The 72,089-nt window shown below is 42.0% G+C and overlaps 1 protein-coding gene and 1 long non-coding RNA gene across 4 annotated transcripts; both read left to right on the top strand.

Moving 5' to 3' along the window:
* The first annotated feature begins 15,516 nt into the window (after positions 1 to 15,516).
* FGFR1OP (FGFR1 oncogene partner) lies at positions 15,517 to 59,918 on the top strand. 3 transcript variants are annotated; one of them, XM_021937514.2, is made up of 13 exons: positions 15,517 to 15,708; positions 16,258 to 16,311; positions 20,730 to 20,784; positions 21,257 to 21,345; positions 21,789 to 21,926; positions 28,147 to 28,227; positions 30,854 to 30,913; positions 40,284 to 40,510; positions 42,723 to 42,835; positions 44,478 to 44,546; positions 50,030 to 50,069; positions 51,589 to 51,685; positions 57,399 to 59,918. In XM_021937514.2, exons 1-13 carry the CDS (start codon positions 15,607 to 15,609, stop codon positions 57,471 to 57,473), a joined length of 1,200 nt encoding a protein of 399 aa, XP_021793206.2. In that variant the 5' UTR covers positions 15,517 to 15,606; the 3' UTR covers positions 57,474 to 59,918. The 3 variants fall into 3 exon arrangements, with proteins under 3 accessions (XP_021793206.2, XP_031523423.1, XP_031523424.1); XM_031667563.1 differs by having other exon boundaries at positions 42,726 to 42,835; XM_031667564.1 differs by lacking the exon at positions 30,854 to 30,913.
* An 8,305-nt stretch (positions 59,919 to 68,223) lies between these two features.
* Positions 68,224 to 70,659, top strand: LOC110743197. The gene is made up of 2 exons (XR_002521847.2): positions 68,224 to 68,273; positions 70,266 to 70,659. It is a non-coding gene; the product is annotated as an uncharacterized LOC110743197 (long non-coding RNA).
* Positions 70,660 to 72,089: the final 1,430 nt, after the last annotated feature.

Here is a 72,089-nt window from a genome sequence, read left to right on the forward strand (position 1 = left end):
GGGTGTTTAGCAGTATCTCCGGGCTCTGCCCACTAATGCCAGTAGCAGAGTGTCCCTCCCCCTACCCACAACCAAAATGTCTCCAGACCTTGTCAGATGTCCCAGGGGGAGGGCAAAATCGCCCCAAAAAAGAAGCACAGTTCTAGAGTCAGTGTGATATAACAAAGTTAAAAGGGAAAAGAAGGCTGGGAACAGTGGCTTAGGTGGGAAGGTTGCTTGAGCCCAGGAGTTCAAGGCTGCAGTGAGCCATGTTTGCACTACTGTGTTCCAGCCTGGGTGACAGAGCAAGACTCCTTCTCAAGGAAAAAAAAAAAAAAAGCAAAAACAAAAACAGAAAAAGAGGTAAAGAGGTTGGCAATATGTGCAACGTACATACATATGAAAAAAAATTTAAAGAGACCAAGGGTTTTTCCAATGGCTATATCCCAAACTTTGTGTTGTGTTTGTTTAATCTTTTTGTGCTCTTAGAGTCATCAATTAAATCAGTCCAATATTCTGTTTCACACACATTTTAGAGAATGAATTTATAACCATTTTTGGAATTAAAATAATACTGCCATCTAATGGCGTTAATCAATTAATTCTAGTCCTGATATACTGGCCAGATTCTGAGCCTGAATGTCAGATATTGAAGTAATGGGAGTTAAAATAGTGAGTCAAAACAGTGAGTTAACTTCAAATCAAAATTGTTCTTCAAAAAGGAGCAGTACAGAGCTTCCGACACACTGAGAATGTGCATTTCCAAGGTTTGAATGTACTATATATGGCTATGGTACTAGGCCCATGGCTTTTGAACCAATGAATTTTTTGTATACATGCACTTAGCAACACAATAATTACATTCATAAAGAGGGCTAGGCATTGTAAAGCTAAATAAATAACAAAATCCTCAGAGAAACTAGTAGAAGAAAAACACTTTCATATTGTTCTCAGCATTTATTTTAAAACATCGAATTTGAAGGTATCAATTAACACAGCCAATTAACTGATAATATTAGCTATCCATTTTCCCTCTAAAGCAGCCTCGTTGTCTGGGATATCAGCTGAGGTTCTTTATCTCATGGCCACAGAAATCAAGAATGCAGATACACAAAGGGTGAAGTTAGAGAAGTTTAATAGGCAAAAGGAAAAGGACAGCTCTCTCTCACAGAGAGGGGTCCCAAACAGGTTGCTGTACTGCAGTAAAATGTAAGGGTTTTTATAAATGAGCTACTAGGGAGTGGGTATCTTATCTACATAGGGCATGAAAACCTGGTTAGGACCAGGTGTGTCATCTGTATAGAGTGGAATCTCTGGCAGCCCCCACCCCATTCTTTTACCATGCAGGCAGGCTCTTAGCTTGGGCTACTCCACACTGCCTATCTCCTTCCACCTTGTATGTGCTAACAAGAGGGGGAGTTTCCATGCCTGGTCCCAGGTACCTCCCTGCAGCTGCAGGCATTCCCCGTATCCCACCATGCAAGCTTCTAGCTAACCTTAGTGTGTCCCTGTCCAAAAAAGGGGAAAGGAATGTGCTCATTAAAGCCTACTGTTTTTACTGGGACCCATTTATGTAAGTCTGATGATTACCCAGGAAACTCTCCCTCTGTGTCGGAGATGCTTATCTACGTTATACAGTCCAATGTTCCAGGCTGCTCTTTGTTAGAAGTGATTTATGTGAACTGCCTGTGGTTAGAAAGGAAGTAATTTCTGACCTTCTGTTTTTTGTCAGAAGGAAAGCTTTTGCCAGGGACTCTTTCACCCTATCTACCTACCTAAATTATTTCTATCTCCTGTATCGCCTCTACCCATCTTAGTTCTCTGGCTGAGCTCCTGTAAATTAGACTGGCCAAAGACAGGTTTGTAGCAGGACGAGCCACAGACAAAACCCCTCAGACACCGAGTTGTAGAAGGAAGGGCTTTATTCAGCTGGAAGCATCGGCAGACTCATGTCTCCAAAAACTGAGCTCCCCAAGTGAGCAATTCCTGTCCCTCTTAAGGGCTTACAACTCTAAGGGGGTCCGCGTGAGAGGGTCGTAATTGATTGAGCAAGCAGGGGGTATGTGACCGGGGGCTGCATGTGCTGGTAATTAGAATGGAACAGAACAGGACAGGGATTTTTTTCTATACAATATCTGTAATCTATAGCTAACATAACCAATTAGGTCAGGGGCTGATCTTTAACTACCAGGCCCAGAGTGTGGTGCTGGGTTGTCTGCCTGTGGATTTCATTTTTGCCTTTCAGTTTTTACTTCTTCTTTCTTTGGAGGCAGAAATTGGGAATAAGATAATATGAGAGGTGGTATCCTCCCTTAGGTTAACAAGAGAAAAACAAACAGAAGTTATTCACACATGCATCCCATATACACATATGAGGACTCAGCCATGAGTAACTCCAAGGGGTTGTTAGAAGCTGGGCTTATACAGCATTTTAACAAAAGACCAATACATTTTAGAGAAGAAGAAAAAAGAAAAGGACTGAGTTTCTGGAGCAGCAAACTGTGGGAAAGTAAGTATATGGGTGATATGGTTTGGCTGTGTCACCACCCAAATCTCATCTTGAATTGTAACCCCCATTTTGAACCTCCATAATCCCCATTTATCATGGGAGAGACCCGGTGGGAGGTGACTGAATCATGGGGCAGTTTCCTCCACGCTGTTCTCCTGATTGATAGTGAGTCCTCATGAGATCCGATGGTTTTATAAGCATCTGGCATTTACCCTGTTGGAACTTTCTCTCTCCTGCGTTCCTGTGATACCTTCCGCCATGATTGTAAGTTTCCTGAGGCTTCCCCAGCCACGTGGAACTGTGAGTCAGTTAAACCTCTTTTCTTTATAAAATACCTAGTCTTGGGTACTTCACAGCAGTCTGAGAACAGACTAATACAATGGGAGACTAATGGAAGATGAAGGCTAGTTAGTAACGTTTGTTGTGTGGGTGTTCTGGTGCCTTTCCCAGGTTGATATGGGGTCTAGAGTTGTCTCTGGTAATTTACTTCTGTCCTTTCTGGTGGGGGCAGGTGGTGAACTTTTATCAATTTATGTCCTGCCTTTAGGCAAAGAAGGGGAAGGCAGAGTTTTTCTTGTATTTGTTTCTTCTCAATTGCCTTCAGCTCAAAATAATCCTTATACCAAAGAAGTATATGTTAGGGTGGCATATTCTGGTGTACCATCTTTGTCTCAGCAGACAGTGAAAAATAATTTAAAAAGCCAACTTCTCTGCCCATTGACCTGCTGCACACTGCCCCCTGGTGGCCTTCACTTTGACCGTCTTTGGTAAGGTAGCTTTTCTTTTTTTTGCTTTGAGACGGAGTTTCACTCTTAGGGCCCAGGCTGGAGTGCAGTGGCGCATCTTGGCTCACTGCAACCTCCACCTCCCCAGTTCAAGCGATTCTCCTGCCTCAGCCTCCCGAGTAGTTGGGATTACAGGCGCCTGCCACCACACCCAGCTATTTTTTGTATTTTTAGTAGAGATGGGGTTTCACCATGCTGGCCAGGGTGGTCTCGAACCCCCGACCTCAGGTGATCCACCCGCCTAGGCCTCCCAAAATGCTGGGATTACAGGTGTGAGCCACCATGCCTGGCCCAGAATGACCTTTTCTATCTGTTGACTTCTGTATCTCTTCATTCAATCATTTCCTCTAAAATAAAATAAAACTAAAATAAATTAGTTTATTTAATTCTAGTCAATTAAATTAAATTCTATAAATATTAAGAGAAAGCAAAATATCATGGAAGGAGCATGAGTTGAAAACCAAATAGACTTGGGTGGTTCATCTCAGCTGCTAGCTGTGTGTCTGTGGGCATACTACCTAGCTTATCGGAACACTGTCTCATCTGTTAAATGGAGTTGTTTAAAAATAACTCAACAAGCTCAGATCATGGAGAAAATGAAATTAGGTTGTATATTCAAAACAACTAATAAGAGTTAATATTTTTATTGTGTTACGATTGAGATTTTGAATACAATCTACTATCTAGCTACACATATTCACATCTACAGAGATTTTTATCCTAATTTACAAACAGAAAACTGAGGCAGAGAGACATTAGCTAACTTGCTGTGGTTAACATAACTAGTAAGTGGATTTGAAACCAGGTAATGTGGGTCTAAAGTCTATGCTTTTAACCACTACACACAACCTGGTAAATCCTTGTCGAAATAAGAAAGCAATTTCAGTAAGGTGGACTGTACCAGAAAAATGTGGAATTCATCTCTTTTTCCCAACATGCTACTGTCTTTTCAACAATCTATAAAACATTAAAAAAAACTAATAGGCCATTGAGAACCTTATTTATTCTCCACTACCTAAACTATCCTGATCTTTATGGGAACAGGATAGATGACTTTCAATATTAATGAAAGCATTAATATTACTGAGTGCAGACTGAAAGACTATCTCGATGATTAAAGACACATTTTCAATTTTTTTTTTTTGAGATGGAGTCTCATTCTTGTTGCCCAGGCTGCAGTGCGGTGGCATGATCTTGGCTCACAGGAACCTCCATCTCCCAGGTTTCAAGTGATTCTCCTGCCTCAGCCTCCCGATTAGTTGGGATTACAGGCACGTGCCACCACATCCAGCTGTTTGTATTTTTAGTAGAGACAGGGTTTCACCATGATGGTCAGGCTGGTCTCGAACTCCTGACCTCGTGAACCACCCGCCTCAGCCTCCCAAAGTGCTGGGATTACAGGCATGAGCCACCATGCCCGGCCTTCAATTTTTAAATTTAAGAAAAAGTGACATTCCAAGAATAAGCAAGTGGAAAGCCAGAAAGCATTTCCCCTATCCTATCCTGAGTTTATTCTCATAAGAATCTAGTTATGTAAAAACTAAGTTACTGGAACATATTTGTGATTAATTTTATGTGTCAACTTGACTGGGCCATAGAGTGCCCAGATACTTGCTGAAACATTATCATGGGTGTGTGTGTGAGGGTGTTTGGGGATGAGATTAACATTTAAATGGATAGCCTGAGTAAAGCAAATTGACCTCCCTAACATTTGAGTGAGTCTCATCCAATCAGTTGGAGGCCTGAATAAAACAAAAAGACTGATGATCTTCCCTGAGTAAGACAGACTCTCTCCTGCCTTCTGGTCTTTCGACTGGGTCATCAGCTTGTTTCTTGTCTTCAGACTCAGATTGAAACATTGACTCTTCCTGGATTTCAAGCCTGCTATCCTTTGGACAGGAACCAAGCCATCAGTTCTCCTGGGTCTTCAGCTTGCTGGCTCATCCTGTAGACTTGCCAGCCTCAATGATCTTGTGAGTCAATTTCTTTTATGAATCTCCTTATATATATACACCCATACACATACATATATCGTATTGGTTCTGTTTCTTTAGTAAACCCTAATACAATATTTATATTTCTTTTTGTTTTTAGACATGGCCTCACTCTGTCTCCCAGGTGGGAGTGCAATGGCAAGATCATGGCTCACTGTAGCCTCAACCTCCCAGGCTCAAGTGATCCTTCTACCTCAGCCTCCTGAGTAGCTGGGACTATAGGCCACGCAATCATGCTTGGCTAATTTTTGTATTTTTTGTAGAGCGGGGTTTTGCCATGTTACCCAGGCTGGTTTCGAACTCCTGAGCTCAAGCAATCTGCCCCCTCAGCCTCTCAAAGTGTTGGGATTACAGGTGTAAGCCACCGCACCTGGCCAATATTTATATTTCTCAAATGCATCCTCTCTTTTTCCATGCTCACTTGTGCAGTCTTAGTTGATGTCCTTAATTCTTCCCTGGACTTTTGGAATAATTTCCTTGTTCCAGTGTCAGTACCTCCAATTCATTCGTCCCCTCCTTGCTTCAGGAGTGCTCTTTCTAAATACAAATAGGCTAATGACAAACTGCTTTTAAACTTGTTTAGCACACTATTTCACATCTTCAGGATGACAGTCAGATTCATTAGATTGGTGGATAAAGTCCTTCCCAATCCAGTCATTTCTTCATCTCCAGCCACATCACACTACCTGCCACTTCTTGCCAGAGAAATCTGCCTTATCCTCTTGGTCTTGCACTTTTGTATGTTCGGTTACTTCTGCCTGGAATGCCTCTTTCTTCTTCAATCAGGAAACTCTCATAACAGGTGTGTGTGTCTGACATTGTCACCTCCTTAGCATACACCTTGGATTTACCTCCCTGAACTCCAGGGGTGAAGCAGTTGGAGGTCTTTTTCTATTCATTGCCTTCAATTGAGCATACTCTCAGGGTGTGTTAATTCCTTGGCACTTTAGGTCTTCCCAAAATGCAGACAAAGCAGGCTCTGGTGGACAAAGAAAGTTGATATGCAAATAACTTCAGGTGCTGGCAGTTAGAAGTTGGCCCAGTGTGCAGAACGTTCTGTTCAGGGGCATATGGGCTTGGCCTGACAGATCTGTTATAGCCCTAATATCATGCTGTTGTTGGCTTTTCAATCAATGCACAAAGCTGGAAAGATATAGAGCTGACCCTGAACAACAGGGGTCTGAACCAGTGCAGGTCCACTTATATGCACATTTTTTTCAATATATACAGTTGGCCCTCCATATCAGTGGGTTCCACAACTGAAACCAAGAGTAGGTGGAAAATACAGTATTCTTGGGATGCCAATGGTCATATCCACAGGTTCCACAGGGCCAACTGTGGGACTTGAGTATATGTGGATTTTGGTGTACATGAGAGGTCCTGGAACCAATCCCCCATGGATATCAAGGGATGTCTGTAATTTTACTTACAAAAAGAATGCAAATTCTTGACAGACTAAAAATAAGAATGAAACTAACAAAATTAGGAGGGGAAGAAGAAAAGACAAGAGAAAGTACGAATGCACCAATTCCTCACCTCTCCTAGTAGGGAGCCAATACACAGTGTGTAAAATTTATAAATAATGATTTAGGTAAACAACCTAAAGTCATGAAAGCTTCTAGCAAAACTAAAATACAGTTTTTTTTTTTTTTTTTTTTGAGACGGAGTCTGGCTCTGTCACCCGGGCTGGAGTGCAGTGGCCAGATCTCAGCTCACTGCAAGCTCCGCCTCCCAGGTTTACGCCATTCTCCTGCCTCAGCCTCCCGAGTAGCTGGGACTACAGGCGCCCGCCGCCTCGCCCGGCTAGTTTTTTGTATTTTTTTAGTAGAGACGGGGTTTCACCGTGTTCGCCAGGATGGTCTCGATCTCCTGACCTCGTGATCCGCCCGTCTCGGCCTCCCAAAGTGCTGGGATTACAGGCTTGAGCCACCGCGCCCGGCCTTAAAATACAGTTTTTTAAATTAGGAACTAAGAATAAGTTTTTGTCCCTTTGAAGGATTTTCAGCTGGTGCATCAAGATGTATATGTACAGTATTTGAGGTTATAATGAAAAGAACCAGAAGAATTAAAAACAGAAATTGTTAATTGCAGTTGGGTCTAGGATATGGTAACACATAAGGTAGGTGGGTAGGTAGGAAGGGTAGGCGGGAGACTCTTACTTTTAATATGTTCCCCCCTTTTGTTTGGATTTTTAACCTTTATTATGCATTATTTCCATAACAAACAAATGGAAATAAAGTATAGCTTAACTGCAAAAAGTAACTTTTAGAACACCCTTAACAAATATTTTGCAGGAGTCAAATCAAATGAGGTAGGATCTATACAGTATGTATGAACATCAAAAAATGATCAGGACTTCTTTAGTAAACTAAAAGACAATAGGCATAGGATCCAAATTACGGAGTGGCAGGAAGTATGTGTGTGTATGTAACATTACCTATGTACAGCTGACCCTTAAGCAACATGAGGTTAGGGGCACAGACCCTCACAGTCGAAATTCCACTCCCCAAAACTGTATTAACAGCCTACTGTTGATCGGAAGTCTTACCAACAACATAAACAACTAACATTTTTTTTTTTTGAGATGGAGTCTTGCCTGTAGCGAAGTGCAGTGGGCGCCAATCTCGGCTTACTGCAGCCTCACCCTCCCCTGGGTTCAAAGTTCTCCTGAGTCAGCCTCCCGAGTAGCTGGGTGCAGGCACACCATTACATCTGGCTAATTTATATATATATATATATATATATATTTTTTTTTTGGTGATCTGGCTCTCTTGCACTTTAGGCTGGAGTTCAGTGGCGGATCTCAGCCACTGCAAGCTCTGCCTCCTGGGTTCATCATTCTCCTGCCTGGTACTCACATTTTAGGACTGCAGGGCCGCCACCCTCGCCCAGCTAGTTTTGTATTTTTAGAGCGGGGTTTTTTTTTTTTTTTTTTTTTTTTCACTGTGTTAGCCAGGATGGTCTCGATCTCCTGACCTTGTGATCCGCCCGTCTCGGCCTCCCAAAGTGCTGGGATTACAGGCTTGAGCCACCGCGCCCGGCCTTAATTTTTATATTTTTAATAGAGACAGGGTTTCGCCATGTTAGCCAGGCTGGTCTCAAACCCCTGGTCTCAAGTGATCTGCCTGCCTCAGCCTCCCAAAGTGCTGGCATTACAGATGTGAGCCACCGTACCTGGCAATTTTGTATGTTACATGTATTATATACTGTATTCTTATAATAAAGCTAAAGAAAACGTTTTAAGGAAATCATGAGGAGAAAATATATTTACTATTCATTAAGTGTAAGTGAATCATCATAAATATCTCCATCCTCATAATTTTCACCTTGAATAGGCTGAGAAGGAGCAGGGGTTGGCCTTGCTGTCTCAGGGGTGGCAGAAGTAGAAGAGGTGGAAGAGGAGGCAGGAGAGGCAGGCACAGTAAGTGTAACCTGATGGAGATAACATCATAATTTGTCTGACTTTTTTGCTTTTCCATTTCTCTAAACATGTTTCCATTTAGCAACAATCTTTCTTCCACCATTTGCTTTAGATTCAGTGCCTGTTTTCATAGAAAAGTCCGTGTTATAAGAGAAGTCAAAAGCCATGTTGAATAAGAGGAACCCTTCTTCCAGATTGTCTGGCACTGCATCTTCTTCCTCATCATCTGGCACTGGGTTCAGAAGGAGTAATCTCCATCAAGTGGTCTTCTGTTAATTCCTCTGGTATGGTGTCTCTTAGCTCTTGAATTTCTCCAAGTATCTTGAAATCTTTTTTGCCATATCCACATGATTTCCTTGATTGGCTCTGTCATAAATCCTGTGAAGTGATGCACAACATCTGTAGTTTCCTCCAGCAGGAATTTGTTTGGGCTTGATGGCTTTTCATGGCTTTTTTCTGAAACAACGATGGCATCTTCAATGGTGCGATCCTTCCATATGTTCATGATATTCTCTCAATTGGGGTTCTCTTCCACAGAGTGCTGTGTGTAATGATCCTTAAAGTCCTTATGACTCCCTTATCTAGAGGTTGAATTAGAGATGTTGTATTTAGGGGCAAGTAGACCATTTCAACATGTTTGTATTGAACTCATGGGGTTCTGGATAGCCAGGGGCATTGTCCAATATCAAAAGAACATTAAAGGCAATCCCTTACTGGCAAGGTAGTTCCTGACATTAGAAACAAAGCATTTATATAACTGATCCAGAAAAAGAGTTGCTGCTCAGCTATCTTGCTGTAAAACCAAGAGTGGTAGGCAGTGTTTCTTTTCCCTTCAAGGCTCAATTTTATAGATAAGGGCAGTCCTGATCATAAATCTGGCTGCATTTGCACAAAACAGTACAGCTAGCTCATTCCTTCCTGCCTTGGATACTGATGTTCGCTTCTCTTCCTAATAAATGTCCTCTGTGGCACTATTTTCCCCCAGAATAGGTCACTTTTGTTTGCCTTAAAAACCTGTTCAGGCAGATATCTTTTCTCTTCAGTGATTTTCTCTATTTTTAAAATTTTCATTTATTTATTTATTTATTTATTTATTTATTTATTTATTTATTTAGAGAGAGTCTCATTCTGTCTCCCAGGCTGGAATGCAGTGGTGCAATCTCACTGTAACCTCTGCCTCCCGGGTTCAAGCAATTCTCATGCTTTAGCCTCCTCAGTAGCTGGGATTACAGATGTGCATCAGCACACCCGGCTAAATTTTGTAGTTTTAGAAGAGATAGGGTTTTGTCATGTTGGCCAGGCTGGTCTTGAACTCCTGGCTTCAAGCAATCCACCCTCCTCAGCCTTCCAAAGTGCTGGGATTACAGGCGTGAGCCACCAAGTTTGGCCTTTTGTCCTCAATGATTTCCTTAATGGTGTCTGGGAACTCGTCGGCTGCATCTGGGTCAGCAGAAGCTGCTTCTCCTGTTATCTTGACATTTTTTGAAAGCCAAACCTCTTTTTAAAGTTATCATACCATCCTTCATCTTCCTTTTGCTTTGTCAGATAACGACTTCACTTCTTCTTGAATATTAGATTATATAGGTATGCCTTTCTCATAGCAATCCTGCACCCACAAAAAGCTACATTTGCAATAGGAAATAAAAAAGTATTTCCCAAAAAGTGCAAGGTTTTCATGCCTGTTGGTGTAGCTGCAATGATGGCTTCATAAACTTCCTTTTGTTTTTATACAACAGTCCTTATACTGAGTATGTGTGGATTTTGGTGTACACGAGAGGTCCTAGAACCAATCCCCCATGGATATCAAGGGATGTCTGTAATTTTACTTATAAAAAGAATGCATTTATCTTAAACGGCAGGCGACCTTAGCTGCAGACCTCAATCTACAATACATAGCAAGCAGTTCAACTTTTTCTGTAATGTCATTAACTTTTCTCTGATTCTTGGGAGCATTTCCAGCATCACTAATGGCACTTCATAAGGGTCCCATGGTGTTACTCAAGGTTTACAGTACTGCACTAACCACAATGAGAAATATGTGAGAACCTCAAGAGCTTACCTTTTACTGTGATATGCAATGTACTGGAGAGATCAACTGCTCACTCAGAGATGATTATGTTACTTGGAATTTTTACCCAATACCAGCAACACTGATGCTCACTGCAATAGCAACAGGAAGTGGCTACAAAATCATTACAGTAGTACACTATGTACTACAGTGAATTTGATGCAGTTATGATTTAATATTGCATCTTTACAACTGTTTACACTTCTCTTGAACCTAATGGGTACCATGTAACTGTCTGTTTGTATGTGCAAGTTTTGATAAATTTTAACTTTTTATAACAGGCTTGTATATATTTTATGGTAGTAAATAATAAAATAGCCTTGTATCTACACATATTTTATGCATTCATGACATATCTAGCTTTTTCTTTTCTTTTTTTCCCACATTTCTTGGCTAAGAGATTCATCTGTGAGGTTTTTCACAAAATTGTTGCCTTTGCCAAAAATTTTCCATTTACTGAAAAAAATCCACATATAAGCGTACCCAAGCAGTTCAAACTAATGTTGTTCAAGTCAACTGTATAAAAGGTATTAATATGTCTGGAAAGAGATATCTTTCCAATTTAACAGACACTACCAGTGAGAAGAGTTGGGCTAGGCAGGAAACTTCAAATTTTTTCTGTATATATTCTATTTGTATCTCAAATTATAACCTGTAGATCACGTTTATTAGAAGAAAATGCGGATTCCTGAAACTTCCTGCAGACCCCATAAGTGACAATCTCAGGGGGTTGGAGTTCCAGAATCTGCTTTTTTTTTTCATAGATATTTCCTTGTCATTCTATTTGAGTTTCAGTAGCACTGCTCATCAGTTGTTTGGGGTTCTCTCTCCTTTACCAACATATTCTTGCAAAACTAACCAAACACACACAAAGCGCAAACAGTACAACAGTGCACTGTACCTTCACGACCCTTACCTCTTCTAGCCTCTTCCTACCTCTTCCACATGCGATACATGTGTACATACCCACAGACGGAAACACAGAGACGTGTTTGGAAGCCAGTGTGGATGCCCTGTGATCTGTGTGTACATGTGACACGTGCATACACATGCACATACAGGAACACAGAGAAGTGTTTGGAAGCCAGTGTGGACGCCCTGTGATCTGCGCGTACACATTTGATACCTGCATACACACCCACAGACAGAAACACAGAGATGTGTTTGGAAGCCAGTGTGGAATCCCTGTGATCTGTGCATACACATGTGACACATGCACACACACCCACATACAGGAACACAGAGACACATTTGGAAGCCAATGTGGATGCCCTGTGATCTGTGCATATACATGACACAGGCATACACACCCACTGACAAGAACACAGAGATGTGTTTGGAAGCCAGTGTGGATGCCCTGTAATCTGTGTGTATGCACGTGACACGTGCATGCACACCCACTGACAAGAACAGAGAGACACATTTGAAAGCCAGTGTGGATGCCCTGTGATCTGTGTGTACACATGTGACATGGCATACACACCTACAGACAGAAACACAGAGATGCATTTGGCAGTCACTGTGGATGACCTGTCATCTGTGTGTACACATAAGACATGTGCATACACACCCACATACAGGAACACAGAGACACATTTGGAAGCCAATGTGGACACCCTGTGATCTGTGCATACACGTGACACATGTGTGCACACCCACAGACAGGAACACAGAAACACATTTGGAAGCCAGTGTGGACACCCCATGATCGGTGCATACACATGTGACAGATGCATACACACCCACCGACAAGAACACAGAGGTGTTTGGAAGCCAGTGTGGACGCCCTGTAATCTGTGTGCACACACGTGACACATGCATGCACACCCACTGACAAGAACACAGAGACCCATTTGGAAGACAGTGTGTGTACCCTGTGAGCTGTGTGTACACATGTGACACGGGCGTGCACACCTACAGACAGAAACGCAGAGATGCATTTGGAAGTCATTGTGGATGCCTTGTCATCTGTGTGTACACACGAGACACGTGCATACACACCCACATACAGGAACCTGTGTTTGGAAGCCAGTGAGGATGCCCCGTGATCTGTGCATATACATGACACGTGCATGCATGCCCACAGACAGGCACACAGACACATTTGGAAGCCAGTGTGGATGTCCCGTGATCTGTGTGTACCTATGTGACATGTGTACACATTCACTAACAAGAACATGGAGACGCATTTGGAAGCCAGTGTGGACGCCCTGTAATCTGTGCATACACACGTGACACGTGCGTGCACACCCACTGACAAGAACATGGAGACCCATTTGGAAGGCAGTGTGGGTGCCCTGTGATCTGTGTGCACACGTGACACGTGAATGCACATCCACACACAGGAACACAGAGACACATTTGGAAGGCAGTGTGGATGCCCTGTGATCTGTGTGTACACATGACACATGCATGCAAAACCACTGATAAGAACACATAGATGCATTTGGAAGCCAGTGTGGACGCCATGTAATCTGTGTGTACATGTGACACGGGCATACACACCTAAGACAGGAACACAGAGACATGTTTGGAAGCCAGTGTGGACACCCCATGATCTGTGTGCACACGTGACATGCGTGCACACCTACAGACAGGAATATGGAAACACATTTGGAAGCCAGCGTGGACACCCTGTGATCTGTGCGTACACATATGACACATATATGCACACCCATGGACAGGGGGACACATTTGGAAGCCACTCTGAATGCCCGTACGTGTGACACATGCATGCACACCCACAGACAGGAACACAGAGACACTTTTGGAAGGCAGTGCGGACGCCCTGTGATCTGCGCCCACACACGTGAGACATGCATACACACCCACTGACAAGAACACGGAGATACGTTTGGAAGCCAGTGTGGATGCCCTGTAATCTGTGTGTACACACGTGACACGTGCATGCACACCCACAGACAGGAACGCAGAGACACATTTGGAGGCCAGTGTGGATGCCCTGTGATCTGTGCGTACACATGTGACACGTGCGTGCACACCCACACACAGGAACACAGGCACATTTGGAAGCCAGTGTGGACGCCTGTGATCTATGCATACACGTGACACATGTGTACACACCCACAGACAGGAACACAGAGACACATTTGGAAGCCAGTGTGGACACCCTGTGATCTGTGCGTACACATGTGACACGTGCGTGCACACCCACAGACAGGCACACGGAGACACTTTTGGAAGCCAGTGTGGACGCCCTGTGATCTGTGTGTACACGTGACACGTGCATACACACCCACACACAGGAACACAGAGACGCATTTGGAAGCCAGTGTGGACATCCTGTGGTCTGTGCACACCCACATACAGGAACACACAGAGGCGTTTGGAAGCCAGTATGGGCAGACAGGCCCTATCCCAAAGCGGCCAGCAGGCGTCTCCCAAGAATGGTTCTTGGACACACCTCTGTGAAAGGAAAATACAACTCGGCACCGCAATTGACTCAGCCAAAGGAAAAAAACCTGAACTGAAAGCTGAGTCCTGCCTGAAGGAGCCTTTCCTTTGGCGCCTGAGCCGAGGGCTTCAGGGTGAGGGTTGCGCATCGCAGCGAGGCCGGCTGTCTTCCCGTAGCTTCCCTAAGGCGACGGCTCCCGCTGCTCCTTTCCGTCGGCCACGCGGGTCACACCGCCTTCCCCTCCCGCCCACCCTGAGGCGCTGAAGCCCTCGACGCCATCCTCGGGAGAGGCGCGGCCCGTTTCTGATTCTCGTTTCCTTCCTCCAGGAGCGTCCTTCACCGTAGCCAAATCAGCCTCTCAATTGCTGGAGTCTGGCCTCGGGCACTTCTCGGCTTACGCCGCCATACAGTGGCGCACCCCGAAACCGACAGCTCGGCTGACCTTGCGCACCCGCACTCTCCAAGGCAGGACTCGGTCCGGGGAGCTCGTTTTGCCAAGGCGAGGGGCGCGGGGCAGCCCAGGCGGCGGGATGGACACCCGGAGAGCGCGTAGTCTCCGGCGGGACGGGGCTTCCAGGACCCGGAAGAGGTCCAGGACTCTCCGCCGGCGCCCGGCGGTCGGCGGAGGGCCGCGAGGCAGGAGGGAGTGGAGATTGCTGTCCCAGCTCGGGCAGCGCGGAGCCCACCCAACGCCCTCCTCGGCCCTCGGCTCTTCTGGGGCCGTCCCGCCCCTGCACCAGGGTCTAGTGCCTTTCCGGTTAGCCTCGGAGACCCTGGCCGAGCAGTGTCCGTTCGCCTGGCTGGGGGGCCTCAGGACATTATTTCTGGGTGACAGCCCGCAGGGCCTTCCGCCCCTCGCGACCTCTCGGGAGTCCCTTCCCCGACGCCCGCGGGGCTGCAGGGGCCGCAGGTTCGGTCTCGGGGCCTCCTTTCCGCAGTCCGCCCAGCTCTAGGCTAGTGTGCTTTAATTACGTCAATAACATGACTCCGGCGATCCCGTGCGGCCTGGGAATGCGGCCGTGGGCGGCGGAGTCCAGGCGGAGTCGGCTCTCCTCCTCCTCACCTCTCGCCGGGTTCAAAGCTCGCGCCTCAGGCGACGGCGGCCAACGGGTTCGCAGCTGAAGGCCCCGCCGACGCCCCGCCCCCCACGCCTCGACGCCCCGCCCCTGGCGTGCCCACCCGCGCCCCGCAGCCCCGCCCCCAGCGCCCACCCTACGTTTCGCGGTTCAGTGGTCGGGCGCTCACCAAGGCCGGGTGCCCAGCGTCAACCCCGAGGTCTCCATGCCTCGTCTCCCGTCGCCAGGGGGCGGGGATAGCGCGCTAGGCGTCTGGGCGGGGCCTTGGCTGCGTCGGCTGCGTAGCGAGCCCGCCGAGCGGAGCGTGCTGCAGCCGTTGGCCGTTAGCGTGGCTTGGGCGGTTGTCTTGGAGAAGCAAGATGGCGGCGACGGCGGCCGCAGTGGTGGCCGAGGAGGACACGGAGCTGCGGGACCTGCTGGTGCAGACGCTGGAGAACAGCGGGGTCCTGAACCGCATCAAGGTGAGGCCGGAGGCTGGGGCCGGGTCTGGCGGATCTGCAGGGCCTGTGTGGACAGCGGTCGTCACAACGGTCGCGGCAAGGAGGCCGCCTCCCTGGCGAGGGACCGGGGACGGGGGGCATTGGGGGATCGCCCCGGCAGGGCCTCCGTCCTGCCAGCCCCACAGAGGAGTTCGGCTCGTTCGTTCGTTCGTGTGGTCCCGGAGGGCACCGCGGACTGGGGGCGCCTGGTCCGTCCCCTGCTGCGTTCCGTGGGGGCGGGACCTGGGGCCTGGGGGCCACACGGGCGGCCCGCAACTCGGCCCTGGAGCGCGGCCCCAGCGTCTCTTCCTCAGACTCGGGCATGATCCGCGGCGGGAAAGCAGCGCGTCCAGCCGAAGCCTGGGGGTCACGGAGCTTGTGTGACTGAGAACGTTTCGGAAGGCGTTTCTGGCCTTTGCACCTGCCCGCCCGGCTCGTTGGCTTGCTTGTGTTTGTTGCTGGCTAAATGTGAGCTTGTTGCGAAAATTGTCTTGAAATGGTAATTTCTTGTTTCTTAACTTTTTTTTAAAGGCTGAACTCCGAGCAGCTGTGTTTTTAGCCCTAGAGGAGCAAGAAAAAGTAGAGGTATGAAGTTTCCAGATTTTAACATGGCTGTGTTCGTTAATACTTAATTTCTTGTTCATTAAAAACCGTCTTAAAAATAGTTTATAGTAATGTATAGCTAGGGATAATTTTGAACTGTTAAGGATTATATTACTATTGAGAGAGAGCCAAAATTATTCTTTTTTCGTATAGTTTTTGAATTTGGGGGTAATCTTAAAGTTAAAGTACCGCAGTAACTCTGATACCAATGCTAAATCTGAAACAAAAGTTCATAGGAGTTTCTTGAAGAAATGGTTCCATTGTCAATGTGTTAAGTGCAGGTTCACTCAGATCTTTTAATAAGCTGATATGTTATTAATTCCTATGAAAACAGGGTATGTAGTATGCAACTTTTCCCAAAATTATCTGACCACTCAATTATTTTGACAATGAAAAAGACAGTGATTATCTTAAAAGTGCAACCACTTCTCTATGTTTACGTGGGTAATTTAACTTTTTCTGAGTCCCACCAACCATCCTGAGTAAATATTCTGGAATTTGTCAACAAGAATAGAACCATCATCAAAGTCTTAAACTCTTGCTTTATGACATATCAGTCTCCTGCCCTCTCACTTCGTTAGACCTGTATACCTAATCTCCAATTTCATCAAAATCTTCAGTTATTTGCCCTTTCCATGTCTGTGCAGGCGTCAGTCTTCTCTTGGTGGCGTTTTGTTCTGGACCCTATGGGTCTGGACCCCTAATTACCTTGCCTTACAGTCATACGGGGTCTGGAAGACATCTCAATGATCATTTAACCCAGCAAACTAACTCTCTTCCCATTTTACACATATGTGCTCCTGGAGAAGAGTCAGTCAACCATGTGGATTGCTGATGTTGCAAATTGGCAGGTACCAACCTGGTTAGGTCCTGAGCAGGCCCAGCAGCTCTCTTCTTCACCCTACCTGTGCAGTAGCCTTCTGTGTCACCCCTGCTTCCTTCTCTCTGAACACTTGGTCTTGTCGCTTCCTCCACAGGGAAGGTAGAAGCCATTAGATCCTAACTTTATGCCCTCCTCTCCTATCCCTCAATCTATTGCTCACCTGTGAAAATGTTTACCCGTGTCTATATTTATCTGTACCTCTTTCCTTACTGCTTTAGAAGAGGCTCTGTCCTGTCTAAGAATAATCATTCTGTCTTCTGTATACTTTCAAGTCTTTAATTATTTACTGTGTCTTTGACCCCATCCTTTTCTGGTGGCTTTTCTTTTGAGCATGAAAACATGTTTAAATAACTATTAGGAGTAAACTGTTTTCCTTTACTTACATTCTGCTTTTAATACCACTGTGGTTTTTTTCCTTCACAACCTGGTTTGGTTTGCTTTGCTTTGGTTTTTTTGAGACAAGGTCTTACTCCTTTGCCTAGGCGGGAGTGCAGTGGTGCAGTCATAGCTCACTGCAGCCTCAGCTCCCTGGGCTTGATTTTTCCACCTCAGCCTCTGGAGTAGCTGGGACTACCGGCGTGCACAACCGCATTTTAAAAGAATGTTCATGCTTATTCCATTTATTATATCCTGGGCTGCCCTTAGTCCCTTAAAATCTTTTTTTTTTTTTTTGAAACAGAGTCTCACTCAGTCTCCCAGGCTGGAGTGCAGTGGCGCAATCTTGGCTCACTGGAACTTCTGCCCCCTGGGTGGGGTTCAAGCGATTCTCCTGCCTCAGCCTCCCGAGTAGCTGGGATTACAGGCACTTGCTATCGTGTCTGGCTAATTTTTTTGGTATTTTTAGTAGAGATGGGGTTTCACCATCTTGGCCAGGCTGGTCTTGAACTCCTGACCTCGTGATCCACCCACCTCAGCCTCCCAAAGTGCTGGGATTACAGGCGTGAGCCACCGCGCCTGGCCAATCCCTTAAAATCTTAAATCTACCACTACCACCCTAAGTAATTTCTTTTGTTGCAGTCAAGAGGAGTCTCCTAATTGTGAGCATATTGTAGTTCCTACCTATCCTAGTTGATGATTGTGGCATTTGACATTCTTTTTTTTTTTTTTCTTTTTTTGAGACAAAGTCTCACCCTGTCACCCAGACTGGAGTGCAGTGGCACGATCATGGCTCACTGAAACCTCAGCCTCCTGCCTCAGCTTTCCAAGTCACTGGAACTACAAGCATGCACCATCACTCCCAGCTAGTTTTTTTTTTTTTTTTTTTTTTTTTTTTAAGATGGAGTCTGGCTCTGTGGCCCAGGCTGGAGTGCAGTGGCCGGACCTCAGCTCACTGCAAGCTCCGCCTCCCGGGTTTACGCCATTCTCCGGCCTCAGCCTCCCGAGTAGCTGGGACTACAGGCACTCGCCACCTCGCCCGGCTAGTTTTTTTGTATTTTTTAGTAGAGACGGGGTTTCACCGTGTTAGCTAGGATAGTCTCAATCTCCTGACCTCATGATCCGCCCGTCTCGGCCTCCCAAAGTGCTGGGATTACAGGCTTGAGCCACCATGCCCGGCCCCAGCTAGTTTTTTTAAAAAATTTTTTTCGTATAGATGGGGTCTCTCCTTTTACCCAGGCTGGTCTCGAACTCCTGGTTCAAGCATTCCTCCCACCTCAAACTCCGAAAGTGCTGGGATTATAGGTGTAAGCCACCACGCTAGGCCTGTAATTGACATTCTTGATTCCTCCTTCTTGAAAACGTCCTTGACCTTTGAGACCTTTTTCTGTTCTGTTTTTCTTTTTTTGACCACTCCTTGGTTTGTTTAGCATGATCTTTTTCCTGTACACCTGACTGAGACTTATCCACAGTTGTCATTCTGTACTCTCTCACAGACTGACCTTATTCATCCAGTAACTCCAGCCATGTAACTTTCATGCATATTTCTCTCCTGAGCTTCAGACCTGTATGTTAAACTGCCCACTATATTATGCCCTTAATGGGACCATCATTTATCTGGCAAGAAATCTAAGCGTTTCTTAAGCCTTGCTCTTCTTACTTCCTGCTCAGTCATCACCTGGCTCTGTGTCTGTCAGGTGTGTATCTGAAGTGTCCCCAAGGGAGTGCTCTGCTGCCTCCTTTGTGCTTGTTTTTTCTTTTCCAGATTGCTTTATCCCCTTCCTACGTGCCAGCCTCCCTTTCTGTGGTGTCCCTCACCATCTCCTTGAAGTCATTTTTCCACATTGCTCCTAGACTGGCTGTTTATAGTACACATCTGATCTTGTCCCTCCATTCTCTTTAAATATTTCAGTTGACTTAATATCTTAGAATTCCCTAAACCAGCCTACCAACTACCTTTATGATCTCTCCTCTCCTTGTCTTTTATTTTAACAACTTTATTGAGGTATAATTGACCTACAATAAAGTTAAAGTATTTAATATGTACAGTTTGATTTTTTTAATAGTTAATTTATGCAGCTGTGAAATGATCACCACAATCAAGGTACTGCACATATCCATGACCTTCAAAAGTTTTCCTTGTGCCCCTTTTGTAACCCTCTCCTCCACCTCAAACCTTTTTAAGAATTATATAAATGGAATCATGTAGTATGTGCTCTTTGTTTTGGTCTGGTTTCTTCAACATAATGCATTTGAAATTCATTCATATTGTAGTATGTATTAATAAATCATTTCATTAATACATTGTATAGATACGACAGTTTAGCGATTACCTGTTGACAGACATTTAGGCTGTTTCCAGTTTTTGAGTATTACAAGTAAGGCTTCTGTGAACAGTCATGTACAAGTCTTTGCTTGGATCTGTGATTTCTCTTGAGAAAATAAGTAGGGGTGAAGTGACTAGGTCACATGCTAGGAATATTTGTGACTTTTAAGAAACACAACCAAATTGCTGTCCAAACTCATTATGCCATTTTGTATTCCCATCAGCAGTGTATGAGGCTGCCGCTGTAGCAGCAATTAATGTGGTCTTAAGGAAGCTTACCATGTGCCACCTATTGTAGCCTGTTCTCAGAACACTCAGAGGCTTGATGGTCTAGAAGTATTTTTTCCATACTTATTCAAATGTATAATTACAAAAATACGTTGGCCTATGGGCCACATAAGATCATCTCACATTTCATGGATAAACTGGGAATTACAAGTTATAATTAAATTCCTGTTCATAATAAGTATGCTATAAATGGTAGATACCTGAGATGACAAAATATCAAACTTCATATATTTGAAATAATAAACAGTTGTTGACATTTAATTTTATTTCACACAGGTATTTGAAAATATTTTCAAAAGTTTATAAAATATTTAAAATTAAAAATAAATACAAATCATATATGGTTTTGTTATATTAACTTTGAGAAATTACTAAATAGCACAAAGTAAGTCCTGTAGTAATTAACAGTTATAGAATGGATTTTGTAATACCATAATTTTATCGATGAAAACGTTAAACTTTATATTTTGTAGTTGATTTTAGGGTAAACACAGGACACTTAACCTTTTTTTTTTTTTTTTTTACCAGAACAAAACTCCTTTAGTCAATGAGAGCCTGAAAAAGTTTTTAAATACCAAAGACGGTAAGATGTTCAGCTTCTTCTTGTTTATCTATCTCTGAATTTTTGAATCTTGATACCATTTGGGAGAAATCAGGAATTTCAGGGAGTTTTTTTACGTCTGCAATTCTTATAGGTCTTCATTTTAAAATAATATTTCATTGTACAACAATTGTGTTGCTATTACATATTTTCATACTTGGGATGTTGCTTAAAGCCAGTTTTACTACAAAAAGCCAATATTAACTATTAAAAAGCGAAACACTGAAATCTATGAGATGACTATCTTACAGTTAGTTACAGACTGATGATCCCAGTCAAAAAATTAGGAGATTGAGATTTTCATTACTTAATCGTGTTATTCAAAGAAGAAATTTGTAACTTAAAAAATTTAGAAACCTTTCTTCCTTAATTTAGTGTATCTATTTCATAATGTTAATTTAAAAAATTCGGTTTTTAAAGGTTTGCTTACTTACCTTTTTCTTGATCTTTATAGGTCGTTTAGTGGCTAGTCTTGTTGCAGAATTTCTTCAGTTTTTTAACCTTGACTTTACTTTGGCTGTTTTTCAACCTGAAACTAGCACAGTAAGAATAATGATTTTTACATCTATCCTTTGAAACCTTCTTTGATACAAATGAGTTAATATTAAGCTGAAAGTTAATAGAATTTGACAACTGATAGTTTTTTACATTTAGATTATTTTTGGTAGTTGATCATCTGTTTTTCTTAAAAGCCATATGAGCTTTCAGATAGCTGGCACAAGTGTTGCTGCTTTGTGTTACTTGAAAGCTTGCTAATAAAAGTGTTACTGTAGGGTTAATTTTGATACGATGTTAGATTGCACCTGTTAATGAAAACTTTGAAAGTAGAGGCTCTGTAAAAGAAATAGGCATAATTTTTAAAAATAGACATTTCATTCATTAGTAAGACGGTCTCTGAGTTTAAAGATGTTTTTAAACTCTGAAAATATTTTCTTTACTCTTATAATAACTTATGCTATTTTTTTGTGCACTTGCATCTTTTCTAGCTGCAAGGTCTCGAAGGTCGAGAGAATTTAGCTCGAGATTTAGGTATAATTGAAGCAGAAGGTACTGTGGGTGGACCCTTATTATTAGAAGTGATCAGGCGCTGTCAACAGAAAGAAAAAGGGCCAACCACTGGGGAAGTAAGTAGAATTCTCTGTTATCTTTTTCTATTTTAATTATTGGCTCCTTAGTTTAGCGATGCAGATTAGTGCATATATAGTAAATTAAGGTTTTCATACTGGAAGATATTCCTTAAAAACGAAATGAAATGCATTCAGATTGTATCAATGCAAATTTTAATGAAAATTAGGAATGTGCTGACTCTTGATTCTGTGGCACATCTGTTCTGGTTTTTGATCCTCAGGAGTGTTGGGTCATGAGCTAAACTGTCCGGAACAAATCCCAACTGCTCGTTGCCTCGCTTGATCCTCCATTCATTTCATACTGTGTATGAAGTGGGCTCTACCAGGCCCTACCTCAGTGTTCTGAGACTTCTCTGCATAAGCCAACAGAAGCACTCAACTTGGTGTTATTTTTATTAAAACATCTTAGTTAAATATAAAAAGGCTGATTTATAGGATAGTTAATTTTTGGACTTAAAGGCCTCTTTAAGCTTAAAACTAAGCTGTTGATTTTGCTTTAAACTGTTTGGAAACAGTTCAAACTTATACTTTTTTGATTAGTAGTACTTTTCATACTCAACCTTTTTTTTAGAAATTGTGCTAATGAGATTAATGATCTAATTTTTATTTTCATGCATTAATTTTACATAAAGATACTCTGTTTTATAGATATAGGTAACATCTGTAACTGTTACAGATATTTGATTAAATGTGATCTTTTAGTCCAATTTATAGGTAAGAATGTGGAGGGCTATATAGGTTTCCTACTTATTTTCTTTGGTGAATCTCAGAGGATACTTTCGATTAGAATTTTTGAAAATTGATAAAGCTTGCCTGAGTACTAATATATATAAGGCATGGTAAATAGACTTCGTGGGTACCATAAGATAAAATATAAGAAACTTCTATGTCTCTGAAGAGCACAAAGCTATTTAACATAAAATGTGCTCAAATAAGGAAGTTAACATTTAAATAACAGTTTAAGATTATGGAGGAATTGTCATTTAACACATTATTTGCAAACATATTATGAATAGTTTAGAGGAGGAAGCAATTGTCACATGCCAAAATTTTATTGAAGTCAATTTTAAAGTGAGAGTAGGATGTCAGTTGTGGGGCGAGGATTGGGAAGGGTGTTCCGAGAAGTTGAAACAGTGCCAGCCAAGTGTGGGAGCAGGAGAGCATAGCCAGATCCCGGGCTGGCTGGGAGTGAGGCGGCTCGCCCAGAGCACAAGTTGTCACTTCAGCTTGTGCATATAATTTCATTCCTTCATTTATCAATATTCAGCAAGCTTTTATTGTGTGCTTATTTGATAGATACTGTGCTGGGACTAGGCAATCAAAAACAAACTAAAGAACCCAGTCTCCTGGGGCCAGCAATCTGTAGGTCTTGATGACCTCTGTTGGTTCTCCCCACTTGGCTTCTGTGCCCCTGAAGAACTCTCTTGTCTTTCTAACTGGCCTTTCATTTTCTTTTCTGTTTAGTAGTTGTGCTTTGGCTCACCTCATTGCAGTGGTGTTTATGCACATTTTTGTGTCTAGATTGATCTTTCTTCCTTAACATACCACTAGCATGGACTCTGGAACCAGGTTACTTGGGTGAAACCCCAGCTCTGCTACATTCTAGCTGTGTGAGCCTGCAGTCACTCAGCCTCCGTGTGCCCAGGTTCCTTATCTGCAACACGGAGATCACAGAAGTATCGTGCCTACAGGTCTGGAGGGGGTCTGAGGAAGCAAGATGTGTGAAGCTTTGAGCACAGTGCTTGGCACGGAGGACTCTGTGTGTCATTATAGTAGGCATCAGTGGATTCAATTAACTGCGAATTGAAAATATTCGGATTGGCTGAGCGTGGTGGCTCATGCCTGTAATCCCAGCACTTTGGGAGGCCAAGGCGGGCGAATTATGACGTCAAGAGATGGAGACCATCCTGGCCAACATGGTGAGACCCCGTCTCTACTAAAAATAGAAAAATTAGCTGGGCACGATGTTGTGCGCCTGTAGTCCCAGCTGCTTGGGAGGCTGAGGCAGAATTGCTTGAACCCAGGAGGTGGAGGTTGCAGTGAGCCGAGGTCGTGCCACTGCACTCCAGCCTGGCGACAGAGCGAGACTCCATCTCAAAGAAAAATGTTTGGATACAATACAACAAAAGAATGCAAATCTAGTATAAAACTATTTTTATAGCATTTACATTGTATTAGATATAAGTTATTTAGACATGATTTGAAGTACATAAGTTATATGCAAATATGTCATTTCACATAAGGGACTTGAGCATCCTTGGATTTTGGTGTCCCCAGTGGAGTCCTACAACCAATCCCCTGTGGATACTGAGGGATGACTGTATTAGTATTACTGTTTCTTGTTATTGTATGGATGACTGTTTTTTTTTTTTTTTTTTTTTGAGACGGAGTCTCGCTCTGTAGCCCAGGCTGGAGTGCAGTGGCCGGATCTCAGCTCACTGCAAGCTCCGCCTCCCGGGTTCACGCCATTCTCCGGCCTCAGCCTCCCGAGTAGCTGGGACTACAGGCGCCTGCCACCTCGCCCGGCTAGTTTTTTGTATTTCTTAGTAGAGACGGGGTTTCACCGTGTTAGCCAGAATGGTCTCGATCTCCTGACCTCGTGATCCGCCCATCTCGGCCTCCCAAAGTGCTGGGATTACAGGCTTGAGCCACCGCGCCCGGCCTATGGATGACTGTTTAAGTTCAGTGTAGTCTGCCTAAGTCCAGCTCAGTCCTTTATCCTAGCTCCAAACTAGAATTTCCAGCTCTTCACAAAACATACCTCCCTGGATAACCCAATAGTACATTCGAATCCTGTGTGGAAAAACTGACTTTCTTCTCTTTACCTCTAAAAAAGTAAAAACATAAAGACAAAAGCAAATCCCACCTTACTCCCTGCAAATAACCCTCTTCCAGTTCTTCCTGCTCACTTCTTTGTTTTCATTGATTCTATTCCTGTGACTCCTTGGTTTCATCCCAAGGAGCCGACTTTCACATGTGCTCTAGATTCAGTTATTCTGTCAGGAAGGATTCACTCTCCACCTTGCACCCAGTAGCTTTGGTAACAGGCTGTGGAAGAAAGAGTAATTGCTGGAGGGCTTTCTCTTCTCTGCTGGATAAGATGTGTACCTGAAAATGACACCCAGTAGCATTCCTGTGTAGTGGGTGTGATGTGAAAATGGACACAGAATCTCTGGTCTTCAGTACTCCATTCTGACTCGTGGATTTGAGGCCTCCCCTGAAGTTTGCCTTGACTTTTTTGTAGCTGTGATTCTGTCAAATAGACCCAGGATAGGAATTCTGTATCCTCAAAAGGTAGTTGTTTTACTCCCCCAAGTTGCTGAACCACTAAGTTGGGCATCTCATCTCCATTTTTTGCTAGTTTTCCCTTCCTAATATCTGGGTATTTAATTTTAATAGTTTGTGTGTATGTATATAAACAAATAGATAAAATATTTAAAATAGAGACCTCAAAGATGTATGTTTTGGCTCTTCATTATTTATTAGTGTTTTCTATTACTTTGGAAGAAAATCTGTCATTTATAATGAAATAAAAAATTAGAGCTTTTATTAGCTTTTGAGTTTGGCTATAGAAAACTAGCTATAGGTTAAGTTCACTGAACTAAATTACTGATTTTTTACCACAGCTGCATTTTAACCACCTCAAGAATTAGGTTGCTGTGCCCCACCCGCTTTAACGTGACTTTGGTTTGATTTTATTGGATGCTCCCCAGCTGTAGGTAATTAAAGCCCTTTCTTGTTTTCTGAGCCCCTCGGATCATTTTCATCTCTTTCAGCACCTCTACCATGTAGGTCCTTATGTCTGTCCAGGATCATTTCTTCCTAAAGGTTCTCATGCTTTCAGTCTGTCATTCACTGTTGCAGAATTATTTTTAAACTTCAGCCCTTCCTCTGTTCCTTTCTTCTGTACGATTGTAGTGGCTGTGCGCTGCCGACTCAGGAGTCCCAGATTCTTCAGCCCTTATGAAATGTTCTGTGTGATGTGGCCTTAACCTTTCTTTCTAGCCTTATGCCTTTTTTTTTCTCTCTTTTGAGACGGAGTCTCGCTCTGTTGCCCAGGCTGGAGTGCAGCGGCGCGATCTCGGCTCACTGCCAGCTCCACCTCCCAGGTTCATGACATTCTCCTGCCTCAGCCTCCTGAGTAGCTGGAACTATAGGCGGCCACCATCAAACCTGGCTAATTTTTTTTTTATGTATTTTTAGTAGAGACGGGGTTTCACTGTGTTAGCCAGGATGGTCTCAATCTCCTGACCATGTGATCTGCCCAGCTCGGCTTCCCAAAGTGCTGGGATTACAGGCGTGAGCCACCACGCCCAGCCGGCATAGTGATTTTTAACATACTGTTCACAGTCAGTGGAAGCCTTTGAAAATTCGAACAGGAATACCCATTTGGAAGATTTGTAGAGGTTGGATTGGTAAAATATGGAGAAGTTAGCAGACTAGGAGGTGGTGAAACACGTAAGAAGGCAAATCTAGACAAGAATGGTAGCGGTAAGAATAGAAATAAGTGGACATATAGGCTGGGCATGGTGGCTCACACCTGTAATTCCAGTACTTTGGGAGGCTGACGCAGGCGAATCACTTGAGGCCGGGAGTTTGAGACCAGCCTGGCCAACATGGTGAAACCCTGTCTCTATTAAAAATATAAAAATTAATGTCAGGCACGGTGGCTCATGCCTGTAATCCCAGCGCTTTGGGAGGACAAGACGGGTGGATCACCTGAGGTCAGGGGTTCGAGACCAGCCTGGCCAACGTGGTGGAACTCCATCTCTACTAATATCCAAAAAAAATTGGCCAGGTGTGATGGCTCACACCTATAATCCCACTTTGGGAGGCTGAGGCGGGCAGATCATTTGAGATCAGCCTGGCCAACATAGTGAAACCCTGTCTCTACTAAAAATACAGAAATTAGCTGGGCACGGTGGCATGCACCTGTAGTCCCAGCTCCTCGGGAGGGCGAGGCAGGAGAATTGTGTGAACCTGGGAGGTAGAGGTTGTGGTGAGCCGAGATCACGCCCCTGCACTCCACAGAGCAAGACTGTCTCAAAATCTCGCCATTGCACTCTAACCTGGGCAACAAGAATGAAACTCCGTCTCAAAAAAAAAAAAAAAAAAAGTCGGATGTGGTGGTGCATTCCTGTAATCCCAGCTACTTGAGAGGCTGAGGTGGGAGGACCACTTGAATCTGGGAGGCGGAGATTGCAGTGAGCCGAGATCCACCACTGCATTCCAGCCTGGGTGACTGAGACCCTGTTTCAAAAAAAAAAGATTAAGAAAGAAAGAAAAAGAAATGAATAGATTAAGATGACCTTTTAAGAATCAACAAGACTTGGTAAACTAATATTTTGGCATGGGGCAGGGTCATAGAAGGCAATATGAGAAAAGAAAAGCTCTCAAAGGCCATTTTAAGGATTTTAGCCTAGAAGAAGATAGTATCACCACCAGAAATAGTGGGACTGAAGAGGGAGAACTGAAGTTATGAAGAGCAGCACATTTTCCTATTTAAAAAGTTACTGTCAGTCATAAAAGGATTTTTGTAACAAACAGCCAATAGTTAATATGTACACAGTGTCATAGAGCTTGTGCTGGTAGTGGATGAATTGTAGGAAGTGATTTTCATTTAAGAAACATTTTAAAAACCTCCTCCTTTGCGTTAACCACAGTGCTCAGAACCCTGTGGTGACAGGGCACTGGGCAGCAGACACAGATGACTCCTGTGGAAGATGGGCTAGAACAGGTGTGGAAGTAGAAAAGTGGAAGAGTGTACTACTATTTGGAGGGGTAAAGTATTTTTAATGAAAATTGTTATTTAGTATTTTTTTTTGAGATAAAATGAAGTAGGGAAACAAATTCAAGGAGGGCAAAAAGTAGATCTTGGAGAATTACAGGATATTATTTGTCTGGAGAATAGGGAGAAGGGAAGTGAGGAAGTAAATGCTGGAATGGTAGACCTGGGACAGATTTCAGTGGAGACAGTATCCTGTTCAAAGTGAATGAATGAAATATTTTGCAGGTAATTAGAATCTAGGGATGTGTAGAAGGTTTTTGAGGGGGTAAAATTAGAGGAAAATCTAAAAAGAATGGTTACTTTAATAAAGAAGAAATAAAATACCAACATTGTATAGTATTTCTAAATGCTAAAATTCTATTGGAGTATAGTTGGTATATTCGTGTTTTATTTTTAAATGTATTCTAATTTTAAACTAAAATATTTTAGGGTGCACTAGATCTATCTGATGTACATCCTCCACCAAAGTCACCAGAGGGAAAAACAAGTGCACAGACAACACCAAGTAAGGTGAGTGAGCTGCAGAAGCCAGAAGTCATGTCTGGACTCAACTCCAGAGGGCTCTGCCCTTCTCTCTCTAGTCTTTCTTGTTACAAGTTGTATTGTTTTATAACACATGAGCTCTTTAGTTTCTTGAAGATGCTTTCTTCCCATTAAGTATACATTAAAAAAAATTTTTTTTGGCTTTGTTGTTGGTGGTTTGACATTTGTATCATAGAAAGGAATGTGCTGGTAAGTAACAGAATCAGAATATTTGGATTTATTTGGTACTTTGGACATTTTTCTCCTATTAACAAGGGGATTTACTTACTTTTCATTTATAAATTCCTAGCTTGAGAATATTAAGCTAGGAATATGTATTACAGGATATAATATTGAATGAATATTTTAGACTTCTAGATGGGTGATGAGATTCAGAATTGTAAATCATGATGGTTTTTAATATACATGGGCTGTTTTGATAGAATTTCTAAGAAAATGTATGTACTTTGGTTACATTTATGTGTGTATGCATGTGTGCATCTGTTTGTGTGTTTATGAGTTGTTAAAAGTAAGACTTGATTTCAGAGGTTAAGCATAAAGAAAAAAAATGAGCTGTACACTTTGAATTTAAGATCCAGGATATGTAGGAATGGATAGAAAGATGATTGTCAGGAAATTTGTTTTCTCAAGAGTATAGCTTGAATTGGTAGTCCCAGGCGGTCTTATCAAAGGATAGGTTTGGGTCTGTCTTAGTCTGTTCAGGCTGCCAAGTACCATAGATTGGGCAGCTTACAAACAACACATTTTTTCTCACAGTTCTGGAGGCTGGAAGTCCAAGATCACGGCATCACTGTGGTTAGGTCTGGTGAGGTCCCTCTTCTAGGTTGCAGAGAGCTGCCTTCTCGTTGTGTCCTCATGTGGTGGAAAGAGGGTGAGAGAGCTCTCTGGGGTCAAGGCCCTAATCCCATTCACAAAGGCTTCACCCTCATGATCTGCTCACCCCTCAAAGGCTCCACCTTCTGATACCATCACATCGAGGGTTAGGATTTCAACATAGGAGCTAGCAGTTTGTGGACTACACAAACCTGCAGTCCATGACAGGTCAGGTTTGTATTCTTTGACTTTCCCTTTGATTTTCATCCCATAAGAACAGAGTGATGCTGTGGAATCCATTCCAAAAGATGAGGCCCCCATGTGGGTTTATGGTGGTGGATCAACTTTCAGATATAGTTGCATCTTTTTAAATAGATGAAATTCCAGAACGTAGTGATTATACTACAAGATTCCTTTCTTTTTTAAATGTCTAGGCACAGAACATTGCTGAACGATTGCTGTTATTTTTTGCTTGTTCTTTGATGTTGTTGCTCCTTTTATTTAAGTTTGGAAAACTAAAGGAATTTTATACTTTATTTCTAACCAAGGGAACAACTATTGTATTGTTTATAGTTGCTCCTTCTGAGATTTCTAGTTTGTGTAGGGAAGGCATTTTAAAATTTTTTTTTTTTCCTAAATGCTCATAGGAAGCTATAACCCCAAAGACAGAATAAGGTCATGAGTAAGTTTTTAAAATTTCTTTAAATTAATTGCAAATAAAACAGCCTATGTAAGTAAGCTTTACTTTTCATGAAAATATCTGGCTTTAGAAAAATTAAAATTAATGAATATTCCAAAATACTTATCAGTACCTATAGCATTTGACTATTTGGAAGCTCTTTTTAGCAAATTATTACTGTGTTTAAAGCAAATTAGCAATCCTAACCTTCTACATATAGGGTATGTCTTCTGGGTAAAATATTAAAGTCTGTTTTACGTACTCTTATTCTCTCTACATACATTTTAAGATCTAAGAATTAAAATGAGAATCTCAGTGTTTTAGGTCAGTCAGGAAATGATGCTGTGAGTTTTTCCAGAGAAGCGGGGACTGTCCTGAGGCTGCTTTAGAGAACAGCGTTTGTCCTAACAGCTGTCTCTGCTTCTCCTGCTGCCATCCCGTTATTCTAGTTGAGTCCCCATTTCTCAGTTGGCCTCATAAACCCTCTTCAGAAATACCCTAGATAGTCCTTGTGTAGGGTTGCATCTGTTCAAAGATAAACCCTTATTTTGACACGTAAAATGCAATTTCTGTAGTACTAAAGGACCTGGATTTGGGATCCAGTACTTTCCCTACCCTCTTCTTGCTAGCTACCTCCTACTGGCACCTAATCAGCCTTGAGGGCCCATGGGGAATGCTAGAAACTCTCCAAGAGTAGCGTCCACCCAACCTTTAGGAACCAGCTTTGTGTGCTCCTGAGAAAGATCAGATGAGGTCAGGACAAGTCTTCAAGGAAGTTTCCTAGGAACTCAAGTGAGGCTTATTTAGTATGCTGCTAAAATGTAGCATGAAAGAGGTGATTCTCCACCCAGTAGAAGCTGAGCGGGTGGAGGCTGCAGTATCTGTGTTTGACCTAGTAACTATTGGAAACAGTAAACATGAGGTAGATCACTTTAGGAATAGAGTTAAGAAAGGACCAAAAAAGCAGGCCTCACAGAACATATTGACTAGATGTTGCACTTCTGAGACATTTTTCAATAGGCATCTTTGTTTGGTAATGAGTTAATTTATTTTTAAAGATTTCTATTTTGTGGTAAAATCTCATTTTATTCTCATGCTCAGATACCAAGGTATAAAGGACAAGGTAAGAAGAAGACAAGCGGGCAGAAGGCTGGTGACAAGGTAACACGCATGAGGGCAGAGGAGAAAAGCAGCCTGTGGGCATCAGGTCTCAACTCTGGGGCCTCCTGGAGTGCTGGGCTCCTGTCAGGTTGGGTTCTCAGTTTTCTTATGAAATGTCACTTGAGGCTGGGCACGGTGGCTAACGCCTGTAATCCCAGCACTTTGGGAGGCCAAGGCGGGCGGATCACTTAAGGTCAGGAGTTCGAGACCATCCTGGCCAACTTGGTGAAACTCCGCCTCTACTAAAATACAAAAATTAGCCGGTGGTGGTGGCACATGCCTGTAATCCCAGCTACTCGGAAGGCTGAGGCAGGAGAATCGCTTTAACCTAGGAAGCGAGGTTGCAGTGAGCTGAAATCGTGCCATTGCACTCTAGCATGGGTGACAGAGTGAGACTCTGTCTAAAAACACGAAACAGTAAGGATGGCATGAAATAAAAAGTAAATTTCACTGTCAGCTTTTATCCAGGTGAAAATCATACTGTCGAATCTTAAAACCATGCTCTCAGTTTTACTTTGAAAATTCCTGTTTTGTTGGCAATTAAAAAAGAGTTGAAAATACGGATTTTTCTTTTGAATGGATGATTAAACACATTTTTAACATTGATTTTTATCTGAGGAAAATAGAACATCAGACTATTTTTTGGATAAGTTCTCATTGATAAATTAAAAGTTAAACTTATTTCCTCCAAGACATTTTTGTGTTCTGCCATTTTTCAGACAATTCACTTTCGTGACCCTTTATTCAGGGCCCCTGCTCACAGTAGACTGCTGGCCAGTGCTGCATACCGCCAAGGCCTTGGCTGCTTTTTCCTCCTCCCTAAAGATCGCAAAAATTGACTAATCTGGTAGATTAGCTGCTTATGAAATTTAAATATTAGAAGTTTTAGAAACATTATCAGTACAGTTTTTACATCTACTTAGGATAAGACAAAATGTTTAATTTTCAGTTCTGTGAGATTCATTAGTCCTATGTTGCACTTCGGTTATGTATAGATATTTTCACTAAGTTGAAAATCTTCAAAATTAAAGCTTTTTAAAAATTCCACCTGTTGTGTTAGCTGGCTTTAGTTCTAGTAGTTTCAAAGGTAAATTCCTACTATTGTATTCTCTTTGTTCACACTGTTCTTTATGCGTTATTAAACAAGAAGATGCTCTAAAATAATGATTAAGTTGTTTTTTTTTTAACATTTACATAGTGAAAGTTATTGTGTGTCAGTGCTTTGGGCAACACATGTAACAGTTCTCACTTAAGGAGTTTATAGTTTAATTGGAGAGATGAGACATATCTTAAGTAAGATATAAAACTTCTTAATAGATTTTAAAAATCAATTTCGTGGACTTTTCTAAAATTTAAAAGCATATTTTATAGTATTAAGCGTTTATAATCTTATTGCTGTTGTGGGTTTTAAACAACTTAAACATTTTCAAGAAGTTTATACATAGAGCCTAGGCGTATTAAGAGATGTGGTTTTCACTTTGTGTGATGTGATATAACTGTGATGGGCCAGACTTTTGCTTTTGCTGTATTTTGGGCAGAGTGTAGTGTGTGCCCTGACTTGAGAGGGGACTGAAGAACCTAGATGGGCCCATATCCCAGGATTTAGTCTGTAATTTGGGTCTCTTCTATTTCATTGTTACGTTCCTGAAGGCCAGGATGCTTCCTCAATTACTTGGAAATCTTTTTCCCTGTACATTTCTGATCTGGTTTCTGAACTGCCTTGTGAGAAGTCTGTATTGTAGCCTGTGTAGCCCATTGCCAGCCTTACTTATATGGGTAAGCCCTTAGCTCTTTGTTCCCCTGCCTTTCTGCTTTGCCTTGTGCATGCAGTAAGTTCCTAGCAGCCTTAACATTCTCAACATCTTAATTATCCAGATGCTATGTTGCATGTGGTTGAGGCTGTACACAGCAAGACTCCAGATGGAGCCATCCACATGGTAGGTGAGTGGCGCCTCCCAAGGTGTGCAAAGCCATTGTGGGAGCCCTGCCTGTCCTGCATTCGTGAACTGGGCATGCAATGCAGGAAGGCCAAGGGTACCACTGCTCCCGGAACTCTGGAGCACTGATCAGGAGTGTCGCATGTGTCCAGTTGCTTTCGAATGCAGGAGGGGGCAAGTACTAGTGGTTCATTCAGAGACCCTGGGCACTTTCTTCAGGGAAGCTATATTCATATTATAAATAAACTTTAAAAAATCATTAATATGTACAGTTAGAATTGATTTGTAGGGTTTTTGAACTGATGTAACTTGGGCAAAACTGAAGTTCTTATTTTTGTTGTTGCTGAGAGACAATAAAGATAAAAATAAAGGTTACAGATAAAAGATTTGGCATATAAGGAGTATAAATATGAAATGGGAGGGCAATTTTTAAATGAATTAATAATTTTGAAATATATATTAACACTTGTTGACTTCCAAAGTATCATCTGTGATAATTTATCTCATTGTATACCATTTAGTTGTACCAAACATCCTAATTGTTTGAAAAAAAAAAAAAAAGTATCAGGAAATTATAACAGACTTTTGATAGGCCCTACTAGCTTAGGTTTTTACCATTTGGAAATGTTGAGTAAGATTTATATTTTTTTGTTTTTAATATTTAGAATTAGTTGCTCTTTATCATTATACTAAGTGTAATATGGAAGATCATCCTTTCTTCTGACAAATAGTTTTCAGGTGTCTTTTTCTTTTTAGAGACAAGGTCTCACTCTGTTGCCTAGGCTGGAGTGCATTGGTGTGATCATGGCTCACCACAGTCTTGTCCTCCTGGGGTCAAGTGCCCACTTCAGCCTCTTGGGTAGCTAGGACAACAGGTGCATGCCAGCACACCTGGTTAATTTTTTAAAAAATGTTTTTATGTAGAGGCAGGGGTCTTGCTCTGGTTGCACATTCTGATCCTCAACTGTGGGTCTCAAGTGATGCTCCTGCCTCAGCCTCCCAAAGTGCTGGGATTACAGGCATGAGCCACCATGCCTGGCCCAGTTTTCAGGTGTTTTAAAACTCATATGTATTGAGATGCTTTTTCACATCACATGTAGGTTTTGGGGCATATGTTTTTGTATCTTTGGCACTCAACCTCAGGATTTTCCAAACCAGATGTTATCATTCCCTATCACACTCCCACACCATCCTGAATGAATGGATTCTTGGATACATGAATGTTCCCACACTTAGCCCTTCCGTTTCTGCCTGGTCAGCTCTGTAATCCTAACCATTCGAGATTCTAGACTTGACATCTTGGCACCACTTGTTAACTGAACTCCATGAGCTGCTGGTTGGGTAGGGTGGGAGGGCTGAGGATGTAGAAAGTAGAAAAACTATTTATAGGGTCGTCTTTAAGTCTGACTCCTAAAGCTAGAAAATGGTTCTATTGTGATCTGTAGGAATTACAGATTGTTTATAGATGGAAAGGATAGAGTTTCTCTAGAAGCAGTTGAGTTTTTAGAAAGGTTTGTTTTGTGGTCCTGGAATTTTACAGTATTTACATTTCTAGGTGAGCAAATTAAACTTTCAAAATATATGTCTGTTAGAACTGTAGTAAAATTACTTCTCTAAATAATTCATTAGTAAGTCATGGATCAGAAACTGTCGTTGGCAGGGAGGGAGGTGGGGGACAGAGGCATGGGTGGGGAAGAGAATTAAATACAGGCAGTCCTCATATCTGCAGGTTTCACATGCTTTGTTTTCACACCTGCAGATTCAACCATGTGTAGATGGAAAATGGTTAATAATACAAATTTTATTTATTTATTTATTTATTTATTTATATTTATTTTGTTTTTGAGATGGAGTCTCTCTCTGTTGCCCAGACTGGAGGGCAGTGGCATGATCTCAGCTGGCTGCCAGCTCTGTCTCCCGGGTTCACGCCATTCTCCTGCCTCAGCCTCCAGAGTAGCTGGGACTACAGGCACCCACCACCATGCCCGGCTAATTTTTTGTATTTTTAGTAGAGATGGGGTTTCATTGTGTTAGCCAGGATGGTCTCGATCTCCTGACCTCGTGATCCACCTGCCCTGGCCTCCCAAAGTGCTGGGATTACAGGTGTGAGGTCCCGCACCTGGCCAATAATAATACAAATTTTAAAATAATGGTATACAACTGTCTACATAACATTACATTTATTAGGTATTACAAGTAATCTAGAGATGATTTAAAGCATATGGGAGGATGTGTGTAGGCTATATGCAAATACTATAGCATTTTATATGAGGGACTTGAACATCCTCAGACTTTGGTGTCTGCAGGGGTCCTGGGTACTGAGGGACAACTGTATTGCATTAATTTTTTGAATACTTTTGCAACACCATAGTGTTTATTTGACTGATGTTTCTCCTACATGAACAGTTTGGAAAAAATTCTTTTTTTTTTTTTCAGGTTCTTAAGACAGTCTGGTGATACGATTCAGTTTTTGACTACTGAAAAATTAAGGTTTTTCACTGTGAAACTTCTGTAGTGCTGCCTTTTTGTTAGTCCAGAAATGATTGGCTTCTTTATTATATGAGTGTACTGTTGGGTAATTTAAATATATACTAAAGCTTTCTTATGGCTGCACTGTAATTTCCCATAGAGCTTATTATTAGTCTTGAGCTCCAGCTAAGAGAACTTAATGACCATTGTAGTGCTGTGCAATAGGTCCTTCACTTTTATGAAAAGACAAAACTTGTTTTAGTTTTTTGTTATAAATAAGTTGATTTGTTTCCTAGGGCTGATAAGTACCAATATTGGGTGGCTTAAAACAACACATGTATTGTGTCACAGTTCTAGAGGCTTAAAAATGTCAAATCAAGGTGCCAGGAGGGGCGTGGCTCCTGTTCTAGCTCTGGTGGCTGCTAGACTCACATGCTGTTTGGCTTGTAGATGGATTACTGCAGTCTTTGCCTCCATCTTCACATGGACTTCTCCCTGTGTTTCTCTGTGTCTCTTCCCCCTAACAAGGATACCAGTCTTTGGGTTAGGACCTAGGCCCACCCTACTCCTGAATGGGCTCATCTTAACTAAATACATCTGCAGTGACACTTTCCAAATAAGGTCACAGTCTGAAGTACTGGGAGTTAGGGGTTTCAACGTATTTCATTTGTGGGATACAGTTTGACCCATAACTTCTGTGCTTGTCCAGAGAATGAATTCTAAGGCATTGCCATGATTGTGTGTGTGTGTGTGTGTGTGTGTGTGTGTGTGTGTTTGAGATGAATTCTCTCTCTGTTGCCAGGCTGCAGTGCAGTGGTGCAATCGCGGCTTACTGCAACCTCCAACTTCCTGGTTCAAGCGATTCTCCTGCCTCAGCCTCCTGAGTAGCTGGGATTACAGCAGGTGCCACCACACCCAGCTAATTTTTGTATTTTTAGTAGAGACGGGGTTTCACTGTGTTGGCCAGGATGGTTTCGGATTTCCTGACCTTGTGATCTGCCTACCTCAGCCTCCTAAAGTGCTGGGACTACAGGCATGAGCCACCGGGCACAGCCAGTGTATATACTTTTTATTTATTTATTTTTATTGATTTATTTTTTTGAGATGGAGTCTCACTCTGTCACCAGGATGGAGTGCAGTGGTGTGATCTCGGCTCACTGCAGCCTCCGCCTCCTGGGTTCAAGCGATTCTCCTGCCTCAGCCTCCTGAGTAGCTGGGAATACAGGTGTGTGCCATCATAGCCCAGCTAATTTTTTTTTTTTTTTTTGTATTTTTAGTAGAGACGGGGTTTCACCATGTTGGCCAGGATGGTCTCAATCTATTGACCTCGTGCCCGCCTCGGCCTCCCAAAGTGCTGGGATTACAGGTGTGAGCCGCCATGCCTGGCCTTGTATTTTTTAAATCGTTATTTCTTGTTTTTTAAACAATACTTAACCTTAGTTATTTAGCTTCATTTTGAATCTTCAACTTAGCTAAATCCAGGTGATATAAAACTCAAGTAACTGAAGTTAATGTACATAACATAAGTTCGTCTTAACTCATGATAAGGGTTTTTAAAGCAGATTCCAGGGTATACATACGTATACAGATGGTCCCCAACGTTACAACGGTTTGATTTATGCTTTTTCGACTTTATGATGGTACAAAAGTGATATACATTAAGTAGATACCATACATTGAGTTTTGATCTTTTCCCAGGACAGTAATTGCTGGTACGATTCTCTCTCGGGGCCGGCAGTGACCTTGAGCCATGGCTTCCAGTCAGCCACATGGTCATGAATGTCCAACATTTTTTGGATGTTGTGTTTTTGCACTTCATCATGTCTATGAAGTGCCCATTTTCAACTTTGTGATATTTTCACTTGACAGTTTATCAGGTAAGGCCTTTTGTGGTTTGAGCATCTGTGTACACGCATACATCTGCTGTATACTTGGAGGAACCATTGAAACTACTCTCAACGTTTTCAGTACTTTGGTTTTAATCTGCAAAATGTGTTGATGACAAATATTTCTCCTCTTTGTGTAGATTTTTTAAGTAGTGAAGTTTATTTGGAATTAAGTTTAGTGAATTCATTAATAACCTAGTTGGGTAATGATCTTTTGGCAAAAATGAGCCATAGTTATAAAGCAGTAACATGTTACTGTGTGGTTTAGAACTTGATTTTGAGAGCAGTTCCAAAGCAGATTGTTTCAGAATTTATTTTTACTTCCTGGATTAAGAGAACTATATTTTTAAAACAAAATAATTATGTTATGTTTACAAGTATGTGTTGTGTAACATAGTAATTCTCTGTAAAACTTGTCTTCCTAAAACTGGTCTTTCTGTCCATAGCAGGAATATTGGTCAAACCTGTCAAAAAATAATCATGGATACCTATTAGTTGTTCAGCTTTGATATTAGATAGTTCATTATGTGGATTTAAGTTACGTTGGCAGTGTGAATTCTTGGGGAAATCAGCATAATTATTGTTTCTCATAATGTTGCTTTACATTTACATTTTTCAGTTTCTTTCATGCCAGTTATTCTTTGGCACTTTCTCATGAGTGTTTAGAAGGGGAATCTGTCATGGCCACAGGCTCTGTCATTGTACATATGTTTAAATGTCACATCAGGGTATTTATTTCCAAATGCATATTCTTTTAAATAAATCCATTATTAATGTAAAAATCAGAAATTACAACTGGTGTGAATTACATACTTTTCGATATTTGATAATACCAGGAAAACATCAAGTAAGTTGTTAGGAAATTTTTGAAAGTTTCTGCCTCTTTGAAAATATGTTGTCTAAAATTATAACTTGGTATTTATTTTTTCAGACATCTCTTTATAATCATTAATTTATATTAATAAAATGGAATGTATAGCTCTCTAGAAGGCACTAAATTTGCACAGCATGTATCTTGCCTACTGTCAACTAGTCAAGACCTCTACCTGGTGTAAAGATGTAAACGTATATCATAAGACATGCATAATGCATTCTGTCTGTACCCATATGAAAAGTGAAACCATCCTTCAAGAGCATCTTGTTTGATGATGTCTAACCCAAACTTTGGTCACCATGCTTCAGTAGTTACTACTCTTTAATTCTTTCTCAGCCATCCATCCCTTCTTTCTTAACTCCTAGATATAATTTGGTCTGAAAAATACGAATCTAGTTCAATTCTTGAGGAAACTCATGCCTAGGAAATTAATTTACTTAAGATTATATGGGCCGGGCACGGTGGCTCACGGCTCATACCTATAATCCCAGCACTTTGGGAGGCCAAGGCGAGTGAATCACTTGAGGTCAGGAGTTCGAGACCAGCCGGGCCAACACGTCGAAACCCCATTTCTACTAAAAATACAAAAATTAGCCGAGCGTAGTAGCACACGCCTGAAATCCCAGCTACTTAGGAAGCTGAGGCAGGAGAATTGCTTGAACATGGCAGGCAGAGGTTGCAGTTAGCGCATTTAGCCCAGATCGCCCCACTGTACTCTAGCCTGGGTGACAGAGCGAGACTCTGTCTCAAAAAAAAATTATACGACTGGGTGTAGTTTGTGCCTGTAATCTCATAAACTCAGCTACTTGGGAGACTGAGGCAGGAGGATTGCTTGAGCCCAGGAGTTTTAAGACCAGCCTGGGTGACATAGTGAGACCCTGTTTCTTTAGAAAAAAAAAAAAATGCAGTTAATAATTTTGGACTACATTCCAGATTCTTTGTTTCAGTTGAGTGCTTTTTCTAGTACTCCAGGTATTTTACACAATACTGCTCTCTTTAGTACACAAGGCTGATTTTTGGGAAATTGCCATTTTTAACCCATAAAGCCCACAAATTCATTGTAATTTAGCCGAATAGCATAAATATTGAGTTAACCTCTGGAATCAGGCTTTGACTTTGATATTGACCTTACCACTTAACTAACTGGAGACTTTGACAAGTGACATAAATGTCTATCTCTGTGTTTCCTTATTTATATCCACAGAGATAAAGCTATCTCCAGATCATAGGGCCATTTTGAAGATTAAATGAGATAAGGTGAAGCATTTGAATGTTCACCATAAATGTTAGCTGCTTTTTATTATTACTACTTTTTATTATTACTAGCATTATTTATTTTTTCATTATTATTGTTAACATAGACCCGTCTAAGGGCAGAAAGAAATCTGACCAAGAATGGCGTGAAAGTCAGCCGTGAAGGTTAGGACTCCCTGAAAATAAGAAAAGAAAAGTGGTAACATCACTCTATATCCAAGGGCATGGATAAGGATGATTCAGAATTTTTTTTATAACGTTGTGTTAAGATACGTAGAGAAATATACACGTACACACACATAGATATATATATCCATGGACATCAAAATAAGTATAAGGTTAGGAAGTTACCCTGGAAGTCAGAATTGAGATAATTATTTTAATTAGCAAATGTTTATGTTTGAGTGGTTGAAGGCAGTGTCTTTCACCTTGATGCCTGTTGTGTTTAGCACTGGATGGAAAATGGGTATTTTTACGAATGACTACTTTAATGCTTGGTTCATTCATATGTAATCTTTCTTTTCTCCTTTAATAGTAATGGTCTCTCCTGTTTTCAAGTTGAAAAATGTATTAATTTAAGATAATTTATAAAGCAATGACATATGGAAGAGGAGATGGGAAATTGTTTCTCAATGGGAAAGTGTTTATAAATGGGATAGGTATACTAAAGCTATTTCCATTTAGGGAAAGAGGAAAGGAATGGTATTAATATATTTCTCTAATATTTTTTCACCTTTGAAAGTTTGCCATGTTAGGAATCCTAGGGATGGAGTGATGAATCATGGCATTGCTCTGCAGTTCACACTGCTGGGAGCCGCACCCCCCCCACACACACACAGAGGTTGCACACACACAAACACAGGTTTCCTTATGCTCATGCGACTTCTTTTATTATTTAAAATATCTTAAAGTTTTATCTCACCAAGGAGGCCTTTTCTCTTTCTTTCTAGAAAGCCAACAATGAGGCCAATCAGAGTGATACAAGTGTCTCTGTGTCAGAACCCAAGAGTAAAAGCAGCCTTCACTTACTGTCCCATGAAACAAAGATTGGATCTTTTCTAAGCAACAAAACTTTAGATGGCAAAGACAAAGCCGACCTTTGTCCAGATGAAGATGATATGGAAGGAGATTCTTTCTTTGATGATCCCATTCCCAAGCCAGAGAAAACTTATGGTTTGTGAGTAAATAGTTTTTGAACTATGAGACTGGGGGTTTAAAAATAAATGTTTTCATTTTGTAGTTAAAAAATAATGAACTATGGATGGTTTATAATTATTGGATCCATAAATCTGATTATGCATTGTTAATGCCTTTGATGTTGTAAAACAACCCCAGGTTTTAGAAAAACCTAGACATGATTTATTCTAACAGGTAAGTGTAGATTGTCAGCCACTTGCCAGGGCTGTTCCAGGGTGGGGTACAGCAATGATAGAAGAGGAAGACTCCTGCCCTCAGGAAGCTCCCGCTCTGGCAACGGAGTCAGGCAATGAGGGTTATGCTGCGGTGTGTTGGGTGATGAGAGCAGAGCAGTGGTGGAAGCCAAAGTGTGTGGTCAGGGCAGGTGCATGTCAGCTGTCCAAATTGGAGGGGGCCTCACTTGGAGCTGCCCAGTAAGCAAAGAACTAGAGGAGATGAGGGAATTGCCATGGGTTGATGGAGCTCTGGGGAGAGGAAACAGCAGACAGCAGGGAGGTGAGTGGGGGCGTAGCAGAGAGAGCAAGATGGGGATCAGATGAGGTGGACTCAGAGATGAGGGGCTGGATGGCTTTCCTTTGAGACTGGAAGCCCTGAGGGTCTTGATCCGGCGTCCATTACAGAAGGATCCCAGGGTTGCTGAGGAAGGTTAGACTTGGAGTTTCCAGGTAGGAGGCCATTAATGATTATTCAGGTGAGAAGTGATAGAAGTGGTGGGGAGAAACAGGTGGGTTTTAGAAGTATTTTGAGGTTAGATGGAAAAGGATTTGCCAGTAAGTGCTAGAGAAAAAAGTAATATCCAGAGTGGCATCATGGTTTTTAGCCTGCAAAACTAGAAGGTTGGAAACCCATTAGATGAAGAATGGCAAGAGGAAGAGTGGATTGCACAGACAGGTGGCATGAAAGCCTGGAGGCCCCTGTCGCTGTGCTAAGTTAGAGAAGATTGCTAGTGGAAATCCGAAGTAGGCGATTGGGTATGTGAGTTGGGATTGGGAGAGGTCTAGGCTGGAGATGTAAATTAGGAGTCTTCAGTTTGTAGATAATGTGGGTGTGGGAGACTACAGAGGATCACCAAGGAAGCAGGTCCTGCACACCTTGAGGCCAGAGTAGGGAGCTGGAAGCAGTGGAGGAGATGGAACCAGGAGAGTGGTGTCTTTGGAGGTGGCGGTAGGGAGGAGTAGCTGTATGATGCCATTGGATTTAGCCATCTGGAGGTCAGTGATGACCTTGACACAGTTTTATTGGAATGGGGGTGTGAGGCAGGTGAGAGAATTAGAGTACATTCAAGACAGGAAAGGATTGTAGATGACAGATAGTTTTCTGATGAGTTGTAAAAGTGTGCAGAGGAACAGGGTGGTGGCTGGAGGGGTAGGATTTAGGGCTGAAAAGCGTGTTTAGGTGGGAGAAAGAACAGCATGTATGCAGACGAGAACTGCTCAGCTTTAAAGATGGAAGAATTAATGATGTAAGGGAGTGAGAGGAGAACTCCTGGAGGGCTGCACAGCAATGGAATCCCATGCAGGGGCTTGTGTTTGTTGGAAAAGTGGAGAGCGTGTGGGTCCCGTTGTAGGCAGGGGGTGGATATGATGGTGGCACCTGTGCAAGCTGTCACCGTAGTTCATAGTTGCGTGAGGATGGAGGACGGAGGTTGCGATTTGAAGAGAGCGGAGAAAGTGTGAAATCTTTCTATAACAAAGTAAGGCGAGAAGGAACTGTGGAAACCCGGGGGGTGTTGGGCAGTGTTAAAGGTACCCTTTAGGTTAGTGGTCATGATTTTAAGGGGGGTTCATCAGCATGGCTGTTTGTGGTTTCTGTAAACAATATTTAATCTGAGAGGTGGCACTTATTTGCTAGTAAACTCCTGTATTGTCCCTTGGCTGCATGTCTGGGTGATGGAAAAGGGCTTCTGGAAAAAATCACAGTGCAGAGGTCAATTTAGTTTATAAGATTATCAAACAGAATTCTAAAGAGAGGTGAGCTGATTTCTTACACCCTGGCTGTGCTGATTGTGGTTGATCTGTAGTTTGCAATCCCTTGGTATACTTTATGGTTTTGAATTTTTAAAGTCTATATTCTTGATTTCCAGCCACTGTGCATATAAAGTATCTTTAAGTTGCTTTTGTTTCAGTGGCAGGATAAAAGTGTTTAGTGGCAGAACATAAGAGCACCGATTAACTGTCCTTGTTTCTTGCTAGGAGGAGTGAACCTAGGAAGCAACCAGGAAGCCTGGCCTTGCTCTCGGATGCACCCCCCTTAAAAAGTGGACTCAGCTCCCTGGCGGGGGCCCCTTCCTTAAAAGACTCTGAGAGTAAGTGCCCAAAGATGTGGGCTTGAATACTCAGGATATTTTTTCTCTAATTAAGCACTATATGATTATTGTTGATTTTTTTTTTCCAGGAAAATCACTAAAATAACCTATAATTTTATCACTCAGAAATCTTTCCTGTTAATATTTTGTTACTTCTTATGTGGTCATATTTTATATGTTGTTTTGTATTCTGCCCCTTCCTATACCTACATACCATCGGAATACTTTTTAGTTGATTTTTTAGCTGATTTGTATTATCTATAGAAATATAATTTTTAAATCATCTCTCCTTTTTTGGACATTTACAGTGACTTGAGTCGGATTTGCTTTCAATTAATTTTAAAAAATTTGTTTAGTGATACCACAGTAAGTATCATAAAATGTTAAATAAGAAATTATTCTGCAGATCATTTTCAAGAATGACCTGACATGTCATCGTAAATGCAGCAGAGCTAAAGAGCACTGATTACATGTGGAATAGTCTAGCTCTGGCACCAGTTACTTTCCCACCTCTCCCCACACAGTGATAGGAATTTAAACAGCATAGCCCTGAACAGGTAGGATGGGCAGAGGTCCTTTGGAAACCATATAATAGTAAATGTTGTATTTAATTAGCGTAGTGTTTCAGAGCTCGTGTACCTCTTTTGGAAAGTTTCCGAAAGTAGATTCACTAGGAATTTGCAGTATGAGTTTTGCATAATTGTCCAGTACTTCCGAATCTTTTTGTATTGCTTGATATACTGTGGGACTTCCTAGGGCACATAAGAGAGCCGACCTGTTGCTTCTCTTAAACCAGCCATGTATTTATAAGGTTCGTATCCCTTCCCATTTGCTTCTTTCCTGTAGTTACTGCCACCTTTAAGAAAGGAATCCAGGACATCATGAACGTGTCATTCTGACACTGATTAGAGAATGATCATTTAGAGAGGACGTTGAGAACGAAGGACCAAAAACCAGTGAGGATTGTCACTGTAGTAAATGAAATAGCAGTTGCATTGAAGAAAAATTTAGAAGTTCAAAGGAAAAATAAGATTCATGAAAATAATTAACAGTAGTCTATGAATTCATACCTAACAGGGCTGTTTATGGAAAGTGATGTCTTATAATTAGGCAAAAATATTTTTTGGTGGTTGTGTTCCAATAAAGTAGTAGTGTTTATGGTTTAAAAAGGGTTGTAGCCGGGCGCAGTGGCTCACGCCTTTAATCCTAGCACTTTGGGACGCCAAGGCGGGTGGATCACAAGGTCAGGAGTTTGAAACCAGCCTATCTAACATAGGGAAACCCTGTCTCTACTAAAAATACAAAAATTAGTCGGGTGTGGTAGCACGTGCCTGTAGTCCCAGCTACTTAGGAGGCTGAGGCGGGAGAATCGCTTGAACCTGGGAGGCGGAGGTTGCAGTGACCCGAGGCTGCGCCATTGCACTCCAGCTTGAGTGACAGAGTGAGACTCCGTCTCAAAAAAAGGGTTGTAATGCATAGTTTAAGCATTCATTAATCACAGTTTATTTTTTCCTTAGTTTTAGGTTACTATGCTCCTGTCATAAAGAAGCCCCCATATTGAACAACAACAAAAATTGATGTGGTTTAGAGACTGTTGTATTCTAAAAGTCACTCTAATGCTAGTATTTTTTCCTGTTCACAGGTAAAAGGGGAAATACAGTTTTGAAAGATCTGAAATTGATCAGTGATAAAATTGGATCACTTGGATTAGGTAACTAGATTTCCAGTTTTTGTGTTGATCGTTTTAAAGTGATTATTTTTATGGTAAGGTTGTAAAAGAAGTGACTCAGTCTGCCTACGCTGAACACCTTCCTGCCGCTGCTCATTCAGCAGGTGTTTGAATGGCTTTTACGTGTTCAGGATTACACCCTATACGAGAGATGGCTACAGCAACAGCCATCATGTCCTTATGAACCTCTGTCTTCATGGAGTTTGAATTCTGGTCAGGAATATGAACATTAAATCGGCATCTACAGATATTTTGAGTGTAAAAGGGTCAGTATATATTTGTATGGAAATGGCTAGTAGGTTACCTTTGTCCAGTCTTGGCATTCAGGGAAGACCTTTTATAAGAAGTGACTTCTGTGCAGAAGCTTCATGGTTAAGTAGATGTATAAGAGAGAAGGGAAGATATTTCAGTTCAGATAGAAAAATTTGTGCAGAGGCAGAGCCATTTGCTAGATGCTGGTAGTACATGGTCCAGGCCTCAGAGAATTCAGTCTAATGGGGAAACAGACTTATTGAAACAAAAATTGTGAGATGTGTTCAGTTCTGTTCCATGGAGCAGAAGTTGGTAAGCCTGCCATGTAAGTACGTTCATTCCTACGGAAGTAAGAGTGTCAGTGTGAACATTACCGAGCCCTGCACCATATGCTGAGAGCACAGTTCTCATTGAGTGTTCTGTTCTGTACAAGACTGTAGCAGGGTGACAGGCATACTTTAGGCAGACTCATTTATGTAAAGGCAAACTTGCTGACCTGAAGGAATCGGTGCAGCCAGCTTCTCGATGGTCACTTCCTATGCTCTCTGTGGATGTGATGGCATCGCTTCCTGGTCTGTAATCACTCACACATGGAAGCATTGGAAGACAGCTGCACAGGCAGGTTGGGGAGAAAGACAGCTGTGTCCCGTGTGCTTTTAAAACCCAGCCCTGTCCGAGGGGCAGCTCCGAGAACGCCCTTCCCTCTTCTGGAGAGACATTTTGGATAGTGCAAAGAACTTGGGCTTGGAGTTGGATGGAAGTGACATCTCAGATGTGGCACTGATTGATGGGTAGCTAGGGAGATAAACTAAACTGCTACTTCCTCATCTGTTAAGTGGAACTAGTAACATCTGCCTTGTTTTAAAGAATAAATAGGATTTAAATATCTCTTCATACGTAAATTAAAGTACAGTGCCTGGCATGGTAGGTGCCTAGTAAATGTTAGTTTTCTTTTTATGTTACTTTGTTCCCCCATTTGCAGAAGAATAAATGTTCCCTGAGCTGCCTGGATTCTTGTTCACACAGTGCCCTGGGGTCCTGGTAACTGAGTTGCTGGTTGTGCTGCCCTCTGCTCTTTGTGCGTCCTGGTTGCTGGCTGGCCAGCTAGGTGGGCCAGCCCCCTTTCCCTCCCTTGTGCTTTTCCTGTCAGCTGTGGTTGTGGTTGCCATTAGATGTTCTTTTCCACTCGACCTCAATGGCTAACTGCCACTGGAGACTTTACTCCTGACTTCTGCACCGTGATGGCTGCCCTGTCCCCTTTGTGTTCTGTTTTTTTTTCACTTTTGTGGTGTTTCACTCTGTTGCCAAACCTTTTAGCTTTTTTCTCTTGACTGCTCTATTCTCTTACCAAAGTGAGGGTTTTCCCGCCTGTTTCTGAGTGGGGAGCTGCTGAGAATTCTCATCCTTAGGAGGGAACGTGGTTACTGGGGCTTCAGAGTTGCTGGGTACAGGCAGGAGGGTGGTGTGCTCCTTCACTTCACTTCTCTCGGGACTTAGGCTTACCTCGGGTTGGAATTGGGGTAGTTACGCAGGTGAGAACTACCAGTTCACTAGCTGGATGTTTGTCATTTAGCTAGGCATTAGGATTCAGTAGAAATAAAGATTTATTTAGTTTTGCAACAATGTTGTGTTCTGTCTGGGTTTTTCACATTTTAAATATACAGTACTCTAGATATTTTGAGTAATACGTAGAGAGATGCTAGTGGACTAGCCTAGGAGAATAATGATGTTAGTGATAAGTGCCTGGTGCTGTACCAAGGAATTATTTTATTTAATTCATATCCTATGAGGTAGGTTTTATTACTATCTCCATTTTTACAGATGAAGAATCTAGGTTAAGTAACTTGCCCAAGGTCATGCTGCTTTTGGAGTCCTGCTGCATCACACAGAGCCCTCACCATTGTGTTTTACTGCCTGTGTGTTATTTAGACAGCACTGAAATAATCATTTCAATGGGAACTTAAATTCTGAGTTCCAAAGAAATAATCTACAAATAAAGCTTTAGAGCACAATCTATTTTAGTTTGGCAGACAAATATTAATTAAAAGTGCCCAAATGGAGTGTTTATAGATAGGTACTTTGCATATTTAAAGCAAGAGTTACTAAACTTTTTCTGTAAAGGGCCAAATAGTCTATATTTTAGGCTTTGCTGACGGCATGTACTGTGTCTCATATGGTCTTTTTTTTTTTTTTTAAACAATCTTTAAAAATGTAAAAGCCATTCTTAGTTTATAGGCTGAAAAAAAGCAGGTCATGAGCCAGAGGCAAGAATGAAAGTAAGGAAAGCAGAAGGCTGTCAGGAAGTCCGGGCCAAAGATGACTGGGGTAAGGGCAGATAAGACAGAGGGTATGGGATGGGGAGGAGAGACTGTCAAAAAAGGAAGAAAACAAGAATCCTTGGCCTGAGGGCCAAAATTTGCTGACCCTTAAAGTAATGTAGTACAGGTTGAGTATCCCTTAACGCAAATGCTTGGGACTAGAAGTGTTTCGGAATCTGGATTTTTTTTGGATTTTGAAATGTTTGCATTTTTCTTACCAGATGAGCCTCCCAAATCCGAAAAATCTGAAAGTCTGAAATGCTCCAATGAGCAGTTTCTTTGAGCATCACATTGGCACTCGAAAAGTTTTGGATTTCATTCAAGTTTGGATTTCAAATTTTTGCATTTGGGATGCTCAACCTATATGTATTCTGTTAATCATTTTGACACTGGCTTAAATTATTGTTAGTACTAAACAATACATAACCAAGAAGTCAGAATCTAATGTGTTATAGCACATTATTCAGTAAATACCTTGTGTTTTGAATTGACTACAAATGCTGGCAGATGGGGAATCCAGTTAGCTTCCTTTAAGTCCACATTGCAGCCACAGCTGTCCTCGCTGTCTCAGCTCAGTGTCCACCTCTGCTCTCCTCACTGGCCTTCATACATAGGAACACCATGATGGGTCATTGGAGGCTGACATTTTAGTAGCTGCCACTGCTGGTTTTACTTAGCACTTGCAAACCAGCCACATACACGGTTTGTTTAATCAGATTTCCACCTCTCCTACTCGGCCCTGACAGTGCCTAGTTTGCCCTGACAGTGCCTAGTTTCTGTCAAGCACTTGCAGCCCTTTAACCTTTGAGGCTAAGTGGAGATGAGCTCTTGATTCTCTAGAGGAGAGGAAGCTGGAAACGTCCCTCCTGACTGCTTATGGTCAGGGATTTCCAGTTCATTACTGGGCAAGATTTGAGTGTAGCAGTAACAAGGATTCATGTTTTCTTTGTTTGCTGATATTCTCCCCACCCCATATCATTTACCCATCTGTCTTATCTGTGGGACACCTGCCTTGACCCAAGCCTTTACCTCTGTTATCTTTGACCTGGACTTTCTGACAGCCTTCTGCTTTCCTTACTTTCATTGTTGCCTCTTGTAAGCACATTTCTTCTTGCGGTGGTAAGATGATCTCCGGGAAAAGAGAAGTGAGATAGTGCTTCCCTGGACTTTGTCACTCCTGTCTTCCCCCACCCCACCCCAGACGAGCTTCCCTTTGTATCCAGGCTAAGATCCTTATTGCGACCAGCCAAGCTCTCATGATCTGGCTTCTGCCAACCCCTCTGATCGCGACTCCTTTTTTCTCCCTCCACCCATTCTGTTCCCCAAATTCATTGTTTTATGGTTGTGTGGCTTCCTTACTGATAGTTTTTAAATTTTTTTTGAGACGGTATTTTAAAAATTTAAAAATTAGAAATTTAAAAATAAAATAAACTTTTAATTTTTGGGTAGATCTTGCAATGCCAGGCTGGTCTCAAACTCCTGGGTGCAAGTGATCCTCCCGCCTTGGCCTCCCAAGTAGCTGGATTACAGACGTGCGTCACTGCTCTGAGCTGCACTGGTGGTTTTTCAAACCACCGCACACTTCCCCACCTCAGGGCTGTCACATGTTTCCTCTTCTTGGAACACACTGTCCCCAATAATTTGTACCTCTGCAACCTAGGTTTCCACTCAGTTGCATCCTTGGAGTTCTTCCCAATTGCACTGTTTCTCTTCACTAGAGTGTTTGCTCCTTGAGATCTGAGATACCATCTTAGTCATTGCTATACCTCTAGGGGACCTAGTCATCACTCATCTGCTTGATAAATTAATCATAAGATTTGACCTTATCTAACTGTCTGGACAGAGCTTGAATCCCCACAGCAGTCCGACCGATTTAGAGACAGTCCAGCCTTATCTGAGGGAGGATCGAGGACAAGGCCCACAGGATCTTTGAACGGCTCTTTGAAGACCTGTCACGCCAGGTCTTCTTTTTGTGATCCACATCTTCTGCATGTGGCTGTGCATAATTCCCGGGTCTTTCATAGGCCATCCATTCACATTTTAAATTGGCTCTCATGTGCCTCCAAGTCTGCTTTGAGGCTGACAACCCTTTTTCCTTATCTAGCCCTCAGAAGTCCTGGGAGGGAAGGGCTGCTGATTTGCAGATTTGTGCTTTATAGCCTTAAGTTGATCTTAAGGTGCCCACTCTATCAAAGGCTCGTGGTGCACTTTGAGAAACTGGTAACACTGCCTCACCATTCACCATCCCACCTTCATTCAGTTGCCTTTTATTAAGATCTTACTGTGGACCAAGGTCTCTGTTAAGCACACCATGTACCTGAATCCTTGTGTTAACTCTGATTGGTGTGGCTTTGGCTGTACGTCAGACTGAGGACATGGCCAAGAAAGGGCACCTTACATTCTCGGGTGGCAGAGCTGTGGAGTGGCAGTTGAGCCCTGCTCTGTCTGACTGAAGGTGCCCTTTTTGCTGTGCTCTGTGGCCTCTTCACACTTCGTGAGTGTTTTTAACTTTTATAACGAAACAATTAGCATGTTGAAAACTCTCAGTAGTTCATCTAGTACTTGGAGGGGATTAATGATGACTTGCTATTGCTATATGCCATTAAGTCAAGGGACCTTATTAATCGTGAGCGTGCCCCATGTTAATTGCCTTAGAGTACCTGGAGTAAAGATGAGGTGTTAACCACATTTTATAGTCACTTGTAACAGTTTATTATTTCTTAGGTATTTCATTTGTCATTTGTCTTCATATTATATATGCTAAAAATGTTATTTCTAGTTCAGGACTTTTTAAATGATGCAATATAATTAATTTTTTTAAAGGAAATGTGTGTTTAATGGTAGGTAAATTGTGACGTGTATTAGATATAACATATCTTTTCTTAAACTTATCAGGAACTGGAGAAGACGATGACTATGTGGATGATTTTAACAGGTAAGAAAAACTATTGGGCAAATACATAAATATATACATATTTGTAAACAATTTCCAAACACAAACAAGACAAAATTACATTTGGTGCTTATTTTAGTGTATTTGATTCTGTTGTTCATATTGATTGAAGGTGAAGAAAAGATAGTTAATCCAAAATTAAATATTTGACTTTAGAGCATGTTTTTGATTTTACATTAGAATGTAGACACATTATGTTCAGGAAACTTGGTAGTAAGAATGAGATGAAGAATGCCGGGCGCGGTGGCTCAAGCCTGTAATCCCAGCACTTTGGGAGGCTGAGACGGGCGGATCACGAGGTCAGGAGATCGAGACCATCCTGGCTAACACGGTGAAACCCCGTCTCTACTTAAAATACAAAAAAATTGGCCGGGCGAGGTGGCGGCGCCTGTAGTCCCAGCTACTCGGGAGGCTGAGGCAGGAGAATGGCGCGAACCCGGGAGGCGGAGCTTGCAGTGAGCGGAGATCGCGCCACTGTACTCCAGCCTGGGTGACAGAGCGAGACTCCGTCTCAAAAAAAAAAAAAAAGAATGAGATGAAGAGAAACATTGAAGAATTAACTGAGAAGTCATTTAGAAGCAGTACAGTTGCCATGTTGTAAGTGTTGAATTTCTCTTCCTTCCATACCTTTTTGTGGCAGGAATTGTCTCCATTTGACTTGAAATAATGACGCTCTCAAATTAGGTTTTTGATTCAGATCACATTTCTTAATATGTGGTCTGCCCTAGTAAGATTGCCATTCTTTTTATTTTGAGACAGAGTCTCACTCTGTTGCCCAGGTTGGAGTGCAGTGGCGCAATCTGGGCTCACTGCAACCTCCTTCTCCCGCGTTCAAGCCATTCTCCTGCCTCAGCTTCCCATGTAGCTGGGATTATAGGTGCGTGCCACTATGCCTGGCTAATTTTTGTATTTTTAGTAGAGACAGGGTTTTGCCATGTTGGCCAGGCTGGTCTTGAACTCCTGACCTCAAGTGATCCACCCACCTGGGTCTCCCAAAGTGCTGGGATTACAGACAAGAGCCACCATGCCCATTGATTCCTTTCTTATACACAGAAATATAATATGTAATGTAGAAGTAATATTTGTTGTGGATATGATTCGAAATTTTAAATTAGATGCCTGAGAATTTTATTTAGTTGACAGATTATCTTTCCAATTGGAAGTCTGTATTTTTTATAATTTATTATACAGTTTTTGAGAAAGAGCATGATGTAGTAGATGAAATTGTAAAAATCTGGGTTGGTTTCTTTCTTGCTGTTGTGACCAAAGTCACTGCTTTGAACCTTCATCTCCTCATCTGTTACATTGACTTGACTGCTACTGCCCTTGCCACATTATTTTAAGGGTCAAGCAAGACAATATGTATGAAATTAATTATAGTTAATGTTATATTTTACTTAAAGGATGAAAAGAAATATCTGAATGTTTAAAGAATGGTAGTTAATCTCTTTAAATGTTTATTTTCAGAGTTCTTATTTTTTTTTTCCCCTCCTGAAATTAGTACCAGCCATCGCTCAGAGAAAAGTGAGATAAGTATTGGTGAAGAGATTGAAGAAGACCTTTCTGTGGAAATAGATGACATCAATACCAGTGATAAGGTGTGGTGTTCTGCATATCCCATAGAGCGCTTTTTTTTTTTAACCTATTTGTTGATTTACTGTAAAGCTTCAAAAATTCATACTAATTAGTAGAAAAACAGTTGAAAATTATGAAAAGTCATGACACAGTCCTGGCTCAAGTTTATAAAGAATGTCTTTGATGAATGTGTAAGATTGGTTTTGGTTGTCACTTCCTTTGGTACCCAAGTCTCGCTGCTGAAATACCTGAGGATTATTCCTGGGGCACTGGAATTGCTGTGGATTAAGAGGGATCAGGCTGGGTCAGGCCTGGTGAGAACTGACCACCTGGTATCGTAGATGGAAGTCAGTATAGGGTACTGTGATCACAGGATGAAGCTGAGCCTGGAGTGCAGAGAGTGTGGTCATCTTGGCCAGTTGCGACATCTGAACATGCAAGCCACGCTGGGCTAAAAACCACAGGAGACAAGACAGTAGGCCATAAAGTTATAAGAGTCCATATTTGAGATCCAAACTTGACCTTTTTATGTAGGCAGAGAACAGAAGATCCTTCGATGGTGAGCTGTAGCATTGCAGAGTCACCTGTCAGCACCCACATCAAGCTATCCCCAGCTCAGATGAGTTTACCAGTCAGGTCAGAGGTTGCCATGGCTGGGAGGGGACTTGCTTTCCAGAACGAGGTGGGATTCTCTAAGCGTGTGATCGTCACACAGGGAGAAGGCCTTTGAGAGAGGTAGCGTTTACAATGCAACCACACAACCTAAGTTAGCAACATCTATGTTTGCATTCTTATTCTTTCATATATTTTCTTAGTTAAGCTTTAACCTTTGACCCTCAGTTTCTTTACTTGTAAGGTGGAAGTATTAATACCTATGTGATAGGATTATTTTGAAGGTTAAATGATAATATGTAAAGCACTTCTCTAATTCCTGATGTATTATACCCTTATAGTTATAAATTTAGCTTTCTCTTTTCACCCTGCATCATCCTGAAGAGGCCTGAAAAATGTTGCTTTAAAGTTTATACCAAAGAAACTATAGAAGAATTCTTTAAATGTGAGGTAGAGGACTCGAATAAATTACTGTTAAACTAGGATTTGTGAAATGATGTGGTTTGAAGAGGAGGCGTGGCATCCCTTTGCCATTGAAGGCCTTGCATGGCGTCCAGGAGTCTGGGCTTTGCTAGGCTGCTTCTCACTGGGTCCTACTAACTGGGTTTGGCACATCAATGTTCCTAGAAATTTTCACTTAAAAGCTTAAATTTAGATAATTTTGCCATTTATTAGCAGCCTTTTACATAGAATGGACTTTGACAGTCAGTGTACTTCATTAGGAAGCATTTTCTAAAGCCTTCTGTGCAGAGAATTGATACCGGGCACCTGGGGAACACAAAAGCATTTGTGTTCTTTGCAGTCAGAATACAGCAGACAATTTGGTCACCTTTCAGCCAAGGTGACCAAAACCACTGTCCATTAAGCACCTACTATTTAGAAAGCACAGGGCTGGGGATGTGGGGGTGTGAGGAAGGAGATAGCTCAGTGGAATGGGCCAGTTCTGTAAGTTCATCACATCTGGGTTTGAGTCCTGGAGCTGCTACTTACCACTCACAAATTTGGTCAAGTTGTTTAACTTTTGGGCCCTTGGGTCTCACATCTATTTTGCAAGAGAGATGGTGGTTGTGAAAATTAGAGATAAGCGTGTAAAGCATATAGCTCAGTGCTTAGCAGAATAGGCATTCAATAAATGGTATCTAATACTATTATTGATTATAGTCACAATAGACATTTCTGTCATATGTACAGATACAGACTTCTCCCCTCAAATTTATGCAGGATCAGAGAGAGAAAAGCCATGTGTACAAACATAGGAAAATCAAGTTTTATAGTGACACTTTTTGTAGTAATTACTTTTTATAGTGACAAGTGCCCTAAAATGCCAGTCATTCATGGGCTGTGAAAATTCAGAAGCAGGAACTAATATTTGATCAGGATTTTGAAAGATGACTGACTTGGTTCTGTGAGGGCTGAGGAGGAACATGGTAAGCGCCATGAGAACAGAAGGGAGATCCAGGGACATGTCTGTGCCGCCCTGACTGCAGAGCTTCACTGGAGGGCGCTGTGTGAAGAGACAGAATGTTGGGAGGAGCAGGGTTGTTAGAAGGTGACTTTGAACCAGAAATGACAGAGGATGAACTAGCAACAGAGGCCCTGGGGAGGGTAGTCCCTGCAGGGGAGCCAGCACGAGCAAAGACATAGGTAGACGTTGGAGGAAGAGTGTCACATGTTTGTAAGGGACAGAACATAAGTGTGCATCCCAGGTTTCTGTTAATGCACAGCAATCTAATTCAGCAAACGTGAACATTTACACTTCATAAAACTTTTCAAAATCTTACAAAAAATTCCTGTCGATTTGTATGAAACTTGCTATCACAGGGATCCTTTATTTCCCTTTCAAGACTCGAAATGTACCTTTTAGATATTTTTATTTTGTGATATAAAATCTATTTTTATAGTTTTGAACTAAGTTGCCCACTTTGAGTTCTTATTCTAAAACTAATGAGGCATGAAAGCCGCCTTTATTAGTTTTGTTTTTTTTTTTTTTTTTGAGACAAGAGTCTCACTCTGTTGCCTAGGCTAGAGTGCAATGGCTGGATCTTGGCTCACTGCAGCCTCCGCCTCCTGATCAAGCAATTCTACCTTAGCCTTCTGAGTAGCTAGGACTACAGGCATGTACCACCACGCCTGGCTAGTTTTTGTATTTTTAGTAGAGATGGGGTTTTACCCATGTTAGCCAGGCTGGTCTCAAACTCCTGGCCTCAGGTGATCCCCCCGCCTTGGCCTCTCAAAGTGCTGAGATTACAGGCGTGAGTCACCATACCTGGCGGAAAGGCTTTATTAAATAGCCATTTATTTCTAGTTAGCTTTTGTTCATTCAGTTTTCTTTCTTGGTAACTACTTTAAATGAAGCTGTTCTTCTTGGAAGTTTCTGGTTGTTACTGTGTTCTTTTCTTTGCCTTAAAGCAAAACTAAATTAATGACCTCCAGTAACTGAATTATCTAGATTAAGATCCTTTTCAATCCACGATTTTTCCTGTATTCACTCTTGTCTGTAGCTTAACATTTGTGTTAATACAACACTCAATTACTTTGTAAACGAAATGGAAAACCTTACCGATTTCACTCTGTAACAATGATGGGAGGAGAAAATACAGTTCCAAGGTATCAGAGTCTGTTTTATAATCTCTCTGCAAGCTTTTCTGACTCTTCAGTTTTTGTGTAAACTGAATTTGAATTGAATGCATAAGAACTGTAATTAAGATTCCTAGTAATTTTCTTTGTGAGATAGTTTTACAGCAAGACTATATTTGGACCAAGAGGAAGGGCAAGGACTTATCTGTTGAAAAGGGTTTTACTTATAACTTAAATTTCTGAATATCTGAAGAATAACAAAATGAGAGGATATGTGGGGGGCAGATTAACAGACAAAAGCATCTCACAGTATATCAGGATGGAACTGTTGCATCTCTGCAAGATGTTCCTATTCTTGTGTGTTACTATCTGGCCCAGGTGTTGGCACACTTGTTCTCTAAAAGGCCACATAGTGAATATTTTAGGCTTTGCAGGCCATAACTACTCCACCCTGCCATTGTATGGAGAAGACAGCCATAGATGATGCCTAAGAGTGTGTGTGTGGGTGTGGCTGTGGCTGTCCCCTGGTCTGTCGCCACAATGATGAGTCTAGGTGGGACTGGAAAGGTTGAGTTCTGTCCTTACTCAGCTGTCAGTGAGACCTGCCTAGCTGTATGTTCAATATTTTGGAGCCTGTATCCTCACCCTTACTTAAGTAAGGTTTTTTCCTTACTTAAGAAATAATGTTTTCTCAGCCTGCATTATGCTTAAATAGCTATTAATATTTCCTTTCTCCATCATCATAAGTTGTTTATACAAATGAATAGGTATAAGTTGGCTAATAGGTTAACTTTCTAGTTTACAAGTAGTTTAAACAGAAATAAAAATCAGTCATTTCTTACAACACTTTGTGAACCCGGGGCTAGGAGTCTGAGAGTCCATGGGCCGTCCTGTCTGCCTTTCTGTTTTCACTTCAGCCTCCAAAAGGACTCGTGATCTGGCTTCAGGTGGCACAGTGTTAAAGTGTGTCACACCATATCGAGCTTGATGTTAGAAACTTAATGTTCTATACCATCATATGAACACGTAAGAAGGGATAGTTTCCAAAGTATACATTTTAGTAACTTTTTGTGAAATTTAATGTGGGTAAATTTTGGTTTTAGAGTTAGCAATTCATAGAGTGATACTGTGAACAGAATCATACATTGGGACTATGCTCAGGTAAAGAAGTTTAATACAATTTTTCACTAATTTGTTTCTTAGATTAAATTGGAATAATGTCTAAGATGTGTTTTATTTTAAATTTTCACTTGAAATATTTGAGAGTAATCATAAAACATTGAACTCAAACGATTGTGCTAACTTATTAGACATGATTTTAGGCAAATCACTTCTCAACACAGGTTTAAATATGAGTTGGTTTATGAAGTATAAAGTAATACTTTAATTACAACAACAGTTTTTTAAATTTTTAGTTTTTTATTTCTTATTTCCATAGGTTTTGGGGGAACAGGTGGTGTTTGGTTGCATGAATAAGTTCTTTAATGGTGATTCGTGAGATTTGGGTGCACCCATCACCCTAGCAGTATACATTGGGCCCAATTTGAGCCTTTTATCCCTAACCCTCCTCCCACTCTTTCCCTGGAGTCCCCAAAGTCCATTGTATCATTATTATGCCATTACATCCTCATAACTTAGCTCCTGCTTATACATGAGAAAATGTGATGTTTGGTTTTCCATTCCTGAGTTACTTCACTTAGAATAATGGTCTCCAATTCCAGCCAGGTTGCTGCAAATTCCATTATTTTGTTACTTTTTTTTTTTTTTTTTTGAGTCAGAGTCTCGCTCTGTCACCCAAGCTGGAGTGCAATGGCATAATTTCAGCTCACTCCAACCTCTGCCTCCCGGGTTCAAGAGATTCTCCCGTGTTGAAGCAATTCTCCTGCCTCAGCCTCCCAACTAGCTGGGACTACAGGCACATGCTATATCGTCCGGCTAATTTTTGTGTTTTTGTAGATACAGGGTTTCACCATGTTGCCCAGGCTGGTCTTGAACTCCTGACCTCAGGTGATCTGCCTGCCTCGGCTTCCCAAAGTGTTGGGATTGCAGGCGTGATCTACCGCACCTGGCCTATTTGTTCCTTTTTATGGCTGAGTAGTATTCCATCGTGTGTATATACCACAATGTCTTTATCTCCACTTGTTGATCAATGGGCATTTGGGCTGGTTTCATGTTTTTGCAATCGCGAATTGTGCTGCTGTAAACATGCGTGTACAAGTATCTTTTTCATATAATGACTTATTTTCTTCTGGGTAGATACCCAGTAGTGGGAATGGTGGATCAAATGGTAGTTCTACTTTTAGTTCTTTAAGGAATCTGCACACTGTTTTCCATAGTGGTTGTACTAGTTTACATTCCCACCAACAGTGTAAAAGTGTTCCCTTTTCACCACATCCTCACCAACATTTATATTATTTTTTGATTTTTTGATTATGGCCATTCTTGCAGGAGTAAGGTGCTATCTCATTGTGGTTTAGATTTTTTAAAATAACTTAAGACTACTCACATTCTGACACTTAATTCTTTTCTTTCTTTTGAACAACGAAGCTTGATGACCTCACACAAGACCTGACTGTATCCCAGCTCAGTGATGTTGCAGATTATCTGGAAGATGTTGCATAGTCACGAAGAAGGAAGTATTCTCATTAACAAGGACAGAGGACTGACCGGTTCCATTTTTTTTTTTTCCCAGACAATCACTCAGCTGGAATGTCTGCTCTCTATTGGTGCCTTGCATTTCAAAAACATTGCAGATATTTTTTAAAAGTAATTTTCATTTTACTAAACAAAATGCTTCCTATTTGAGCCCATGTGTGAAAGATTTAATATTCTTAATTTAACTGTACATTTCTTTATGGAAATTGATTATCTACACAGTTTCATTACAGGGAAGGAACCCATGAAAACATCAGTGTTAAGAGCATGATGAAAGGTGTCAATAAAGCCGTAGGATCGCACAACCCTTTGTGTGTGTGGCTGCTGGTACGTGTGGTCTTTGAAAACCTTGGCTTTAGCCCTCTGGAATCAGAGCTTACCCACCATAGTATATTTTGATATTAGGTGGTTCTACACATAGTTGGCAAAATGACTTGGTAAATTTGTAATACTGAAGTATATTAGTATAAGTTAAATTTGATGTGTCAACTTTATTTTGTATTTCCTTCCATTTGGAAGGTTTGTTAGACCATTAAGGTTATATTAAAGTACTCTTGTCTGTGCTATTTAGTTTTGCTTGTTTTAAAGAAATCTAGAAGTGGTTATGAGTTTTAATTCATAGAATTGTCAATAACAGATAACATTTGCAATCGTCATTCCTCCTGTTGTCCATGTAAGCAGCTTTAGTCGTAGGTTCTCTTCATTATAATTTATTATTTGTAAAGATTCCTTGAAACATATTCAGTACCAACATGCATCTGAAACCATTAAGCAGTGCTTTTATTTCAGATCTGTAAGTTAATTGTATTAAAATCCAAATTGGAATGAAATAGTAGTAATGGCCTAAGACCATGTTCAGTTTGACAAGCTTTATATACTGTACATAATTTCATTGTAATCCTTAAAAATAGAGCCAATAATAGAATTTCCACAGTCTCATTTATATGGTTAAAGCATTATTGCTATTATGTAGGGCACGGACGTTTATAATACCAAAATATTTTAAAATGTGCAAGTAGAAAAAACAGTAGAAAGTGATGCATGCATATTTATATATAAGTAAAGCTAGGATTATGCTGTTTTTGCACTTTATAATTTCAATTAAGTTGCGACTTTTTACTACAAGTTACCTTTATTAGTAAAAGGAGAAATTAGACCTAATTCATTGGTCTTGGTAAGTGAGCAGACTGCATGACTTGTGCAATGCCAGTTTCTCATTTCATATTAGCCAAATATTATAGAAATTACTCCTTGGGCTCTAACATGTAGAGGAAATGAAAATGTAAGGATTCAGGCTGTGTAACAGAATCTGGCTTTTTAAATTTTAAGTGAAACTGAGCTGTAAACATCAAGAGGAAGTAGGACATAAACTGGGCCGGTACAGCCTGGAAGCCCTGTGTATTTCTGCCCTCTGTCTGTGAGCTGCTATCTCAGTCTCCTTCAGCTCTTCATGTCTTAGTAAACAGCACCATGTGCAGATGTAATCTTGTTGCAGTCCCCCAGTGTGGTTGTTATAAAATGCATTTCCTTGTAAGTCATCTGTGTAAACAGTCACTTTCTAAAAGCACTATAGTTCTGGCCCTCTGGAATTTGGATCACATGTATGATTTATTTTTAATATTTGATAGGAACTAGGTTTCAGTGAAATGATTTGAAAGCATAGCAGGATGTGGCTTTTTAAATTTATGAAACTGTCGAACAGTAGCAACTGAAATTTGTCACTTTTCTGTTACCCAGAGAATCAGACCTTTTGATAATATTTGGGAGGGTAAGAGAAAAATGCCAAATATGAAACTTTTTTGTCAGCACTACATACATCTTTTTTTTGCGGGGGGCAGGGGTACGGAGTCTCACTCTGTCACTCAGCCTAGAGTGCAGTGGTGTGATCTCGGCTCACTGCAACCTCTGCCTCCTGGGTTCAAGCGATTCTCCTGCCTCAGCCTCCTGAGTAACTGGGATTACAGGCGCATACCACCACGCCCGGCTAATTTTTGTATTTTTAGTAGAGATGGGGTTTCACCATGTCGGTCAGGCTGGTCTCAAACTCCTGACCTCGTCATCCTCCCGCCTTGGCCTCCCAAAGGGCTGGGATTACAGGCATGAGCCACCATGCCGGGCCAGCACTACATCCATTTTATTGAATAATTTTGAATGACTTCAAGTTCAACTATGAAAAAGCTTTCTTTTCACATGTACTTTTTGATTAGGTATTGTCAACTTATTCAACTTGAAGATGTGAAGTGACAGGTTTTGCATGTGATGAGTGTTTTCTGTTAAAAAATAAATATTGAAATATTAACCCATGAAATACATTTTTATGGTAACCTTTGTTTTACAGTGGAGTTTTTTAAATGCTAGGTGTTTTATTGATAACTACAAATGAATAAAAAGCATTTATTCTCTCTTTGTTGATATTCAGTTGTGCTTTTATACTTTATGTTGGATAACAACCTGTGAGCAGTTGTGTAGATGCCACCATTAGTCCCTGCCTCATGCTTGCCCACAGCTCTTCCTCCCCTCCTCTCTTCCCTCTCCTGCCCATGCGCCAGAGCTGGGCCAGCCCACTGCCACACAGCCTCTGCACCTGAGCTTGCCAAAGCCGTTCCTGCCTCAAGATGTGATATTTGCCCCTCCTTGTCTGGAATGTCCTTCCCCTAGAACTGCATGAAGCTGGTTTGTTTTGGTCTCATGTTCAAAGAAGCTTCCAGACCTAAGGGAGATGTCCATTCTCCTCCCTGTCCCTGCCCCACCACTTGCATTTACCCCTTTTATTTTATTCATCTCAGCATGCTGTGAAATGGTCTTGCTTATTATGTGTTTATTATTATTGTTATTAACTATGAGCTCATGAGAACAGGGATTTTCTTTTAAACCGCTGTGTACCTGGCACAACATTTGTCCCCTAGTATGAGCTTGGTATCTTTGGGGCTGTAAACAGGCTTGAGCACTGACATGGGGCCTGGAAAATGTGGTTTCTGGCTAGGCAGCTGGGAGAATCTACAAAATCTGGGGGGAAAGCTGTCCTTACCCTAAACCTGGAGAGACCCTTAGGTTCAGGTCTGCAGCAAGGGGATCTGGTTCAGGAGAAGGCTGTCCTGTGAATTTGCCCCACCCACCAGGCTCAGTGGAGCAGGGCCTCTGAAGGGGGTACCCTCTGTGCGGCTCTGCTGTGGTGGTGGTTCATGAAGGACATGGGAAAGGGGCAGGAGAGGAGAGGCAGCTCTTCCTGGAGAAAAATGCACCCAGCCCAAGTTGGAGCCCTCCTGTGGCATAGGGTGGGGAGGGATTCCCCATCAGTTCTCTGTCCATGCGTGCTAATCTCACCCCTGCCCTCTAAGCAGTCCATGCTCCCAGTGTCCCTGTTCTTTTTTCTTTTCTTTTTTTTTTTTTGAGGTGGAGTTTCGTTCTTGTTGCCCAGGCTGGAGTGCCATGGCACGATCTTGGCTCACTGCAACCTCTGTCTCCTGGGTTCAAGTGATTCTCCTGCCTCAGCCTCCTGAATAGCTGGGATTACAGGTGCCTGCCACCATGCCCAGCTAATTTTTAAATTTTTTTTGTAGAGACAGGATTTCGTCTTGTTGGCCAGGCTGGTCTCAAACTCCTGACCTTAGGTGATCCACCCGCCTCAGCCTCCCAAAGTGCTGGGAATACAGGTGTGAGCCACGGCGCCCAGCCTAGTCTCCCTGCTCTAGGAAGGGATATGTTTGGGGAGGAAATCCAGGGCAGCTACCTTTGTGAGTTGTCCTAATGCTGCGTTCGGAGTTCCACACGTTCAACAAGGATATCTGACATTTAAGGAAAGTGAATAGCATGTCACGAAAGACGAACAAATAACTGATCTTGAAGAAAATGTAATTAGGGAACACGATAATTCAAGAACAAAAACCTGTGAAGGACTGAGTGTGTCCCCCAAATGTGTATGTCGAAACCTAATCCCACATAGGATGGAATTAGGTGGGGCCTCTGAAAGTTGATGAGGTCACTAGTGCCCTCATAGGAGGCCCTGGAGAGCTGCTTTGCCCCTTCCAGCGTGTGAGTACACAGTGAGGAGGTGTTGCCGATGAGGAAACAGGCCTTCCTAGATGCTGAACCGGCCGGTGCCTTGATCTTGGACTTCCAGCCATCTGAGCTATGAGCACTACACTTCCATTCTTTATAAATTATCCAGTCCAAGGTACTTTAAGAACCTGAATGGATTAAGACAAACCTGATTATGCCACTCCGAGATTTGAGGTAATATTTGAACCTAAAAGAGGCTGTATGAAAGAGGTTATAATTAAAACGATCTTTGACTTAAAAATTGTTGGCCTAAGATAATTCAGTAGCAGGGCTAAATAATGGGATGACTCAAAATCAGTAACCTCAAAGGCAATGTCAAAGAAATCTCTATGTTTAACATAGAGATGACAAGATTTAGCAAGATGACAAGATCAGCCAAGAGACTTGTGCAGAGGACCTCCAGGCTGACAAAGTTTCCCCGAGGAAGTCAGATTGGAAAAGTGTCCTCAGGTTCAAGGAAACCTGGGTGTGCACTGGGTAAATAAGAGTGGCAGACAGACGGAAACAGCAAGGCCTCTGAGGTAGGAGGGACAGTGTTTTTGAATGTGAAATGTATGCCCTGATATATGTTTTCAAAAATGAATCTTGCTGCCCTTAGAAAAGGAACCCCCAAACAAGGTAAGGTCGAGCTGCCCCCCGCATGTGTCATCGGACTTTGCGTTGTGGCCCTGCCTGTGGCAATGTGTGCTCTGCTACAGCCCAGGGAAGAGGGGCGAGTTCCTAACTCCTACCCTGCTTCTAGCACACGCTGTGCTTGGCCACGTCTCTGCCTGCTAGTGTAACAGCTGCATTGGGCAAGGTTTGCCCTCTGCACACCAGACCTGCTTCCCAAGAACCAGGGAGCAGGAGAGGACCCGAGCTTAGTGGGCCGGGTTGAGGCAGGAGCGTGGAGGAGCATGGACGGTGGCATGCAGGAGGTCAGTCATTCTGCGGTTTTCGCTGGAGGTTTGCTTTTGGTAGTTTATAGAATCATCAGATTTGATGATGAAACTTTTTTCCATAAATGTTTAATTTTCAGACACTTGTATTTTTTTCTTTCTTTTTGAGACTGAGTCACTCTGTTGCTCAGGCTGGAGTGCAGTGGTACCATCTCAGCTCACTGCAACTGCCTCTCGGGTTCAAGCGATTCTCCTGCCTCAGCCTCCCAAGTAGCTGGGATCACAGGTGTGTTTCACCAAGACCGGTTAATTTTTTGTAGTTTTAGTAGACACGGGATTTCACCATGTTGGACAGGCTGGTCTTGAACTCCCGACCTAAGGTGATCCGCCACCTCCCCACCCCTAGCCTCCCAAAGTGCTGGGATTACAGTCATGAGCCACCACACCCAGCCCTGTATTTTCTTTAAAAACCAGTTTTGGCATGTTTTGTAAGTTGCCAGACTATTGGATATGTATCTTAATCATAGTTTGTTTGAAATCCTTTGTGCTTTCTAAAGCACTAGTAGCTTTCTGAAAGGAAGATTTTTAATGAATAAGTTCCCTTTTCACTTAAAGCATTGAACATTGTTCCCCCATCCTTCTCAGTCCATGTCGTATGTGTCTTTTGATCCTTTTTATCTGACTTAAGTTTTAAATTTTGATAGAACAATATTCTCCAGCCACACCGCATTGCACCTTGGGGTCCTGAAGACGCCATGTGCTGCGACAGGTCCTTGCACACAGTCGCTGGGGCCTGGGATGCCCCACCTTCCTCTATCCGCTTTGCCCTTCCATCCATCGTCCCCATCTAACCCAACTTGGGAAACTCCTCATCTTTTTCCCCTGTCTCAAGGCCCAGGTTAGAGAAAGCCACTTGTCTCCGTTCCCAGGGTATGCCAGGTCATCATCACCTGTTTCATTTTCTCCCTGCACATTCCTGTCATGGGAGAAATGTTACCAATATTTCAAAAAATGCCCCGGGTGATGCACGGAAAGGTGCTGCATCAGGCGCGGATGTGCAGGGCGAGGCGTGCTGGTCCCGCCCACAGTGTTCAGGTGCCGAGTGCGAGGAGCTAGTCCAGGTGCGGATGTGCAGGACGAGGCGTGCTGATCTCCTTACTGTCAGCACTGTTCACAACAGATTTCTTAGCATCCGATTTGGGAAAATGTTTTTTTCAGGCATGTAATAGAGTTCATTCACTCTTCCCTAGATAAAGGTACAAGCAGTGCATCGTCCTCTCCGTTGTCTTTTAGTGGAAAGTGGCCAAAGTGGAACAGGGTAAGAGGTGAAGGAACTGCCCCTGAAAGCTCCACGAATTCGAGGTTTGCAGAAATGGTTAGCTTTTTGCATCATGTCTGGCCGTTCTTGCAGGCAGTTACGGATTTGGAATACGGCCTTAAGGTACAGAGCTTCTCTCTGGATTTGCTCTTCCGATAGAAGAGGAAGCAGTTGCACTACACACTTAACACTCTTTTTCCCCATAGCAAAAGTAACACAGCAGCTCCTGAAAGCCACACTTCCGGCTGCGCTGGGGAGTCTCCACATTTTTGATGCGCTGAGCGTTCGTCTCAGATGCCTCGACCCCGTTCCTGCTTCTTTTACTTTGCATTTGCCTTTGTGGTCCTTCCCTCGCTTTTACTCCCCGCCCCTCCTGTTCCAGCGCCCCTCCTGCCCATGCGCCTCTCCTGCCCCAGCACCCCTACTGCCCCAGCGCCAGGCCTTTTCTAGCAGCTCCCCTGGGTTCATCTCTGCTGCAGGCATTGCTCCACCAAGGGGCGGTGCTCCCCCTGCAGGTAAGTGGTGGAACTTCACGTTTCCCTCTAGTTTTCTCTCTACATTTTAACATACACTATTATGTGTAAATATATTAATTATATATTAATTACACTTATAGAGGTTAGGTATATATGGAAGACAATCTCCACTATTTTTATTTGTCATGATTTATTGCAGGGCTCATTTATTTGATCTACCCCAACTTATTTAACACACATTTCCAAGAAAATATCCATCACACTAGAGAGAGGAAGGGAGGAAGGAAGGAAGGAAGGGAGGGAGGGAGGGAAGGAGGAAGGAAGAAAGGGAAGGGAAAAGGAATGGAGGAAGGGAAGAATGGAAGGAGGAAGGAAGGGAAAGAGAGAAGAAAGCCATTTGTTCCTACAAACCTAAACCTCTTCATAGTAAGTTCTGGCAGAAAGTGTGTTCCTGGAGTTAAACTGCAGGCTTGGAAATGGAATTTCTTAGCCTAATCTCTAAATTAGAACTGCTTATGCAAATTAACACTCCATACATTTCAACAAGCAGTTGGCTGATTTCTTCTGTCCACTCTGCCCGCAGATGCAGAGGTGGCCCCATCCTGTGATGTGCCACCACATCCCTTTCAGCGAAGGGCTTTGTTGGCTGCTGTGGGCATTCTCATGGCCTCTCCAGGGATGGCCTCCGCTGTAGAGACCTATGTCACCAAGGCCAGGCCCTCCCATGGGGCTCCATCCAACAACCATTCTGCCTCAGGGTAAGAGGCCCAGCCCTCTCAGCCTGAGTCCATTCTGGCTCCAAACCTCCCTGAGAGCTTGCCTGGCAAGTTCCTCTTGCTATTCTAGCTTCCAGCAGGCATTGATGTCTGGGGCACTTTTGATAAACTCCTGGCAGGAAACTCAATCTGTGGGGATCAGAGTCCATTTCCTGGGGAGCCCAATCTGTGACCCCTAGGAGTGGGGACCATGGAAGCATTTGGCTCTCCAGCATGCGCTAAATAGGGGGTGCTGCCTGCAGTGTCCACGTGGAAACCTGGCTGGGAGAATGCCTGTGTGCTCTGCATGGGGATGCAAAGGTGTGAGCCAGCCTTCAGGGAGGGGATGTTCAATGTGATATTTGAACATCGGGATCTGAAAAACTGATGGGCTGATGGGGTCTGCCCGTGACTGGCAGCCCTTGCAGAATCATGAGGGATGAGCACAGGCCACCCTAGACAGGGGAGGGGTCCCCTACCAGCAGGGAGGTGCTGTGGGGGCAACAGGCACGTGCAGGAAAGCGGAAAAGCAGAGTAATTGAATATAAATCATGCAACTCCACTACAGTAGTTAGAAGCCTGGATGGGCAACTTGGCTGAGTGATGTTGGGCAAGTTATTTAATATCAATATTCTCAGTTTTCTCATCTGCAAAGGGGATTAAATGCTTCCTTCCCTTACAGGGCTGCCCTGGTCTTAAATTAAATAATGCCTGCAGAGAGCTTAGCATTGTTCTTGGCAAGTCACCAGTACTCAGTAAATACTATTTTTATTAAGAAGGTAAGATTTACAGCACTTAGTGTCTTAACTAAATGTTGAGAGTGAGGAGAAGGGAGAATATTTCTCAGATGATTGTTCAGTTTCTGATGAATATCTGTTCCCCTTTCGAAACCTAATTCAGATGTCACTTCCTCCTCAAAGTTCTCGCCCCCTAAGCTACTGTGATGTATTTTTATGACCTGGTAGCTTTTTCTCATATCCCTATTAGTGGTATTGTGGTAAGAACATGAGACACAGAATCAGAAACCGTGGATTTCTGGTCTTGACTCTACTACCGCTCAGAGGAGCTTCACGGTGGAAGCCGTAAGAGTTTACATTGAAAAGGATTTTCACGAAAACCTGCATTTTCATTTCGTTCACAAGAGAATTATGAGATTAGATACACAACAATTCTTAGTATACCACAGACTGTGCTGCCCAGGAATAACACACAAGCTTTAACTCACATGATGAGCATCTTTATTTAGCTCTCCTTTTAGATATCGCATGATAAAGGTGAGTGATCCAACATTAGAAATAATCTGGACATTAAAACTGAATTATAGGCAGGTGTGGTGGCTCACACCTGTAATCCCAGCACTTAGGGAGGCCAAGGCGGGCAGATTGCTTGAACTCAGGAGTTTGAGACCAGCCTGAGCAACATGGTAAGATCCTATCTCTACAAAAAATATAAAAATTAGCTAGTCATCTTGGCTTGTGCCTGTAGTCCTAGCTATCGAGGAGACTGATGCAGGAGGATCATTTGAGCTCAGGAGTTTGAGACCATTCTGGGCAATATGGTGAAAACCTATCTCTACAAAGAAAAAGCAAAGATTAGCTGGGCATGGTAGCACATGCCTGTGGTCCCAGCTACTCGGGAGACTGAGGCAGGAGGATTGCTTGAGCCAGGGAGGTCGAGGCTGCAGTGAACTGAGATTGCACCACTGCACTCCAGCCTGGGTGACAGAGTAAGACCCTATCTCAAAAAAAAAGAACTAATTTTAACAAACTATCTTTCAAATTATATCAAAACAGTAGTTCGTAAATTCCATGTTGCCCAGAGATGGTGACGAGCTCTTCTGTGATTTGACAGTGCAGTTACTGAAGGGAAGACACCGTGCAAATACATGGTAAAAATATTCAAATTATTACTGATTGGACACAAAATATTGAAGTAAATAACATAAAACTGTAATATGCCATTATGATGACATTAATGAAAAATTGGATAATGAATGTCATTGAAAGAACATGTATTGATATACATGCTAAATGTTCTTAGTCACTGAAAGTGTGAAATATCCTCTAAACTCATATGTGAAAAAAGAACTTGAAAAAGATTTCCAGAAATGTGACAATTCTAACACTTTCATGACATTTTAAAAAAGGGATTGTAAAGATTGATAAAACCCTTAAAACCTCTCAAAAAATCATTTTTGATCAACAGAGTACTTTTGAAAAGAAGGCAACTCTAAATTTTATGAACTTCAAGTGCTATAAAACAATTACCACAGTACATTTTGAAAAATTCACCCCAAAAAGAAACGTTGTACCCATCGGCAGTAACTCCCTGTGCTTCGCCTTCCTCTCAGCTCCCTGTCTGGCAACCACTTCCTGTCTTTTTAGAGTTGCCTCTTCTGGACATTACATATAAACGGAATGATACACTATGTGGCCTTTTATGACTGGCTTCTTTCACTTAGCATAACGTTTTCAAGATTCATCTGTGTTGTAGCATTTGTCAGTGCTTCATTTATTTTTGTTTCCTAACAATATTCCATTGTAGGGATTGACCACACTTTATCCACTCATTGGTTGATGGACATTTGGATTGTTTCCACTTTTTTTTTGCTGTTGTGAATAACACTGCTAAGCACATTCATATGCAATGTTTGTGTAGATATAGAATATACTTTATTTTCTCTTGAGTACATAAAAGTGGAGCTTCTGGGTAATATAATAACTCTATGTTTAGTATTTTGAAGACTTGCTAAATAGTTTTCCAAAGCAGCTGCACCATTTTATATCCCTACCAGCAATGCATGAAGCTTCCAGTTTCTCCATATCATCACGAATACTCCTTGTAATCTCTCCTTTTAAATATAGACATTCTGGCAGGTGTGACATTCTTTCTCCTTGTGGTTTAGATTTGCATTTGGAGCATGTCTTATTTGCACTTAAAAATATTAGCATTTATTCTGTTGTTGTTGGGTAAACTGTTCGAGAGATGTTGATATGGTTTGGCTGTGTCCCCACCCAAAATCTCATCTTGAATTGTAATCCCCGTAATCCCCATGTGTCAAGCGTGGGACCAGGTGGAGGTAATCGGATCATGAGTGTGGTTTTCTCTATGCTGTGTTCATGATAGTAAGTCTCACGAGGTCTGATGGTTTCATAAGCATCTGGCATTTCCCCTGCTTGCACTCACACTGTCCTTCCACACTATGAAGAAGGTGCCTTGGTTCTCCTTTGCCTTCTGTCATGATTGTAAGTTTCATGAGGCCTCCCCAGCCATGCTGAACTGTGAGTCAATTAAACCTCTTTCCTTTATAAATTACCCAGCTGCGGCTATTTCTTCTTAGCAGTGTGAGAACGGACTAATATAGGTGTTTTTTAGGTCTCGTTATAGTGTCGTTCAAGTCTTTTATTTCCTTGTTGATCTTACTCTTCGTTGTTCTATCCATTATTGAAAATGGGGCATTGGCCGGGCGTGGTGGCTCACGCCTATAATCCCAGCACTTTGGGAGGCCGAGACCAGCACATCACTTGAGGTCCAGGGTTTGAGACCAGCCTGGCGAACATGGAGAAATCCTGTCTCTACCAAAAATACAAAAATTAGCCAGGTGTGGCAGCATGCGCCTGTAATCCCAGCTACTTGGGAGGCTGAGGCAGGAGAACTGCTTGAACCCTGGAGGCGGAGTTTGCAGTGAGCCAAGATCATGTCACTGCACTCCAGTCTGGGTGACAGAGTGAGACTCAAAAAAGAAAAAAAAAAAAAAAAGAGAAGAAAGGAAACGGGGCATTGGATTTGTAAGTTTCTGACAGGTTCATTTTGCCTGCTTTCCAGATAGAGCCGATTTATGAGGACGGGGAAATTGCAGTGGAGAAAGAGTTTAATACACATAGAACTGGCTAAACAAGAGACTGGAGTTATATTATTACTCAAATCAGCCTCACAAAAATTTGGAGGCTAGGGCTTTTCAAGGATAGTTTGGGGGGCAGGAGTTTGTGTACTAAGAAACTAAATATTCCTTGTGTACTAAGTCAGCTTCTGGGTAGGGGCCAGAGGACGAGTTGAACCAAGAATTCAAGAGGTACAGGTTCAAGTAGGGCCATCTGGTTGTCAGAAATGCAAAAGCCTGGAAAGTCATCTCAAATGTTAGGGTCTACAATAGTCAAGTTATTTATAGTAATTGGGAAAGTTGCAAATCTTGTGACCTCTGTAAAAAATAAGTGATAATCTTTACACCTATGTATTAGCAGAATTCAGGCCCCTCACATTCTCCTAACCTGGTTCATTAGTTTTACAAAGGCAGTTTAATTTTGGGGGGCAGGGCTATTATCATCTAAACTATAAACTAGAATCATTTCTCCCAAAGTTAGCTTGGCCCATGCCCAATAATGACCCAGGGCAATTTGGAGATTAAAGTCAAGATGGAGTTGGTTAGATCAGATCTCTTTCACTGTTATAATTTTCTCACTGTTAAAATTTACAAAGGCAGTTTCAAAATCTGAAACTTTTATTGTTAAATTATTTATTTATTCCTTTAGTTCTGTCATTTTTTGCTTCTTGTATTTTGGAACTCTGTTGTTAGGTGCATACATATTTGTAATCGTTATATCTTCCTGATGGATTGGTATTGTAATCACTGTAAAATACACTATTATCATTGTAAAATGTTCCTTTTTATCTTTAGTATTTTTTGTCTGTTTGATTTAAAGTCTATTTTGTTTGGTATTAGCATAGCTATTCTTGCTCTTACTGTGGCAAATTGTATGATACCTTTTTCTTTTAGTGTATTTATATCTTTGAATCTAAAGTTTGTCTCCTGTAGATAGCATATAGTTGGATAATTTTTAGTTCTTTTGATTGGATTGTTTAATTCATTCATTTTTAGTGTTACTATTGATATGGCTGGATTTGTATCTGCAATTTTAATTTTTGTTTTCCATATGTCTCATGTCTTTTTGTGGCTTTGCTTCTTCTTCATTGCTTTCTTTCGCATTAAGTATTTTCTAGTTTAACAACTTAATTTCTTAAATTATTTTTAACCATATTTTGACTTATCTCCTTAGTGAATCCTTGAGGGCACACAATCTCCTTCTCAGTTTATCAGAATCTACTTAAGTTTATACTAACTTATGTCCAGTGAGATATAAACAAATTTCTTCTTTATAGCTCTAGGTCCTCTTCACTTGTTTTTGTGCTATTATTGTTATACTTATTACCTCTGTATATGTTACAAGCCCAAGAATACTATTATACTTACTTATAAAATTTTATGTTTTTTAAAGAACCTGAGACTAGAAGTGAGGGAAGTAGGGCATGCAGGAAGGAAGGAAGAGGAAGGAAAAGCATGTGAAAGGGGCTGCACCTCCTTTAGTGGATACCCTGAGCTTATTTCCAAGGGCCTTTGTGAACTCCCACTGACAACTCTTTGGAAGATGAAATCCCCCCTTTCCTGCATCTTACTAGAACAATGTATCCTGGAGGACATCCCTTGCCTTTCATCAGGTGACCCTATACCAGAGGCAGAACTTCTGATTGTGCGGATTTCAAAATGGTTCCACATACTTCTAGTTTTCATCACAGAATTCCTTGCAATAGTCAAACACTGTTCCACTTACTGCAGTTTTCTACTATCTGGGTTTTGTTCAGTTGAAGTTAAATAAATTTTATGCACAAACCTTTCATGGCTGTCTGTGATCTTTTTAAAAATGTGAACATGTACAGGATGATGAGTTCTAAGGATGTATGTTCTGCAAAGCCTCAGAGCAGGAAGTAGAAGTACACTTGTGCATTAGAAGATGAATATGCTTTTGGAGCTTAGACCCCATTTTCTTTTTTGTTCTTTCTTTCTTTCTTTCCTTCCTTCCTTCTTTCTTTCTTTCTTTCTTTTTTTTTTTTTTTTTTTTTTTTGTGACAGAGTGTTGCCCTGTCCCTCAGGGTGGAGTGCAATAGTGCAATCGCAGCTTACTCCAACCCCGCTTTCTGGGTTCAAGCAAGTCTCATGCCTCAGCTTCCCACATAGCTGGGATTATGGGTGCCCACCACCACGCCTGGTTAATTTTTGTATTTTTGGTAGAGACAGGCTTTTGCCATGTTGGCCAGGCTGATCTTGACTTCAGGTGATTCACCTACCTCGACCTCCTGAAGCACTGGGATTATAGGCATGAACTACCACGCCCGGCCTGGACCCTGTTTTCTACATTTTAGTACACATATTCCTACAGAGAGATGTACATAACCCACTGACATACTAGGGAAATTTTGAAATGTAACCTTTCAAAAATTGAAGCTTGAGTAACTTTGTTTTGTTGTACTCTGTATCAGTGGAGGAGGCATATGTTCTATAATAGATATAATGAATGTCTATAATGTCTATAATGAATGTCTGCTGGGCTTCATTGACCCATACATTGCCTTAAAATCAAATGATGATTTCTTAAAGTCTAGACATTCCCTAGAAATGGGAACATTCTGAATTTTAAGTGCTAAGTCAGAATAGGTGTTAAAATGAGCCTTTGGAAAAACAGTCTGTCATTTTGCACACATCTATGTTTTAGGTGCAATAGCAAATAAATGCAGTACATGAACGAAGGAGTGCTCATGGGAAATTAAAGGTGGCCTTGCCTAAAGGGAAGTACTGTGGGCCATGGTCGGAATCCTAGGGTTCTGGATCCTGCCATGCCACTCCCTGGCAGCCTGGCTGGCTTCCCCGAGCTCCATCTTTCACCAGCGGGAGCGGAACTATTTCTCAGTGTTTCCGCTCTGGGCTGTTGGAGCTCCAGGGCTCTCAGGGTGCTTCAGGGGGCTGTGGACAGGAAGAGGAACAGCACTTTTTTCCTAACATTTACAAAGAGCAATATTCCTTAAACAACTGGTTTAGGGAAAGCTACTGGACTAAGTTCTCCCAGCCCTAACTTTCTGGCTCTTTGGGAACTGTCCATTTCTACCGAGTGGCTGGCCTCAGTTAGGATTGCAGCGAGCAAGCTGCCTGGATGGTGCGATCACCTGGGAAGGAAAGCAAAGCCTTCTAGAGAAGGCCAGTGTGACCTCTGTGTTATCAGCTGAACATGTTCTGAGGCAACATCAAGTCCTGATGCTCAAGGCAGACC

This window comes from Papio anubis, chromosome 6 (assembly GCF_008728515.1).
Source record: "Papio anubis isolate 15944 chromosome 6, Panubis1.0, whole genome shotgun sequence".
Lineage (NCBI taxonomy): Eukaryota > Metazoa > Chordata > Mammalia > Primates > Cercopithecidae > Papio > Papio anubis.

Excerpts from the sequence above, each read along its gene's own strand:
- FGFR1OP (XM_021937514.2), top strand. The coding sequence starts at position 15,607 with ATGGCGGCGACGGCGGCCGCAGTGGTGGCCGAGGAGGACACGGAGCTG. Across the intron at positions 20,785-21,256 it reads GTTTTTAAATACCAAAGACG|GTCGTTTAGTGGCTAGTCTT; the intron begins GTAAGATGTTCA and ends TGATCTTTATAG. Across the intron at positions 21,346-21,788 it reads TTCAACCTGAAACTAGCACA|CTGCAAGGTCTCGAAGGTCG; the intron begins GTAAGAATAATG and ends CATCTTTTCTAG.